The sequence below is a fragment of the Mytilus trossulus genome, chromosome 1, assembly GCF_036588685.1.
Source record: "Mytilus trossulus isolate FHL-02 chromosome 1, PNRI_Mtr1.1.1.hap1, whole genome shotgun sequence".
In the NCBI taxonomy this organism is placed as follows: domain Eukaryota; kingdom Metazoa; phylum Mollusca; class Bivalvia; order Mytilida; family Mytilidae; genus Mytilus; species Mytilus trossulus.
The window spans coordinates 108,108,065-108,180,153 of NC_086373.1; the positions used below are offsets into that span (position 1 = coordinate 108,108,065).

At 32.9% G+C, this 72,089-nt stretch overlaps 1 protein-coding gene across 1 annotated transcript; it reads right to left on the minus strand.

Moving 5' to 3' along the window:
- Positions 1–32,472: 32,472 nt before the first annotated feature.
- On the minus strand, positions 32,473–58,064 carry LOC134711633 (pyrethroid hydrolase Ces2e-like). Its single transcript, XM_063572368.1, has 11 exons — positions 57,657–58,064; positions 47,282–47,446; positions 42,490–42,637; positions 41,600–41,785; positions 39,504–39,706; positions 36,974–37,118; positions 36,388–36,495; positions 35,754–35,827; positions 35,038–35,161; positions 33,490–33,625; positions 32,473–32,919 (listed from the first exon to the last, which is right to left on the minus strand). Exons 1-11 carry the CDS (start codon positions 57,903–57,905, stop codon positions 32,541–32,543), a joined length of 1,917 nt encoding a protein of 638 aa, XP_063428438.1. The 5' UTR covers positions 57,906–58,064; the 3' UTR covers positions 32,473–32,540.
- Positions 58,065–72,089: the final 14,025 nt, after the last annotated feature.

The window sequence follows — 72,089 nt, forward strand, 5'->3', positions numbered from 1 at the left end:
CAGTGTGTAACGTTCTGAACATGCATAAAATATTTGCCACTGGACGTTAAGCAAGCAACCAAAAATCAACCAACCTATTCAGTTTGACTCAATAAGATTTTCAAAATCTTACACACGAATATGTTAAATCTGGATTTATTTTATGAAAGTCTACATTAAAATTCATCTGACATATATGATAATGTTTGTTTTTTATTGTAGCGATAAAATTAACAAATATTCACGTTATTTGTCTCTTAAATTAAAATGCGGGACTACAATGACGGTTTCTTTTACACCAATCATCGATTGAACTTTAAAATAAATTTCCAAATCGGCAACAAAAAGCTATTAGACGAATAAAGTTTTGAAGTAAATCATAGATTGCATGTAACTCAAAGAAAATAATGACCTCACACAGGTCATTATTTTATGCCTTGGAGCATATATCATTGAAACATGGTATCGTCCGGGTTGATTCTGAAAAAGAATGACCTGTCGTTCTGAAAGAAAATAACTCCATATAGGTATATAACATCGGATTATAATAATTTACAGTCTCTATCAGTCGTTTATACTGTCTTTTCAATTGTGATTTAAAAAATCACTAATTGCACTTCGGCAATGTACGGAAAAGCTGTCGGTCAATTCATATGTTTTTATACGGGAAGACAATACAATTCATTATAAAGGTTTATATATGTTACAGTAAATAGGTGAAATTAGGAATTACATGTTATTACTAAAATTAAGGGATTACAGGTAATTCCAATTGCACTTAGTTAATACAAGTTGTTCCTTAAACAGCCCAGTCATAACCAGTAATAATTTTTACTAATTTTAAAATGAATTTTTACACCTATTTACTGACTGCTAAAACAATGTTGTATTATGGTCAGGTAATCAGTTAGTACTCTTAAAATTTTGAATGGTTGATTTAAATAAAAAATATCTTGAATAAATATGAACTTTCAAATATTTGGTTAAATCAGAGTAACTTTAGTTTTAATCCAAAATGGTTAAAGTTGAGAATTATACAGATAATTTTCGACCAATTTCAGAAGAAATGGAAATCAGAAAAGGAAAATTCTCCCAAAGTATTATGTTTTAACTTTTAAAGAAAACTTTGAATTTGAAGAATATTTAGACTTATTACCTTATAAAGATAAGATTATGTAGGTTAAGAACTGGAATGAACTCTTATGGGCATAAGCTTCGAGATATAAAAAAATATCTTTTTTGTTGTTGTTAAATTATTAATAAAAATGATATAGTGAAATTATTCACTGTTAGCAGCCAATCTGGTTCTGTTTTGTTAAATAAGCTGAGAAACAAGATTGATGAGTTGTGCACTTGCAAGTGAACATTTGGACCTCATTGATTACTGGTTCATGTCACCTTCAATTCAATCCCTAGCTGGAGATGGGTTATCGATGTATAAAGCTATTAAAATTGTAAGGGTTTTGCAGAACAAATAGTCTCGCCTACTTTTGCTGTTAATCGCAGGCTCAACAAAAATGAGGAAAAAATATCAAAATTTGCCTCTAGATACTATCTTCTGACTAGTACGGTAAGAAGCTTCTATCAAAATTGGGTAAAAATCCCGGATTGTTTATAAAATGTAATGTTTTAAAAACTGCAGAGTGTATGTAATTTTAACTGGAAAAAACTAGTCCATTTATAAGTAATATACCATAAAAAGAGTTTTTTCTACAAACTTTACCTTTGGATATTATCTAATGATCATAAACATTTAGCTTCTGTCCAAGTTTGGTAGAAATCCAGGATATTTGGAGAAAGTTATTTTGAAGTTTTAGAACACAGTGCATGATGGAGATGTTAGTTTATTTAGCAAAATTATGAAAATCAATTTTGGATTGATATCATTGTCTTGCATGCATATATTTACGGAGTTTCAAAACCATTTTCCAGTTTCAATTTACAAATACTAAAGAGTATGCACTTTTGATGTGCCTTATATTCCCACATTCTTAAGTTAGCTCCCTTAAAATCCCTACCCCTTTACTTTCTTATTTGTTATCTTGAATTATGTTTTTAATTTTAAAACAAAAACATCAAGTTAGTAAATTGCTGTAAAAATGACAAAAAATCAGTGATTACCAGTAATCACTGAAACAACTAGTAAATACATGTAAGTACTAAATTGGCTAATAATTACAGGTATTAACTGAAATGTTTAGTAATTACGTGTAATTCCTAATTTCACCTATTTACTGTAACATATATATCTTAGGAATATGGTCAAAATAAAGGATATCTTTAAAAAAAAACAAGTCTATGTATGATCAGGTATGCGTCTTTTATTAGAAAAAAAACCACCTAGACTACTCAAACTAAACAAAACGATGTTCACAAGTTTTATTCAATTACGAATTTTATTTATTTTAAGAAGAAATAATGTATTTATTATGCATATAAAATACAATACAAATTATACTTATTTATATATTAAAAAATCAGTTTTTACCTAACACCTTCTTGCAGTAAGCCTACACTATGACGTTAGGGTACATAATGCACAACAAGTCTGGATGGAAAAACAAGCCTTGGCACTGAACGTATATTTCTAAGATACCGCAATGGCACAGCTGTGTTGGCATCCTCTTATAAAATGAAAATTGACAATACACACATATGTAGTTATTACAAAGAAACGAAAGTGAAAATAGAAGAGATATTTTGGGAATGTACCATTGTTACAAATTTTGGCTTTAACTAATTAATGTATTAAAATCAGATTGCAATTATGAACTTTTTTTCTTTTATTTTGTATTGATCTTTTTGGTGTTCAAACTACAGTGCATACATTCATTTTTACAAGACATAAGTGAATGACATAACATTTATGGCATTGTTAAACTATTGATATTTTTCGAATAAGACATAGTAAAATTTACAATACTTTGGAATACATTAAATATATAATCATATTCAAAATAAATTTAATTAAATAACTTCCATTACCCCCCCCCCCCCCCCCTTTCCCCATAGACGCCTTTTAAAAAATTTAAGAAAAGCTTGCACAGATATTACACTCTGTTCAATTGTGTGTTCTTTACACATGTTACATAATTAATGTAATACTTTGCCTGTAGAATACAATAATTTCTACTTAGTACTCAGAATTCATTACACCAAACATGACACTGTCTTTATTCAAAATTATTTTTACTCCAACAACTACATACCACCAATTAAAAAATTCTCTCCAAAATTGTTTATTTCTGTACATTCCAAAAACATATGCTCTAAAGTTTCTTTATCTTTACAACTGGCACATTCATTAGTTAAGGAAAGTGTATATTTTCAAGAGGATGATTATGTGAGATTATTCTGCGTAATATTTTATAATGGAAAACTTGTATTTTGCTTTCTATAGTCCATTTAAGCTAGTGAGTAAATATTTTTCCATTTTCATATTAAAACTTTTATCCACGTTTGTTGTGAAATAAGAGAAACACTTCCCCGATCAAAAAAAAGTGAATTTACATCTTTAGCAGATAATTTACTGATAGGCATTTTTTATTATCATGCTCTCAAACGAATCCAAATGAGTTGCTGTTAGGTGACATGGGTTGTTGTATTAACAAATTTTTCCAGTCACGTGATATAGCAAGTTTAATAGATAGAATGTCTACAAAAGTAAAATTAAGGTTATATGTTTGGTGAATAGCGTCATGAGACAAAAGTTCGTCTTTATCATCTACAATATCATTGATGGGCCTTATGCATTTCATGAACCAAGATCTGTAAAACAAAATACTTGTTCTGTCAGCCTTGATAAACGGATTGAACCAAATAAATTCTTTTCTAGCAGAAATGCATTTAATGGGATGAAAATACCCTTGAAACGTTTCCAAGCAGACAACACTTCTGTTTGAAAAAAGAGGTGCTTTTAAATTCAAAAACTCAAATTCACATCTGCTCATAAATAAATCCTCTAAATCATAAAGGGAGAAGAATGCTTTGGAAACATGTTTCCATTTTGAGTCATGTCCTGACAGAATTTTTTTACCCATCCCACATAATACGAAAGGATAATAGCTGTACTTCACAATTTGAGGCTTTCAATCCCCCTCGAATAACTTCTGATTTAACTTTCGGAGTAATACCATATCATAAAAAACTATTTATGTCACACTGTATTTTGATTGCATAAAATTTTGGTTCATGTGTAGATGAAATGATATGAATAAGCTTCGGCATTGCAAAAGATTTAATAATTACAATTTTACCGATCAAGGAGAGGTTTTTGATCCTCCGCAGTTTAATTATTGATTCCATTTTTTCTATGCATGCATTTAAATTAGAACAAATCATTTCTTTAAAAGCATTAAATTTTAACCCATGTTGCTTTATTTTTAGTAAATTGACTCTTTACCCTGAACACTTCTCAAAATCGTTAAATGGATCTAATAAAATTTGCGAGGAAAATACATCTTTCAAAAACTATGTGGTTTCATCACCCAACTGTGAAATCTTTATTTCAGTATACCCAATTTTTATACCAGATATCTGAGTGTTAAGTAATGAATACTTATTGCCAGTTGAACGGTCAAAATAAATAAAAAAGGGAAACAAAGGACACTTTTGTCGAAAACCTCTCTCAATTTTCAATTGACTAGAACTAAATCCATTATTAAGGTTTATGTACCCTTCTGTAACCATTTTGTACGAACTTTTCAAACTTCAATTGAATCAAAACTACAGATATAATGAATAAAAGAGATAGGCCATTTTGTACATATTCCAAGGGGAAACTTGATGCAAAGCATTATTTTTTACTATTCTATTGCATTTAATAGAAAAAGAGGACTTTGTGGCAAATAAATCAAGATTTTTATGGAAAATCCACAGCCTTTATCCTTGTACTCTCATATTTGGCAATTTGATGACTGATAGATATAGGATTTTTGCATGCAGTGCTAGCATTGATTTCCTTAAAACAAGTTTGTAAATGTAGTTATTGGTTAAAACAAATATATAATAAATATTGCCAAAACCAAGTACACCTTTTAGGGTGCGCTCGACTTTAGTGACTCAGCACGAGGTGTTTTGAAATTTACAGGTTTCTTACAACTTTTTGTAAAAAATAAACACTAGCACATCATAGAAAATCAAGTGAGTAATTTATGTTTCAAATTTTATAACAAAAATCTCTATATTAAAGGCTGTGGATTTTCTATAAAAATCTTGATTTATTTGCAACAAAATGCTCTTTTTCTATCAAATGCAATGAAACAGTAAAAACTAATGCTCTGCATCATGTTTCCCCTTGCAATATGTACTAAATGGCCTCTCTCTATTATTCATTATATCTGTAGTTTTGAAACAATTGAGGTTTGAAAAATTCGTACAAAAATGGCTACAGAAGGGTACATAAACCTTAACGCCAGGATTATATAAATTTGAGTATAAAGTTATGACCCATTTCCGGAACTTGCTACCAAAATTAAAACACACCAATGCTTTTTGAATCAATTTCCATTCTAGCGTATTAAACGCCTTTTCGAAATCGACTAGTTATATAAGCCCTGTATAATTCTTTAAATAAGTAAACAATATAGTATCAGCAATGAGTCGTAGATTGTCACCAAAGTATCTACCAGCCAGATATCCCGTCTGATCCGAATTTATAAGCTTTGGAAGAAATAATTTCATTGGTTCCAAAATAGCTTTGGCTAATAATTTATAATGAAAATTTTAGAGAGAAAAAGGACGCCAGTTCGACAAGAGTGTTCTATCTTTATCTTTCTTTGGAATAAGAGTCAAAATATTCCGTCTTTGGTCTATTTAGAGGGTTCCGGTCTCGAAGGAATAGTCATAGCTTTCATACACATATTTTGTTTATATCAATCTAGAAAAAAATGTAAAACTCATCAGTTAGCCCGTCTGTACCAGTGCTTTTATTATTTTTAAATGTTTTCAAAACTTTAACGTACTTAGATTCAGAAATATCTGCATCGCATATATCTTTTTATAGATCTGAAAGCTTAGGAATAGATAAAGGCAACAGTAGTATACGGCTGTTCAAAACTCGTAATTCTATGGACAAAAACAAAATTGGGGTAACAAACTAAACTTAAAGTGAGGGAAACGCATTAAACATAAGAGGAGAACAACGACACAACATTAAAATGTAACACACACAGAAACGGACTTAGCATTAGACAAAATTCGATGAGAATATAACATCAAAACAAAATACATGCATTTGGGATAGAAAAGTACCGTGACACGTCTTATATAGTAATGTGAATTCACACTCAAATATGAAAGAAAACAAACGAAACAATGGAAACACAACGTTAACATGTTACACACACAGAAACGAAGTATGAAATAAAAATTGCCATTTTCCTGACTTGGTACAGGGCATTTTTAAAGATAAAAATGGTGGGTTAAACCTGGTTTTGTGGCATGACAAACCTCGCACTTTAATGGCAATGTTAGATATAACATTGAAATGACAACATAATATTACAGGACTACATATACGTAATAGGAGAACGTATTAGACAAAGAAACACATGATTAATAGATAACAAAAGGCATCAGGTTTAAAATTCAATACGCCAAAAAAACGCGCCTCGTCTACACAAGAATCACAAGTGACGCCCAGATATACAAGATCGAAAGTGAAAAAAAGTACAAAGTTGTACAGCGCTGAAGATCAAAAGTTGAAAAAGGTTGTGTCAAATACGGCTATGTTTTTCTGCTTGGGATAAGAACAGCCTCATTATTTAGAACAATTTATGCTATTGCAAACAGTAAATTTTATCAAATGAATACTAGAGGCTCTAAAGAGCCTGTGTCGCTCACCTTGGTCTATGTGAATATTAAACAAAGGAAGCAGATGGATTCATGACAATATTGTGTTTTGGTGATGGTGATGTGTTTGTACATCTTACTTTACTTAACAGTCTTGCTGCTTACAATTATCTCTGTCTATAATGATCTTGGCCCAGTAGTTTCAGTGGAATATGTTAATAAAAATTTACAAATTTTATGAAAATTGTTAAATATCAACTAAAAAAGGACAATAACTCCTTAGGGGGTCAATTGACCATTTCGGTCACGTTGACTTATTTGTAAATCTTACTTTGTTGAACATTATTGCTGTTTACAGTTTATATTTATCTATAATAATATTCAAAATAACCAAAAACAGCAAAATTTCCTTAAAATTACCAATTTAGGGGCAGCAACCCAACAACAGGTTGTCCAATTTGTCTGAAAATTACAGGGCAGATAGATCTTGATCTTATAAACAATTTAATCCCGTGTCAGATTTTCTCTTAATGCTTTGGTTTTTGAGTTATAAGCCAAAAACTGCATTTTACCCCTATGTTCTATTTTTAGCCATGGCGGCCATCTTGGTTGGTTGACGGGGTCACGCCACACATTTTTTAAACTAGATACCCCAATGATGATTGTGGCCAAGTAAAGATTAATTTGGCCCAGTAGTTTCAGAGGGGAAGATTTTTGTAAAAGATAACTAAGATTTACGAAAAAGGGTTAAAAATTGACTATTAAGGGCAATAACTCCTAAAAGAGGCAACTGACCGTTTCGGTCATGTTGACTTATTTGTAAATCTTACTTTGATGAACATTATTGCTGTTTACAGTTTATCTCTATCTATAATAATATTCAAGATAATAACCAAAAACAGCAAAATTTCCTTAAAATTACAAATTCAGGGGCAGCAACCAAACAACGGGCTGTTCGATTCGTCTGAAAATTTCAGGGCAGATAGATCTTGACCTTCTCACCAATTTTACCCCCCCCGGTCAGATTTGCTCTAAATGGTTTGGTTTTTGAGTTATAAGCCAAAAACTGCATTTTACCCCTATGTTCTATGTTTAGCCATGGCGGCCATCTTGGTTGGTTGACGGGGTCACGCCACACATTTTTTTAAACTAGATACCCCAATGATGATTGTGACTAAGTTTGGTTTAATTTGGCTCAGTAGTTTCAGAGGAGAAGATTTTTCTAAAAGCTAACGACGACAGACGACGACGGACGACGACGCCGGACGCCGGACGCCAAGTAATGGGAAAAGCTCACTTGGCCCTTTGGGCCAGGTGAGCTAATAAAAGGTTTACATAATGAAACTGAAGTATGAACTAATTACAGAAAACAAAACCCGAATACAAAATACAAAGACCAACAAAGAAAATTAGACATACCCGACTTAGTCCAGGCCTCAACGCAAAAAAATATAAAAATGACGTCACATACGAAGTGGTGAAAAGGCACAAAAATTACGTCACATTTGAATTTCTAAACAATGCCGTCACATTTTAATAACTATATCTCAAAAGTAAGATAGAATTAGGATTTAATAAAATTTGAATAAAACATTTTTAGAGTCACCTGAATATTTACCATGATCTTCTTTAGATGAGTACAGGTTTTCATTGAAATTTCTCTTCGTTTAGAATATTTTCTTGTGACTCAATTTCAATGTCATTTACAACTAATTTGTTTTTATAATTACGTTTTTCGCAAAGTTGCTCGGCGTGTGATCGTATGATAACTCCCCTTGTTTGATTGTTTACTCTTTGCTCTAAATCTTTTTTAACAATGTCTAATTCAATCAAAAGTGTATTTTTATCTATACCTAAACATGTAGGAGAGAGAAAATATTTTTTTTTCAAATTGGAATTAATTTTATGTTTTTATATTTGGAATATTTACGGTTGCTGCTCTTACTTCACTTTTTATGGTATCCAATTTAAAAATTATATTTTCTAATTGTGAATGATATTTATTATCATATTCTGATAACGTATTTTTTACTACATAAACTATATCTGTCAGTAAACTTGAGTTAAATTTCTAAAAAACGGGACCTCTCTCACTAAAGTTTTTCCGGACAGTGTCAGTTTGATAAGACTATGATAAGATTTTATAGACGGGACAATTGATGTTTTTGAAACACTGCTTGACAAAAAATCGATATCAACCGAACAAGCGACACTGTATAAAAGGGGTTCTTTGATGCCAAGTTTATAATCTAGAATCAACATTTTTTGTCCTCCAAATATTTCATAACTCAAATTTTCTTCTATAAAATCTCGTAATTTACTCGTATATTTGACAGGTGTGTTATATTTGGAACCACCCATTTGGTCTATAGATTGATTTAGTATCGTATCAAAATCTCCATCCGAACAAGATTTTGATCGAATTAATCGTTTGATAAAATCTTGATTTTTTTCAAAATATTATACATTGTTCTTTTTTTTTTTTTTTTTTTTTGGTGGGCGCATAATAATAACGACGGGTGCCGCATGTGGAGCAGGATCTGCTTACCCTTCCGGAGCATCTGAGATCACCCCTAGTTTTTGGTGGGGTTCGTGTTGTTTATTCTTTAGTTTTCTATGTTGTGTCATGTGTACTATTGTTTTTCTGTTTTTCTTTTTCATTTTTAGCCATGGCGTTGTCAGTTTGTTTTAGATTTACGAGTTTGACTGTCCCTTTGGTGTCTTTCGTCCCTCTCTCTTATGAAAACAAAATCTGTGTTATCAATTTCAACAGTTTTGAATGAAATACCTTCCGTTTTCATCTTCTGTTTTTCCTTTAAGTTTAATACATAATCTTTTGAGCTGTTAAACAAAATAGCAACACCTCTCAAGTTCGTTTCCCCGTGCAAAAAAAAAATATCTCCACAACCTTCCCTTTTCTATATAGTTTCGTAGGATTCAATACTGTGTGTTTCTAGAAATGATTTCGCTTTGATTTTTTTTCAACCAAAGAAACATGGTTTTACGTTTAAAATTGATTACATTTAGAGAAGTTAAAATTGATACAATAATGAGCCATCATCTAGTTTTGGCTTTACAGTCTTATTAATTTCATTTTTAATACACTTGACGAAGTTGAACATCATATATCTAAAGAAAAAAAATACAGAAAAAACATATCAAAAATAAAATACAATATAAAAAGAGAGAATTCTCTCTGTTCAGTCCGCCTGACCTAAACCATATGTGTGATATAAATGTTTCTAATATTCATTGTTCATTCTAAAACTGCCCAATTATATGACATATTTTAAGTGAAGGGCATGATTTTGAAAATGTCAAATTTCAAATCATTGAGAAAAACAAATCTTGGAGGCAAGAGAGTGAGATGGTTTGGATGTACCAGTTACGGACTCGTGAACTAATTGCCCTCAATGAAAGAGTCGAGAAAAGTTTTAAAAACAAATTGAAGTAATAATCTTGAAATTATTCAAGAAGTGAACATGGGCGTCTCGCACGTAACCAGAGGATGGAATGGCCACCAGTGGTTCACGCTGTGCTTCCTATCTTAGGTAACAATTTGGATTAAACTTATTTCGGGATTTAAAAGTAAGTGCATCAAAATAACGAGATGTGGTTACAACAAGTGTAACACAAACGCGTTTATGACATATATTCAGGAACAAGTTCTTCATTAACATCTTTTTATTGCAGTTTTATATCAAGAAAATGCTAAAGAAGAAGACAATACTATGGTTGTCGTTGAATATTTTCAGCGAACGACGCAGTTAGAAGAAATCCACAAGGCTTTCAACAAATTAGGCACACGTCTTGTTATTCTACGGGGTAAGACTAAAAGATTCTTCTTCCTGAAGCTGCAAATGAAAGATGGGAGTAATCTGAAATGTTAAAGCGTATTGAATTTTCTGTTCTTCAGAATCGTTAAAGATTTACGGTTGTTACATCTTTATAATTTACTTTGTGTCCGAAAGTTATATCATATTCCTGGTTGAACATTTCTGACACAACCTTTATTATCAGTAAGCCATTTTAAGTTTTTTTTAGCCAATGCATGTTGATAAGACATCAAACACATCAACGCCAATTAATTCAGCGGATTTCCACATAGTGTGAAAACTTTCCTTTCCAACTCTGATGTACATGCTCCGGCAGCTATGCTGCTAGCATCAGAATACCGGGTATATCATAACATGCGACTGACTATAATGATTTAATGTTTAAAATTGACATTTCCTATGTTATCAAGCCAGATATTCTAAAACTAAATAACTATCCCATGACATTCTACTTTCAATAGACATAACACTGTAATAAGATCATTGAATATTGTTTTTATTGGTATATATATTGACTTTGTTATCAGTAGATTAAAAGCTAACTAAATATTACTAGTATGTTATATACATATAAATTTTCATGGATCTACAATCTGTCGATACCTGTAACTTGGCATTGCAAAAGGTCATGTTTTTTCTCTGGCTGTTTATGACGTGGTAAGTTGGATGTGTACGGATTGATTGCTTAGTCTTAGAGGCATGATTTTTTTATTAGTTGTTAATGGCTTTGAACTAGCTGTCAGATAACTGCGAGTACTCTCAGATCTGTTCATTGTGTCTTTTTGTGTCGGGATGTATAAGAACCCGGCCACGTCTACTTTTATTTTTAGCTCACCTGGCCCGAAGGGCCAAGTGAGCTTTTCTAATCACTTGGCGTCCGTCGTCCGTCGTTTGTCGTCGTTAACTTTTAAAATAATCTTCTCCTCTGAAACTACTGGGCCAAATAAAATCAAACTTGGCCACAATCATCATTAGGGTATCTTGTTTAAAAATTATGTCCGGTGACCCGGCCAACCAACCAAGAGGGCTGTCATGGCTTAAAATAGAACATAGGGGTAAAATGCAGTTTTTGGCTTATAACTCAAAAACAAAAGCATTTAGAGCAAATCCGGCATGGATTACAATTGTTAATCAGGTCAAGATCTATCTGCCCTGAAATTTTTAGATGAATTGGACAACTGGTTGTATGGTTGCTGCCCCTGAACTGGTAATTTTAAGGAAATTTTGCTGTTTTTGATTATTATCTTGAATATTATTATAGATAGAGATAAATTGTAAACAGCAAAACTGTTCAGCAAAGTAAAATCTACAAATAAGTCTACAGGACCAAAATGGTCAGTTGACCCCTTTAGGAGTAATTGCCCTTTATAGTCCATTTTTAACCATTTTTTGTAAATCTTAGTTATCTTTTACAAAATCTTCTCCTCTGAAACTACTGGGCCAAATATAATCAAACTTGGCCACAATTATCATTAGGGTATTTAGTTTAAAAATTGTGTCCGGTGACCCGGCCAACCAACCAAGATGGCTGCCATGGCCTAAAATAGAACATAGGGGTAAAATGCAGTTTTTGGCTAATAACTCAAAAACCAAAGCATTTTGAGCAAATCTGACAGGGTTTTAAATTGTTAATCAGGTCAAGATCTATCTGCCCTGAAATTTTCAGATGAATTAGGCATATGGTTGTTGGGTTGCTGCCCCTGAATTGGTAATTTTAAGGGGATATTTTGCTGTTTTTGGTTATTATCTTGAATATTATTATAGATAGAGATAAATTGTGAACAGCAAAAATGTTCATCAAAGTAAAATCTACAAATAAGTCAACAGAACCAAAATTGTCAGTTGACCTCTTTAGAGGTTATTGCCCTTTATAGTCCATTTTTAACTATTTTTCGTAAATATTAGTTATCTTTTACAAAACTCTTTTTCTGCTTTGAAACTACTGGGCCAAATAAAATCAAACTTGGCCACAATCATTATTAGGGTATCTTGTTAAAGAAATTTTTAGTCTCTAAGAAAACTTGTAAGATTTCCGCTGCTATGTTTGCTAAATGAGTGCAGCTTAGGTACTAAAGCGTTACACACGTTTACGAATATTAGATGTCATTTTATATGTTTTTCACAGTTAATTTAAGAAAGTATTTAATGAATGTAAATAGCAACTAAGCGACATAAATAGCCAAACGACTACTAAAGGGCATTTTTAGGTCTCAAAAACCCAACAGCAATGTGACAGTCTATTTAATAATCAAATTATTGAAAAAAACTGATTACGGCTAATTTTAATACAATTAATCAAAAAGCATATGAAGCCAATTTGAAAGTCAATGCAACCTTCATAGTTTATGTGTCCGTCTATGTCTGTGTTATTGTCTGTGCAGTATGAAAGGTAATGTTTAAGAAAATCACAAGCATACAAGATCTGGAAATTCATCAAGCAAAACGTATCTTATAACCTACTGTTACTCTATTAAGTTTTAAAGACCTCAACTGAATTCACTGTACAATATTTACCTCGTTATAAATTTGATGGACAAATGAGTGCGCGCACAGGTACAGCACATACCAATAGAGTAGACGATTGTGTGTTGGTGTTTAACACCACTTTACGCACTATTGGCTATATCAAGGATCAGTTAATATATCGAATGCACCTGCTTGTGCGGGGTTCAAACTCAGTGTTGATTAAACATGCACACCGCAGTGTAGTGTTATAGAAGATGTAATGCTTAGGCTTCTCTACCTACTTGGTCCCATAACAATAAACAAAACGTTTTTGCTTTGATAAGACGAAATACAAAATCAAATGCTGAAGCTAGTGAATAATAAATCTGCACCAGCGTATTGCAGATTATGCTCTATACATTATATGTTTTTACAGTATATGAAAAAATATCAAACACGAGATAACGACAGAATGATTATTATTTTGAACAAATTCCACGTGTTCCGAAGTGAAAGTAAACTCATAGTAGCCCAAAAAATGTTGTGCTATATTGAGTCGATTAATCAATTTTTCAGAGGCATGTTTAAATTTTGTATTTGAGAAATTATTATTCAAATGTATTAAGGCGTCAGATATATAGTGGGTCTGACCTATTAAAAGTAATATTATATAACTATTTTTGTAACTAGTTTTGGCTCTTACATAACTTTGTTTGATTATGTCCAATTTAGAGCCTAACATATTGTCATATGTAGATGATTCCATGTTGACCTCTGAATATAACCTTGTTGTTTGGTTTGATGCATAATGTACAATATTCACATCCATATAACACCAGAATTAACACTGTAAACAGATGTGTTTTTGTGCCCGTTTGTCAAAAACAAAGCTGTACAAAATTTTGTTGAAGAAAAACAAACGAGAAATGTTAATCCACGAGTTGATGTTCATCACCAAAAATTTCAACAATCAAAAAGACATGTTCAAGAAAAATTCCAAAGAACAGAATAGGCTCTTGTCAATAACATAGCGGTAAAGAGATTGGCATGAAATATATTTTTTTTTGAAAATCCTGTAAATGAAATTCAATTTCTACGTTTGTTATTTATCGAGTAAATGTTTTACCGAAAACCTACAATAGAAAAAAAAGTGAATGAATATAATACATCTATACATGCTTTAGTTCAGTATAAAGATTACTAGATGAAATTACAATTGCAAGGTCTAACAAAAACGTCACTTCACTATTAACGTTGGATTTTATATAAGAGAAGAAATATCATACACCGCGAAACGTTTTAACTGTAATGAATCTATAAGATACACATTCTCCAATATTTGAGCTGATGCCGTTAGATAAATCATTCAGTTTTTTTCGTATATTATCTCCTTTAAGAAATATTAATAGTGAGTTGAATCTTGACGTCCGTTTACATATTTCAGAGTGTTGTTTGAATACAGAGAAAAGTACGTTGAAGTCTTTATTTTCTGTTTCTCGAGTTTGAAAATATAAAAGTAAAGATATATGCCAGTTCATTTACTGTTAATAAGGGTTCAAATGACACAGAATAAGCAAATATAGGCCATTACCAGTTTGAACAATCCATTCCGTTATTGTTTGACAAATTTTTAAATATTTATGGTACTTCATTCAAATATATTTTAGGTCCTCGAGGATCCGGAAAGACACAGGCAGCATGTGTATTTTGTAAGGAAGTAAAAGGAAGATATTCTGTTATTGCTACACTTATGGCGAAAGATGATTCTAGACTCACTGATGATTTGAAGATATTTGCACGTAATTTAGGATTGGATTTACCAGTCAATTTCAACAGGACAAAACTGTTAAATGAAATTATCGGTTATTTTAACCGTCCAAAACAAAAAGAGTGCTTATATTTACTGTTTATTGACAATTTAACAGAGGAAAGAAGTTCAATAAATGTGGTAATAGAACTACTGGAAAATGTTAAAAATATGCACATCCTATTAGCTACTTATGATGCAACATTAATAACTAGTTTCACAAAAAAAACTGTCATACCATTTTCTAAAGGATTGAACGAAGAGGAATGTAAAAATGTATTAAAATATGGGGGTGATTTAATTATCTCTGAAGACGAAATAAAAGCGTTAATTGAGTTCATAACTCCTTTCCCTCTCATAATACATAGTGCTAGATTGTACATGATATGCCAGAGAAAATCTGTTGAGGAGTATATAAATTCGTTTGATAAAAGGTCTGCTGCAAAGTATAAGGTGATCAACAAAAAAGAGATTAATATTTTAGAATCCCAACGTATGCCATTACGATGTATAAAAACCAGTTTAGATGGAGAAGATAAAATGCTGTGGGAAGTTATGATGCTACTGCCCTTTTTTCAGTATCGTTCAGTTTCAACTGTTTTATTAAAAGCTTGCTTCTTTCATATAACTGGAAAAGTTTCTATGGAAAATTCAAATGTAGATAAAATTGTGTATGAGCTCATGAAGTATTCATTGTGTGAAATTGTGAAAAAAGCCAGCCAAAAAATTTATTTCCGTGCTAATGAAGAAACAGGAGCAAGTATGAGCGAAAATGAGAAAAAAGAAGACAGATATTTTACATTTCTCGAATTGACAATGAGGGCATTGGAAGATGTTGATAATGATGGAAAGAATGAAGCAGAGATTAACGAATGTCGAGCAAGTCGTATAAAGTTCATTCTGAAAATGTTTTGCTATGAAATTGATCCAGATTTGACATCGGACGATGTTTTAGAAAGGAATGTATTGTTTCTAGATCAAGCAAAAGATTTTCTTACTAACCATCAAAACGAACTGCTCAATAGAATTTATGAGGAAAATCGATTTTATCTTTCATTTTTAAATTGTGCAATAGGATCAACCTTATATTATCAAAGGATGGATGTTGAATTGGGGCATCAGTATTTGATGCGGGCTAGAAGGATTTGTCTGAAAATTGTAGACGATTCATCTTTTTATACAACAGATGAATGTCCTTATCAAACTGATCGTGTGGAACTTAAAGTTGGAAAACCAGAAGAAATTAAACAAGTGTCAGATGCTATATTTAAAATAGGGTATAGCACAGACAAAATTGAAGAATTTATATTGCACAAAAGAAGAAGCAGAACTGAAATTGATGCGATTAAAAATCAATTGAAAAAACAAGGTGTGGACCAACTTATTGACCTTTATGAATCGCATTATCTAAGTAAGGAGGATCATAGTTTGCTCATGAGTAATGGCTTAGCAATTCCTTTGTATAAAGTAAAAACAACTTTCTTACACGAACTTCTTATACGAATTCTACATAACAATAGGAGAGCACTGAAAGAGCTGTATTACAGAACAAAAGAAGATCAACATGTCCGTCAAGCACGATACAACGAATTTTTTACATCTGATGAATTTTGTAAGTTAATGGAGAAAAAGGTATCCGAATTTCGACTTTCTGTGTGTTTAGAAAATAACAGGAGTAGCCGAATGCTAAAAACATTATATCAGCAAACCATTGAACCTGAAGAAGTAAGAAGAGACATTGCCTTTTATGAAACAATGTTTATAGAAAAAAATGGTTTTTATTTTGAATTTGGAGTTTTGAAGATATCAGACATTTCAAATGATCATCATAAATGTGAGTGCTTAGGATTATTATTAAGGCTTTTTTATAACCTATACAAACTTGAAGAAAACGAACAAACAAAACTAGAAATCTATGAAAAAGGAACTAAGGTTGTTTGCACTTTGGAAAAAAAATTACTTGATATTGAAAAGAAAAGGCAAAAATATATGTGGTTGTCGTTTCCTCTAATGTATATCCAATGCGGGAAATTTTTGCAGTTGTCAGCTGAAAAGTCTGCTCTGGAAAGAGCTATACAGATGTTTAAAAAAGGAACTGTTCTGGAGGAAAGCAGGAGTGTATCATGGACGAGGTACATTAGGGAAGGTTATTACGGAGAAATGGTGTGTTTAAAAAAGTTAGAAAGAAACAATGATGTTGAAGAAAAATTTGCTTTAGTAGAATACAAACTGAAAAATACAAGTAGAATAAATCAACTTGACGACTTTCGGACTCTCAACATCGATAATTGGATTTAAGGAAACTGGTATTCTTAAGAACTTAAATTAAGTAGAAAGTATGAAAAAGCTTTTTACAGGTACTCGATAGTCGCAATTGCCAAAATGAAAGTTGTTTTTGGTTTGGTTTCTATGTCAAATTAAATCCTTCAATTGATCACCTTATTTCAATCTTAGTTCAAGTCTTTAAGTGTTTTGGGGTGAGGTTCAGGTGCGTAAAATCTTGATTTTCTTTTGAAGTATTTTTTTTTACTGTTTTGTCTATTTTGCCATGTCGGTTCTATTCGACTTGAGAGTAATGGATAATTGTTATCAGCGCTTCTGTTTTAACAGTTCAGCATTTTGTTTTGTACATATCTATTATCTTCTAATTATGTAGCATTGCATAGATGATTCCTAAAAACTTGTCATAGAATTTTATGATTGATTGAACGAAGTTTGTATTTGATTCTTAAATATGGGAATGATTTTATTATCTCTGTAAGCGGAATAAACTCGTTAAATTTGTTCATAACTCCTTTCTCTGTCATTACGAATAGTGCTTCATTATACAAGATAATAGAACAAAACATGGTTTAAAAAATCATTAGATAAACGGTTTCCTGTAAAATAAAATATAAAGCGATCATTAATCAAACATCTATGGTCAAATGCAGTTTTTAGATTTTAGAACAGCCTTTCCAAGACAAAATAAACAGTACCCATTATCACACAGTTGCAGAGCAACTACTCCCGCGAAAACATATAATTTGAAAACATGATGTTTCAATTTGTAGTAAGTCTTATGTGTAGAAGAAAGAGGCGAAAGATTCTAAAGGGATATTCAAATTGATAAGTCGAAAAGCGATGGCTTAACATGAAAAAAGGACAAACAATAATACATAAAACCCAACATTAAGAATCTAAAGACTAAGACGCACGAGTTTGTAGTTATGTGTAGCTGGGGCAAATTTCTACTAGAAATGACCATACACAGGTTTCCTTGGCAGATTGGTTAAGCAAAGTACGTTTAAAATGTGTCACTTTTATTTTACACTGAAAACTTGTACATCTGTCTTATTGTTAAAAAAAATCACCAAATATATTGTCTGCGATATTTATAATTTCACCAATTGTTTTTTTCAACCTATTTCTTTACCATGGTTTCTTTTTCTGGAATCAACACTGTAGCAAAAATTGAATTGCCATGATAAACATCTGTCTCCATTACATGTATGAGCATTGGCTAATTGCTAATCTCTGATTATGGAATTAATGTTAAAATTTATCTTGAATCTTTGGAATTATTTTTTCGGCACTGGAAGTTTAACAAATTTGTAGTTTTTGTAAGAACTATTTTTTCCCTCTGCCATCAGAATTAATTTATATTTACCAAACCATTAGTTAATCTTATAGCATACAATGCCTGTCAATGTTAATCATTTTATTAATTGATTTTACAAAATGACTACATTTAGAAAATGCCTATAACATATATATGTATTACCTAATAAAGAGTTTTTAAACTCTTTTAATATTTGCTAATTTGCTGTCATTTTTTGTTCCATGTTTCTGTTCAGTATGTTTTAGGTAATAAAACAGTTATTGAATGTGTAACAGTGCAATAGATCAAAATATATTTCCCTCGGTATGAGGATCAGCTCATTGTTCTATTGCCCGAAGCCCTTATTTGTCTGTTATAATATTTATATATCTTTTAATTCTCGTCATCGTCATGTCATAATATGTTTATAATATATATTTGTTCTAGTTTAAACATATTTTTTTTGCTGAATTAAAGCAAAAAGGGTTAGACACAAGTAAATCATACTTATGAAGTCTTCTCCATAATACAATATAAAGTTACAATAATAGTATAATATACTGGACATGCATATACAACAAACAGTTTATACAATATAATACTAGCTTTTATAGGTGAACAAAGAGGAAACAAAGTAAAACAGGAAAAAGAAAGTTTGAAAAATCGTATACTCGTATATTTGTTCTATGCGCACACATTTTTATTGTTAATCAATGAAGCACTTGAATCTTGAATCTTGAAATCGTTTTCTAAAAGTTAAATATTGACGGAAACAAGTATATTTAATATGGCAAAAATATTAAAATTACAAAAAATGACAACCACAATCATTTTTATTAACAGAGCATATGCCATACCGTTAAAAACTTTATTCAAACAATTAGAACGTTGAACTTTTCCAAAACGAATCATATATCACAAAGGAGTATCAATATGAAAGTGTGTATATAGTATTGCACCTGATTATCTTTGTCATTTATTTAACAATAACCAAATCTTTAATGCAAGATGTTCTTTGTGTTCATCGGACAATAATTTTCTTTTCATAATACGTCCGAGAACAAATTTTATAAAAAAATATATTGCAATTTTCCGGTACAGTTCTTTGCAACAGTATTGATGTAGAAATAAAAAAAGATAGAAACGATAGATCAGGTTAAATAAAGATATTATAATTTCTTGTTTCTAAACTAAAAATGTAATTATTAGATGAGATTTATCCATATTCTAAAAATAAATACTTATATTTGTATATGATTAACAAATCTGTTCATAAAATGATTCTGTATGTTTTTCGTCATTTGTTTTGCATAAAAAGCTGTATGTATGTATATGTATATATATATTAATGTTATATTTTGAGTTATTCAAAGGTCATCAGAGGAGATAAGTATTGTACTAACAGATCTTACCCTATTTAAATAAAATATGTATTAGTATAATTAATATATAAACAGGACTGACATCTGTAACTTGATAGGCAAGGAATCTTCAGTTATAAGATATTTTAAAAATATCAATTGGAATCTACTTTGAGAATGTAAAAAACAATTGATTTTTCCATCGCCGACAAAAGAAATGTTTCTTGCTGTACTGATTTTATTGAGTTGATTTTTATCATAAAACCTTTTTTAAAATAAAGAATATTTATTGTGTTAACAAATTTCATAAAAAAAATGATATGGTCGCGTTGCTTTTCTAGGTGCAATTTATAGTTGTCAAGGGTAACCGTCAATCTCGCACAAAAATAACAGTCAAATTTATGCATTCAACAACAGGAAGAAAAAAAATTCTCAACTATTTCTGAAGGAGAAATCAAATTTTATTTTGTCATTGCTACAACCAAGAATCAATAAGGTTTCAGGGAAAAAAATATTGTGGCATACTCCACCCAATCAAATCTGCCATGTTTTTTGTTTCTGAATACTATGTTATGCTCATTTTCGACTGGTCCCAAAAGACCTAATGGTAGATTATAACCTATACAATATATCAGGAATTGCATGATATAAGAATGAAAAATAACTCAATTGTATTTCGTATTGCTATATATCTATATATTCAAAATGTGTACAATAATCTGTGATTTGCCTGGAATAGTCAAAGACTTATTAAAGTTAAATTATTACATTGCTTCCAATAATTACATCCCATTGAAATAAAAACCGATAATTTCACCTGTGAATTGAACGTGGTTATTTCACTCCTTGATTTTTATACAACAATATTCGTTGTCATGACGTCGGAGAAAAACAAATTGTAAATGCTTGCATTGGTAAAAACATAGTTCCTTACATTTTCTTTAAATTTCAGAAAAATAGCCATTTGCCAAAGTAATAAAAAGAAAAGGTAATCAAAGAATTCAAATATCAAAAAATATTCAACACTGATATTGAACTAATGCGCTATAAACGCATTCGGCAATTAATGTGTTATTCGGTCACTCGTTTAATGTTTTTCTCTTTTTAATTCTTCGATAAGTTATTCTATGAGTATACATAAAGGGTAGTGTAAATCGTCCTTCTTTTGCCTTTATTGAAATGATTAATTTAAAGGAAATGTTCTTCAGAAAATAGCTTTTTTTTTTACATTTTAGACAGAACAGATTTTAAGCACATAATCACCAGTTAATAATGCTAATTTGAATATTGTAGATAATTTGAATATTGTAGATAATTTGAATATTGTAGATAATTTGAATATTGTAGATAATTTGAATATTGTAGATAATTTGAATATTGTAGATAATTTGAATATTGTAGATAATGTTACTATTGTAAATAATGCATTTACATGTCATAACTCTTTTTAAAGATTATCTTGTGTTTTTAATGTTAATGTTATATTTACTATTTGTATTTTTTTTTTTAAATTATATGGTAAGCTCTACATAAAATTTGGCTTTTCTTTACAATTGACAGTATATAACCTATCATTAAAGAATATTATCCAAGCACAACGATAAGTAGTTGAAGTTTTTGTCATAAAATTGTCGAGGATGCATTCAAACCTTTTTTTCTTTATGTCAGAGATAATATTATAATGAGTTACATTTAGTTTTAACAATAATGAGTAAATAATGCATGCGTTTCAGCAAAACAACGTTAAAAATATAATGCAAAAAAAAAAACAACAGAAAACAAAGAGATGACTGGAGCATTGTTCAATGTCATTGCAAAATTGTTTGAATACAACTCACTCTTTTTGCTTTTCCGAATTTCAAAAATTAAAACTATCAGTCCCCGATGGTATCACCAGCCCAGTAGTCAATACTTCGGTACTGACATGTTTTAACAAACCTTTCTAAAATTGTCCGTTAATAAATTTCGTCGCTATAAGAAACTTAGGTTTCAACTCCATCAAGCAATATAGCTCTTTTCATAAAGCATTTTTATAGTTTCGGTACCTTTCCATCCAAGGATTTCAAATGTTTGGCTTTGAGCGTTCCTGATGAAAAATGATGTTAATCCAGAAAAACACTTTTGACGCATGAAATTATTAAACGTGTTGTTTTCATTTTTTTCCAATCCTTGATGAGACGTTTAAATAAACTACACATTAGACAAATGATTACGAGGTTCAAAGTAATTTAAGAGAGCAATTTAGTTACATTGAGGAACTCCCTTGTGTATTGTCATCAGAAAATGTACATTTTGTAAAGTTCTGAATTTTTATAACACTACGGGTTCTACATTAAGAACAATATCTGTTTACCATTCCAGAGCACCCCTAATATTCCGTGTTTTATGGGGAGATGTTTGTCATTTTTTTTGGTTTGTTTTGGATTTTTCGTATTTTTGTCATAGCGATGATGTCAGTTTCTTCTCGACGTAGAAGTTTTGAATGTCTCGTGTAAATACTTTTGAATTGGAAATCAAATTCGGTCATGTATTCAGGCCAGTGAGTTATAATACCTTCTGCAGAATGATGCACTATCAAAGTTTAAAGTTACCACTATTTATATATTCTGTAACATTGTTGTGTTTTAAAAAAAAAAGGCCAAAAATACCGGAGAGGGACATTAAAGCTCATAAGTCGACGATAAATTGACAACGCAATGGCAAAACAAAATATTACAGATCGTTTCTGTGTGTTACATTTAAACGTTGTGCCGTTTGGTTTCTCTTATTTTTGAGTTTGAATTCACATTGCTATAAGACGTGTCACGGTACGTATCTATCCCAAATTCATGTATTTGGTTTTTATGTTATATTTGTTATTCTCATAGGATTTTTTCTAGTGCTTAGTCCGTTTCTGTGTGTGTTACATTTTAATGTTGTGTCGATGTTCTCCTCTTATATTTAATGCGTTTCCCTCAGTTTTAGTTTATGACCCCGATTTTGTTTTTTGTCATTGGATTTATCAGTTTTGAACAGCGGTATACTACTGTTGCTTTGATGTATGAGGTATAGTCATGTAGTTGAACTCCTTTCTGATTGTCTGTTGGTTTGCTTGCTGTCCAGTAGCAATTATTTCTTGCATTTTCAGGAGGAAAACACGTTAACAATAACAAAAAAGATAGGTCTTGTAATAGAGACCATTCCGGATGATGGTTGGAGGTATTTGGACTGCCACTTGAAAGTGAGGGTTAATTGGATAGGGACAAATTTTGCTTTGAAACCTACTGACCCCTCAACGAGTTATTACAATGATGTTCAACGCACAATAAGCGTGACACACTCTTTCAAAGAGGCATTGCTCATGCATACCTATTTGCATTTTGGTATAGTGAGGTCGATAGATTCCCTCAGTCACCAGAAGACGGATAAAAAGGAATGGAAAAATCAACTTTCAAATAACAAAAAAGTTCGGTATTTTTTTTCTGTAAATGTGCTTTTTTCTAATTTTTGTTCACATAAAAATTTCGTTCAGCTAGATAAATGGCCATGTTTTTGATAAGGGAGTAACTCATTTCTTAAGGGGAGGGGTGCATGGATAAAATTGTTTTATTTTTCACTCGTTTTGCGAAATTTCGATGTTCTAGCTTGTCAACATGCTTTTTCCTATATTCCGAATTATCCTCTTTTGCTGCCATTTTTTTTTATCCTCCTTTAATTTTGTAGATACTCTTGAAAAATGTGTTTCACCATAAATTTGAGGGTTTTGTCTGTTTATTTCACATTTGTTAAAGGCCTATCCAAAATAGATATGATTGTATAAAGAAGAACATTATGTTTAATGCATTAACTTGTAAGGGATTTTGATGCGGAATTTTTATTTAGAAAGTTATCTAAAAGAAAGAAAGATGAAGGCCTTCCTTTTTAACTCAACTCAAGGTGCTGGACAACTGTGAAATTGATTTCATTCAGTCAAAATCAGTCATTTCTTTTAAAATTCATAGCACCCCCTCAAACAAATATAAACTAGAAAATCGAATGGTCCATGCCTGAAACATGAATGTTCTCTCAGATTTAAAATTATATTAGAACTATTCGACTGATATCTGAAAAGCTGAAACCGGCGAAAGGAGACAACCACAATTTATATTATGTCTTATAAGTCCGTAAAATTGTAAGCCTAAGTTACTTGTCTTTACGTACGTAATTTTCATTTGAAACTTAAAATTCTCTCATTGGGATAAATATCATCTGTATACAGGCGCTGCTCGAATGTTGCTTCATAAGAGTAGACAGGTTTTTTTTCAACCTACCATCAATGTCAATTTATATTTGAAGTCAAGATATAAGGCAGCCTTATCTGTTGTATATGTTGTCCCTTGCCTTTTAATTAGGCGGAAACGAAATGAAATGCCAGGACATAACACGGAAAATATAACAAAGACAATATAGAAAATTAGGACTACGCAGCACAAAGACAACTTGGTAATTTCTTGTGCAAAAACAGAAAAAAGGTAGATCATCCGCACGTGTCCTGAGATAGGTCAAATTTAATAGGTCACATTCGAGGAAAGATAACGAGATTGTGGTAATCACAATTGCAACATATTCGTCACCATCTGTGTAACAGAAACCGGAGTATTTCATAACGATCAACCAACTCCGTAAAAGATTAGAAGAGATGAGTTGAACTTAACTAACTTCTTGGAGCTCGTGGTTTGATAGCTTCCTTGAAGGCAAGTATCAAACTTTTTGAAGGTAAATCAAGATCTGGAATGTTTTAATAACTAGGAAATTAATGCTCCACATGTAAGCTATGCTGAAGTTTGCCTACGAAATAATAAAACGTTCACAATTGTTCAAGTATGATGATCGCCTTATAGATACAAAACATGAATAAAAAGAAAAATTACAAAAAAAATTGAACCCTGAAGAAAATTCAAAACGGAATTTCCTCTTCAATTGACAAAATAAAATGATAAAACACATCGAACGAATGGACAACGAATGTCATATTCCTGACTTGGTACAGGCATTTCCGATTGTAGAAAATGGTGGATTGAACCTATAGTGTTATAGTGATTAGCCTCTCACTTATATGACAGTCGCATCAATTCCATAATATTTATAACTATGCGTGCACAAAACAGATAAAATATGTAAAATTGTCAAAATATTAGTACAACAGTCATTACCGTGTCACAATCTAAATCAGAACCAAATATGAAATCCTGTTATAATAACCCATATGTATTCAGAGCGTCGATACTGATGTGATTACTACACTGTAATAGGGGTTTGATATTGGCACTGATATAACATCACTTTATATAAGTCTTACATTCTGGAAGGACTGCTGCAATGTAGATATGGTTTTGATACTTATATGATATCACTGCCCTGTTGCCAAATCTTCGATTTAGTATGATTGGCGAACTATAGCAGGTCTTCGATGCTGACATGTAGCTAAAGCGTCCATACTAGTTGCTATCGAAAAATGAACATCAGCAAAATAGACATCCCTTAAGCTGATGTTTATTTATTTTTTAGATAGTATAACACTTGTCGTTTTCAACCTTGTTAAAACGAGGATAAAACATGGCAAAATCCGTGTCATATGTCGTATCATCCCGAGACACCAATATCAGCCCAAGGGCCTTTAGGCCCGAGGGGTGATGTTGGTCGAGGGTGAAACGACATGTGATACGGATTTGGCCATGTTTTATACGCTTTATCATTTATTTCAACAGGAGAGTATTATATTATATAAACTGTTTTCTGATCCATAGCACTTGGTTACCTGCAGTTCTACTTTTGTCTTGTTTCAAAAGCATTAATAGACCTGCGCCATTTGCGTGCTGTTATTTTAAAAATATTTTGTCTATTGGTTTTTTTTTGTGTTTTTTTTAATTCTTAGCTCACCTGGCCCATAGGGCCAAGTGAGCTTTTCTCATCACTTGTCGTCCGTCGTCCGTCGTCTGTCGGCGTCCGTCGTCTTCCGTCGTCGTTAACTTTTACAAAAATCTTCTCCTCCGAAACTTCTGGGTCAGATTTAACCAAACTTGGCCACATTCATCATTGAGGTATCTTGTTTTAAAATTGTGTCCGGTGACCCGCTAACCCAACCAAGATGGCCGTCATGGCTTACAATAGAACATAGGGGTAAAATGTATATTTTGGCTTATAACTCTTTAACCAAAGCATTTAGAGCAAATCTGACATGGGGGTAATTTGTTTTTAAGTCAAGATCTATCTGCCCTGACATTTTCAGATAAATCGGACAATAGGTTGTTGGGTTGCTGCCCCTAAATTGGTAATTTTTAGAAATTTTGTCAGTTTTCAATTTTTATCTTGAAAATTATTATAGATAGAGATAAACTGTAGACAGCAATAATGTTCAGCAAGTAAGATCTACAAATAAGTCAACATGATCAAAATGGTCATTTGACCCTTCAGGAGTTATTGCCCTTAATAGTCATTTTCTACCAATTTTTCGTATTTTTTTGGTAATCTTTCACAAAAATCATCTCCTCTGAAACTAATAGACCAAATTTAACCAAACTTAGCACTTATCATTATTAGGGTATCTAGTTTGAAAATTGTGTGCGGTGACCCGGCCAACCAATCAAGATGGCCACCATGGCTACAAATAGAACATAGAGGTAAAATGTAGATTATAGCTTATAACTCTGGAAAAAAAACATTAAAGGAAATCTTATAAGGGTTTCACTTGTTTATCTAGTAAATATCTGTCCTGAAATTTTCAGAAGAATTGGAAAACTGGTTGTTGGGTTGCTGCCCCCTTTCCATTGGCATTTTTTAAAGAAATGATAGCCGTTTTTGGTTATTATCTTGAATACTATTATAGATAGAGATAATATGTTAAATATATACAGCAATAATGATCAGCAAATTAAGATCTACTAATAAGTCACCATGACCAAAATGTTCAGTTGACCCTCGAAGGAATTATTGCCCTTTATAGTCAATTTTAAACAATTTTCATTAACTTGGTAAGTTTTTACAAAATGTTTTCCTCTGTTACTAAAGGGCCATGTTTATTGCAGATAGAGAAAATTGTAAGTAGCAATAATGATCAGTAAATTATGATCCACAAAACATCACCATCACCAACACACAAGTTTGTCATGAATCCATCTTTTCTTTGTGTAACGTGCACGTAGACCAAGGTGAGCGACAAGGCTCTAAAGAGACTCTAGTTTATAGTTGCATTAAGTGTGCCAAGAAATATGAAAACTTGACGTTCGTCACCTCACATACCAAACAATGAAGTCATTCAAAATAAATTGCGTCACGCCCGAATGACCGTTTTGTTTTACCTATTTTGAGGAAATTTTTTCTTATACTTACATAAATAACAAGAGTGCACACACTGAAATGTCTCGCCTTCCTTACTAATCATTGATATTATTTTGATAGTCCTAAGAATAATAACAATGATAATGGAAATGGGGAATGTGTCAAAGAGACAACAACCCGACCAAATAAAAAAAACAACATCAGAAGATCACCAACAAGTCTTCAATGTAGCGAGAAATTCCGGCACCCTGAGGCGTCCTTCAGCTGGCCCCTAAACAAATATATGCTAGTTCAGTGATAATGAACGCCATACTAATTTCCAAATTGTACACAAGAAACTAAAATTAAAATAATACAAGACTAACAAAGGCCAGAGGTTCCTGACTTGGGACAGGCGCAAAAATGCGGTAGGGTTAAACATGTTTGTGAGAGCTTTATTACAGACCAATTAACCATGAAAATGAGGTCAAGGTCAAATGAACCATGCAAGGCACACATGCACAGCTAACAATGCTTCCATAAAACAAATACAGTTGACCTATTACTTATAGTTTAAGGAAAATAGACCAAAACACAAAAACTTAACCCTGTGCAATGAACCGTGATATTGAGGTCATGGTCAAATAAAACCTGCAGGATTGACATATAGATCATAATATATTTCCATACACCAAATATAGTTGACCTTTGACATATAATATTAGATAAAAAGACCAACACTTAAAAATTTAACTTTGACTACTGAACCATGAAAATGAGGTCAAGGTCAGATGACATCTGTCCGCTAGACACGTACACCTTACAATCATTCCATACAACAAATATAGTAGACCTATTGCATAAAGTATGAGAAAAACAGACCAAAACACAAAAACTTAACTATAACCACTGAACCATAAAAATGAGGTCAAGGTCAGATGACATCTGCCGTTGGATATGTACACCTTACAGTCCTTCCATGAACCAAACATACTAGCCCTATTGCTTATAGTATCTGAGATATGGACTTGACCACCAAAACTTAACCCTGACCTTCACTGATCCATGAAATGAGGTCGAGGTCAGGTGAAAACTGTCTGACAGGCATGAGGACATTGCAAGTTACACACATACCAAATATATTTATCCTATGACCTTGAATTTTTCGAAAAACTAAGGATTTTCTTACCCCAGGAGTAGATAACCTTAGCCGTATTTGGCACAACTTTTTGTAATTTTGGGTCCTCAATGCTCTTCAACTTTGTATTTATTTGGCTTTTTAACTATTTTGATCTGAGCGTCACTGATGAGTCTTATGTAGACGAAACGCGCGTCTGGCGTATAAAATTAAAATCCCGGTACTTTAGATAACTAATTATAATAAGAGAGAATTCAACATTACCAAGTGGCCACTGAACCATGAAAATGAGGTCAAGGACATTGGACATGTGACTGACAGAAACTTCGTAACATGAGGCATATATATACAAAGTATGAAGCATCCAGGTCTTTCACTTTCTAAAATATAAACCTGTTGAGAATTTAGCTAACGCCGCCGCCGCCGGATCACTATCCATATGTCGAGCTTTCTGCAACAAAACTTGCAATCTAATTGAAATGTTGATCCGCATCAAAGTTGTGTGATAAGGATTAAATAGCAGGCTATTTATCAAATATGAAAAAACTACTGTATTTACTACTAAACATATGATAATAGAAAATAAAACCTACCGTATCCCGTCCTCGTTGAACTTACGAAGGATATACACATTTGAGTTGGTTAATACTAGCTTGTTATTTCAACTCTGAAATATGTATATTTTTTAATCATAAAATATCTATAAAGCTTCCATATTTCAACAAAGAAAAGGCAATATGTTTGAGAAACAAAAAGAAAAAAAATTCAGATAAAGAAAAACAAAACGAAAGTTGGATTTTTGACAACCTTTTTTGATCTCTTCGTTGTGTTTTGTGCACTCTTGTTTTTTGTTATGGTATTGTCAGTTAATTCTTAACTAATTGGTTTGAATTGTTTCCTTTTCTGGCTTTATGTCGAAAATAAAACGACATATGATTGTAAATGACCCTCTGGCATCTTTCGTCCCTCTTTATTCGCAAAATTATGTTTTTTATGACAGCATACATATCAGCTCACAAAAAGGTCATTTTTGTACACATTCAAATAAATATTATAACATCATTTTGTTACAAACACACAAAAGTAAAAACATAAAACACAATAGTGTAAAACTGTGTATGGTGATTGGGATAATTTTAAGTTCATTATCAATTTCTAAATGCAAGGCAAGATCTGCATTTATGACATCCTCTGTTTCAGAATCTAATCATTTCATCAAAGTTTGAATATTTAAGTCAGTGTTGTTGTATATCTGTTATGTGTTTATATATTAACAGTTTAGGCTGCTTGGTTACAACATTGGCCGCACTTACCTTTAATGTATTTATGGGTTTTTCGTCCATATTTGTCAATATAAAGAGACTGTCATACAAGTTAGAGATTTAGTTAGCTATAAAACCGAGTTAAATGCAGTTTTCTTCGGAAAATGTATGTGCTGAGTTAGGGATATAAAAGTTGTTTTAACTAGCTCTGGTGATAAATAACCTATCAGTGTTTATGGACCCTGATTGAATTTGCCTTAGAGTTAGTTATGTTTAATAAAGTCATATGAAACGAGTGAGTGGTGAAAAAAATGTTTATTCAAGCGAATGACTTCTCTTGTGAATAGCTCTGATTCGTAGGAGTTTTGGACCTTTTTATATTGTTTAATTTAACTGGGTCGATACTCTGTTGGTGAACTGTTTTGCATCGAGGGGATCACTAGCTAAGTAGCTAAAACTTTGGTATTAGATATTAGTTTGGGTTTTTAAATTATTTGACCAAGCCAACCTATGATTCCATGTCTCGCTTTGGTTGTACCTATTGTCCTTTTTTTATAAACTCTTCATTGTTTGAAATAGTTTTAGATTTTCAAATAGTTTTGCCTCGAGCATCACTGAAGAAATGTATTGTCATAATTCGCATCTGTAGCAGTATAATGTACCATTTTTGTTTTTTCAAGTCAAACAAAATTTTTTTAAAGTGTTTTTGTTTATTTTTACAGTATAAAATCCAAACAGTTTACAAATAAAGAAAAATTACAATAACAATTACTTTAAATATGAACTTATAGATAAATGTACATAATGATATGCATTTATAATTTGATAACATATTATGTACATGTTCGTGATAATTGAATTAATGACTTAAACCATTTTGTTGGTGTGGTAATAATCAACATGTTACAAGCAAGAATATCAGTAGATACTTATAAACATAACTGCACACTCATTTTAAGTCTTTCTCCGTTTAATATAAATCATGATGGAGATCAATTTAAATTCTAGTTGGTCTGCCTCAAAAACAGGTTCGACCCAACATTTTTATTAAAATGTCATGAACCAAGTCAAGATAATTGCAGTTGTTATCTTATAGTTCATTTCTATGTATATTGCATTGTCGTTTGCTTTTGATGCACTTCAGTGTTTCTGCTGTTCCGTTGTATTCATTCCTCTTATAGTTGGTGTGTTTCCCTCGGTTTTAGTTAGTAACCTGGATTTGTTTTCTATCAATCGACTTATGACTTTTGAACTGAGATATACTACTGTTGCCTTTATTTGTAATATCAACATTGTATTCATCGATAAATTAAAAAATTGCCGGACGTGAAAATAGTTACTAGTGAATGCAAAACTTTTCAATTTAACTATATCTACTAATCTCTTAAATTAAAAATATTTTCTTCAAACCATAAAAAACATTTTTTTAGAAAAGTGTGTATTCGAAATTAAACAACGAAAAGATACAATAACATACTAATATGTCATCAATGTTCAAAAGAAACGCGTTTTAAGATAGATCTCATGTCTTTATTGTATAACCCTTCTGGCAATATTGCAAAGATTTTAGGTTTTAAAATATTTTCCAAGAATCATTCAATATATAATAAAAACATATAAGACTTTAAATATAAAGCTCAATCTGTAAAAGCAAATTATCGTTAAGTGTATTTCAAATATTTAAGAAAATATTTTTTAAAATTCAAAGGCAGAAAAAAACAATTCAAGAAAATAAGTTACTTGGCCCCCTATTCTTCTTTGATATTTCGGGTGTATTTCTGAAAATCAGTTCTCTCCTTTATTTTCAATGTAAAATTGTTTTATCAATAAGGAAACTTAAGTTTACCCATATAAACTAACTGACATTACGTTAAATTCAATTCATTTTAGCGGGGAAAAAAAGTCCAAGACCCCAAGTCGAAAAAGTGAGATTTAAGCGAGCTATTTCTGACGGCCGGGAAGTTAATTGGGAACCACTAGTGCAGTGTCAATTTTATTGGAATGCTGTTGTAGAATAAAGAAATATCACTTCCATGGAGATTAGTTGACCCAACCTCCTATATGATAGTCTATCAAATTTGAAAAATTTGCTTACAACATGAATTAATTTGTGATTGTATAAAAAAGAAGATGTAGTATGATTGCCAATGAGACAACTATCTACAAAAGACCAAAATGACACAAACATTAACAATTATGGGTCAACGTACGGCCTTCAACAATGAGCAAAGCCCATACCACATATAGTCAGCTATAAAAGACCCCGATAAGATAAAGTAAAACAATTCAAAGGAGAAAAACTAACGGCCTTATTTATGTAAAAAAATGAACGAAAAACAAATATGTAACACATAAAGAAACGACAACCACTGAAATACAGGCTCCTGACTTGGGACAGCCACATACATAAATAATGTGGCGGGGTTAAACTAGCGGGATCCCAACCCTCCCCATTCTGGGACAGTGGTATAACAGTACAACATAAGAACGAACTATAAAAATCAGTTGAAAAAGGCTTCACTCATCAGATAGGCAAAAACTACAAGTGGAGTGTCTGTTTAAGAGGAATCATTACTTTACTTCTTGTTTCGACTATAGTTTTAAAAACCAAAAATCGACAACTTAAGTAGTACCCTCAACATTTTCTTGGTTATGACTACATGATATTTGGTTGCTTATGATGTGTGACTACAAGTATATGACAACATAAATCTATACAAAATAACACATTGAGAAATGTGTGCATTTTTTAAAAAATGTGTTTTTTTTTTATCTTGTGATACGTTCGAATTTCAATACAGTTTAACGGATGGTGATGTATAAAATTATCTAATCTATAAAATGACATTCTCCTTAACCACTTGTTCAAAAATAGAATGGTATTTCAGCAATACAACTTATGTACACGATAGAACGATAGGCTAAGGATTTCCATATATCAAAAATTTAAACAAAACAAAGATAAAAAAAAATATTTACATGGTTGAAGTTGTAAAAATTTGAGACAAATTATTAATCAATGATTATAATCATTATTATAATACACAGCCTGTTTCTTATAAAGTCTATATCATTCTGTTAGCTAATGGGACGCCATTTTGTTTTAATACTTTAATCAATTGTCTTCTTGTTCTGCAATATCCGACAAGGAATGAAATAGATAAAGCTGCAAGAACTATACATATAGATATTAACACCCACGAGTCTGTTTCCTGCACAAAGTAACTTTTAGTAACAGTTCGACTCTGATCGATGCTTTGTCTATGTGTATTTGATAACAACTGAGGGAGTTTTTTATTCCAAAAATGTATCTTTTTGTCTTTATAATTAGCGTTGACTTCGACTTTCGGCACCATTTCTCCGTCGAAAATATTGCTGTACTGTTTTCTATGGAGTGAATAAGGTGCCATGTGGAACTCCTTGTGTGGAACAAGACTTGGAAGTCTGAAAAAGATAACCGCTAGTAATACAAGAAGGATAAATCAAACAATTAACCGCTATTTAAATGACTGGGGGTTTATTAAATTAGGGTTTGACAATATTCAATTACCAATACGCAATACCTTGATGCTTGATGCAAAATCACTAGATATAATTTATCAAGTTAATTCTATAGGAGTAATACGAGAGAAGCAGGACCAGCTTATCGTTTCGTAACACCTGAGACCCCCCTTATTGATAGGTTTCGAGTTGTTCAATATTTCGGTTTCTATATTGTGGTTTGTGTATTGTTGTTTTGCCGATTTTTTCTTCAACCGTTGATATATCAAACCTCTCATTTGCTTCAACAAATAAAATAATGGTTCTATGGTTAAGTGAAGAACTCAAAATAATAACTTTTTGTTGAAAACTTATTTCTTATGTAATGAAAAGATTTACAGTACTCGAAACTGATTAATTCAGGCAGTGCCATTGTTAATGTAGATATGAGTTTCAGACTTTTTGTGTTGTTGGATACTTAAATGCTTAAATGAACTTAAAAAGAATTGTTAAATTATGATAATCAGTACATACCCATTTTTGACAAAGTTTGCCCAAAGATGCATGAGCATTTTCGCAGTTTTTCTGTCTTTCTCGCCATATAGAAATGTCGGATGTCCAGTCATTGGAAATCCACACAAATAAAATATTTCTGATCCATGAACAACACCTTAAAGAAAGAGCAAGCGATATGGCAAACAACGCATTAGACACGAATAGAACCTTTCATATCATAACGAGTGTATATTCCTACACGTGTGGAAGAGTTTTTTAGGTTTGGATGAATTGTATATGTGTCCGCAATCTTATTAGTTATAAGTCATAAAAGTGATCATAACATTAACACTTCGGTGTTGACATGAATATCAATAATGTAGTCATTTTTATAAATTTCATGTTTACAAAACAGGCATAGATTACCTTAGCCGTATTTGGCACAACTTTTTGGAGTTTTGGATCCTCAATGCTCTTCAACTTTGTACTTGTTTAGTTTTATAAATATTTTGATTTGAGCGTCACTGATGAGTCTTATGTAGATGAAACGCGCGTCTGGCGTATTAAATAAATTATAATTCTGGTACCTTTGATAACTATAATCAACTAAATGAAAAAATGTACTCATCTTGCATGTTGATGATAGTTAGCAATGAATGTATTTCTCTGTCCTCAACGTCTTCAACTTTGTACTTGTTTGGCTTTTTAACTATTTTTATCTGAGCGTCACTGATGAGTTTTATGTAGGCGAAACGCGCGGCTGGCGTATTAAAATATAATTCTGGTACCTTTGATAACTATACTTGGTGTTCTTTCATTACTTTGTACTGTATTACCGTCATGTAATGCTGTCATTTTTGCAGTATATTTAACATTGCCATATAGCGCGGAGGTTGGGCCCACCATTTTTTTCTTTAAATGTCCTGTACCAAGTCAGGAATGTGGCAGTTGTTAACTAATAGTTCGTTTTTTATGTATGTTGTATTGTTTTTGTTGGACTTCAGTGGTTTGTTGTTTCCTCGATTCGTCTTATATTTGATATGTTTTGCTCAGTTTTAAACTCAGCTTTAGTTTGTAACCCGGATTTGTTTTCTCTCAATCCATTTATGAACAGTGGTACACTACTGTTGCCTTTATTTACCTTCATTATCTCAGTCAGTAGAATATCAAAATTTACAGAGAAAATAATAATATGATTAAGTTGATTAAACACTTTGACTCATTACAATTGTTCAGAGATACCACGAACATAGCTACAGTTCAAGTATAAATGCATAAAACAATAGCAATGAATATTGTTACATCGTTGATAAGCTTATAGTACCTAATGTTTTGATAAATAAATCATGACAAGCCCTTCAATATTGTGTATCATAGTGCAGTTATATATGTTAGCATAACCCGCAACATTTGTAAACGTGTTTAATAATTGAAATAGTATTAAAAAGAAATTTTAAGAAACTATCAAACTTCATTTAGCAAACACATTACATTCTCTCCCTTTTGTTGCAGCATTTTGACTTTACTATCTATATGCACAAGAGAATGTTTGACTTGGATTAGTTTTCTAATTAATGATAAGTATACCTTCTTCTTTTCTTTGGAACTCTGATCTGTATTCAAAGTTGTACAAATATACAGTGGAATTCCGTTTAACGAGAGCCTCTGCTAAATCATGGGTAGGCGCTGTGATGAAATGGTCTCCAATAATCTTAATAAATTTCGTAAATAATTTAATACCGCCATTTACAAAATATGATTTATGATTTTCTTCTTTTCTAGTGATTACATTGACGATTCTGGTGCAGATCGGTCAACATGTAGGATTTAGACGCCAGAAATTTTTAAAGCGTACTTTTTTTAATTTGTATTCATTTTAATATATATGTGTTAAAAAAGAGAGAGAAGACGAGGTATGGTTGGCAATGAGACAATTCTCCACAAGAGATCAAATTACACAGTTTTGGCTGCTGAATCCCAATTATTGCCAGATGAACCTATAATGTATATTTGGGTTGCTCATCCAATTGTGTCAATATAACAGAACCATAAACAACCGTCATACAAGTGGGAGGTATAGCTAGCTATAAAACCAGTTTGGTTTTTTTTTAAATTAAAATTTAAATAAACAAATCAGGAAAATGACAGTTGCTTTCCTTTCGTTCCGATTCTTGATAAAGTCTTACTTCGTCCGTTTTTAGTTTACCTTGCAATTAGGTTCTTTTGTCATTATGTTTTACTACACCGACTCAACTAATACACATATATCAGATTTAATACCTATGAAAACGTTTTAGTGTTACCTCAGAAAAGATCTGCCTAACATTTTCATCTGAAGTATCAAATGGCCAGCTAGCATAAACTTCCAAAACTGTATCTGTAAGAAAAATCAAGAATAATATTAGGCTAGCTATCTATTAATTTATTTGTATCAATCTGAAGTAGTTAGAAACTAATTAAACTAACTATCCTTTGGATTATCAACCTGAATATGTCTCTTGTTCCAGAACTAAGATGTCTATACTATTAGTAAAATTCTTGTCAGTGTAAACGATTCCAATATATAAAAAAAGAATCATATCAAATAAATATGTATTGTTTGGAAAGGACATAATCAGCATATTCTATTTTAATTTATTTCTGAAAGCAATCAATAAGGACAATGTCCTAAAGCTGATATCAATTTTTATACTTTATATATTATTTTGTTCGCCAAAGCAAATTTTGCACGATGACCGCGTAAAAGTAACACAAAGGCAATTAAAGCTAGAGAAGGAAAAAGAGTACAAAATACGAAAATGCACGCGATGCACTTTGAAATTCAAAGTATCGGCACACTTTTTATTACTCATCAAAGAGACAAATCAAAATATGCTGCATCGACAATCTAATTCATATATAGTTTGATGATCTGTACAACATCCATATTGTGTTTACCCACTATTCCTGGTAATCTTGGTAAATCTCCTCTGATACAGTGTATTAGCGTTAACAACTGGTCAAGACCATGTAGGTCAGCAGCAAGTGTATAATTCAAATGGTTGGCTAAAATATAAATACAATAAAAATCATTTCAAATCTTATTTCAACTGTTATTATTTCATGAAATTATTTCATGTTTTACAGATGTCAAGCATAAATGTAATTTTGTTTTCTATTTTGACATTTTATATCAAACCATGGCGTACACAATATTAGTGTTAGTTTTTGTGGTGTCAATATAATGGAATTTAATGCGACCGTCAAACTAGTGAAAGGTTTAGCTAGCTATAAAACCAGTTTCAACCCACCATTTCCTATAAAAGAAAATGCCTTTACCAAGTCAGGAATATGACAGCTGTTATCCATTCGTTTGATGTGTTTGAGCTTTTGATTTTGCCATTTGATTGAGGACTGTCCGTTTTGAATTTTTACAGAGTTCAGTATTTTTGTGATTTTTCATTTTACAGATATTTTTATCTGTTTGTCACGTTTAACTTTAACATTATTAAAATTAATTTAATAAAAAAAACATTATCTGTACCTGCTACCAATCCTTCGTCCTTTGTAGCTCCAGTCATAACGTTGTCTACATAGAAATCTCCCTGTATAAGCAGCTCTCGAGGATGTTTGGGTAGAAAATAGCCATCGACTACTGGTGTAAACTGAGGGGATATCCGAGGACTGGACTGAAATCAAATTAGCTTATACATTATTGTTTACAGTTAAAGTAATTTGAACTAGATAATCTTCCCTCAACAAACATCAGAATGATCATCATTCTAGTTTTCCTTATGCTAAGATTCACCAGAAATCATAAGTCATAGAAAAACTTTCAATACCAAAGAAAAAATGGCGTAAAGACAACAAACAAATAAATCTTTTTTTTACAATATATAATTTACTCCATCCTTAAACAAGATATGTGTATCTGCGTTTGATTTTACGAAGCAAAAATGACTAAAGGTTCTGTCAATATGACTTTAATTGTTGAATAACGAGAAATATTTATGTAGGGTTTAATAGTCAAAGGTATTTTTACATCTTGTAATCTATAATAAGTATAGGATTATTGCCTACATTCCCATACTAGTAATTCGCCGTTCATTTTTTTTTTTTGTCCACTGTTCTATTTCCTTTCTTGAACTCTTGCTAACCTATATTGGTATATATTTTTGTTTTTAATACCAAGAGTTTTAATCGTATATCTCGTATTGAATAAATAGCGCTTTAACAATAAATAAACATTTTAGTATACAATTGGTATTTTATGACACATATAACTGATTGAAATGTCTTCCCAGTTATATCATGATCATGAGATTACTTTCCTCAATTGAATCAATGTGGGATGGTTTTTTTATCAGTACTATATAGGAAAGAAGCTGAAGTTATACCATAACTCTAATTCGGTGAATTAAATTTTAGTTTTATATTTCTGTTTAAAAGGCAAACTCCTCCGTAAAAATTTCAGAAACGGAATCTTATTTGTGTTATCGTGAGAGAACAGTTAAGGAGATACATATTGGGTTAAATGTCAGATCGTGATTTTATACTTCTATGGCAATAATACACACATAGCCAAAGTATATCGTTTGTTCTATGTCTTCTTTGTCATAATAGTTATAAATATATATGGTAGATTCAATTTATCCCTATTGCTTTGGTGGAAATTGCTCTATATTTCTGTTCATACATTTTTTTTATCATTGATGAAGAAGTACTTTAAATACCACCAAAATAAATCAACTCGCAGGCCAATCATAATTTCCAAAAATTTATAATTCAGTCTTTGAAAATAAGTGAGAGATGGATGTGCCCATATGAAGTTTCACATTACACATTACTTATACTGAAAAAAAGACAAAAACAGAAGTAATTAGATTTTAAAATCACATGTGACATGTATGTTGAATATATTACTGCATAGTGAAAAATATTCAAGCAGATGACAAATAGGAATCAAATAAATAATGTGGTAAATGACAAAGAAATCTAAAAGACAATATCTGAATAATCATTGATATGGTTATATTCATAAATTAACTGTCCACAAAACTTTTGAATTTTTGAAATACAAAGGCTTTCTACCTCAGGAATAGATTACCTAAGCTGTATTGGGCAAAATTTTGAGGAATTTTGGTACTCAATCTCTGCAACTTTGTACTTTATTTGGCCTTTTTGACTTTATTGAATTTGAGCGTCACTGATGAGTGACGAAACTTTTATAGACGAATCGCGCGTCTGGCGTAAATACAAATGTAATCCTGGTATCTGTGATGAGTTTATTAACAAACACTGGGTCGATGCAACTGCTGATGGAGATTTAATTCCCCGAGGGTATCACCAGCCCAATTATCATTGATATGGTTATATTCATAAATTCATTGTGTACAAAACTTTTGAATTTTTGAAAAACAAAGGCTTTTCTACCTCAGGAATAGATTACCTTAGCTGTATTGGGCAAAACTTTTAGGAATACCAAATTTTATCCTGGTATTTGTGATGAGTTTATGTATGATAAACAAAGGACTACAACTATCATTTACAATTGTCTATGCAATCAGTCAAACTTTTTAATTTATACCACTCCTCCGCCCCTAATCTAATAACAGTTGTAAATAAAATTTGCTTTACTGTCAAAATTTAAATTTCTAAATGACAAAAATATATATATATATATTAAGTATGCCTCACAGCAAAGGAAGCAAAAGAATAAAGTAAAGTATTAAAATCGTACACTTAGTTCGTCTGAAAATGAAATGCAGTTAGACATCAACGCTAAAGTGGAAATAGTCTTTTAAAATCTATAATGGGAAATTGAATTTGGAAAGTCATAATAAATCAGCTAACTACAAAGTTTTGGAGAAATCTGTTATTTATGTTTACCTACAAAATATATTTATGTTTTTATTTCTAAAAAAAATGATAATATCCATTTCCAAGACGAAGCGTAATATAGTATATTATAAGAATTCGGGTGTTGTCTGCCAGAGAAAATATTGCTTTATTTGGTAGTGCCAGAATACTTGTACTTGTCTGCATGAAAACGCATATATACACGAATGACTTACGGCATGTCCTCCTGATGTCTTTCGGAAGATCTCGTCTGCTGTCACAGATTGTAGACATTGTTTGACGGTGTATGTATTGTTAGAGAGACAGTCGAAAGCGCTGGTGAAGATATTATAATACACATCTGGTAATGAAGGTCTTTGTCTTACTGCCCAATGAGCCAGAGGTGATCCACTCTGAATTATTGCATTTCTAAATAAACCTAAGAAGAAGAAAATAATATGCAAATACCAATAATTTATAAATCGGTATCGTGTTAATTATGTGCTGACATGAATTATCATTGATATGGTCACAATTATAAATTAACTGTTTACCAAACTTCTGATTTTTTTTAATACTAAGGCTTTTCTACCTCAGGAATAGATTACCTTAGCCGTATTTGGCAAACTTTAAGGAATGTTGGTCATTAATGCTCTTCAACTTCGCTCTTTATTTGGCCCTTTTAACTTTTTGGACGTCACTGACGCGGGTCTGGCATAAATACAAAATTCAATTCTGGTAAATGAATTTACTACAAATTTCTCTGTAACATTACGTTATAATTTTTTATTTATATTATGCAAATATTTTACGCCTGTATGTCAGCTTTCGCCATATAAACTCAGCTTGAAAACACAAGATAATTATGCAAGTGCAGTCTTATCTGAATAACATATACAGCAGCCCAGGATGCATTTTCGTTTGAAGTATATCGACTATTGTACAGAAGAAATTACAACTTTTTAAATATATATTAATATATAGAATTGATTACAAATCTCTGATACAATATGGCTTGTCAATAATAAAACTGATTTACTATGATTGAAATTGATAAAGACTTTTAAAAATGCGATAAACAAGTAGACTCCACGCAGGATTTTATTTCACCAAAGTGTCGCGAACTCATCCGAATAGCGAAATTTTGTCGATAAAAAAGACGGTTAGTAATTGTCTTTAGGTTATAAATCTTTTTTGTGTATGATAGTTTATGGTATTTCGTAGTACTCAATTTAATGTGCAATAAATCTCCTAAAGTTAGATGTAATATCCTGAGACAGAGGTTTAATATAGTCTAATAAAGAGATGGTTTCTAGTAGATCATAACGTAATAAGATCGAACTCTCTTTGTCATAGTGGTAGTAATACAGTCTGATAGATTTTCAAGGAAGAATATGTAACTACTTCCTGTTTTGTTATTCGTTTCGAACGACAGATTGTTCAACTTTTGATCTGACACCTATTAAGCTATAGACGTTCTTGTGATACGGACAAACGCTTCGGTTCTAATTAACGATAAGCATTTTCTTACAGAAATATGCAAATAAGGAAATTGTCAATAAATCCACGTTTAGGTCTTATCTTCATTGCTTCGATAAAAATAAAAGGAGATGTATATCATTAATCAAGGACAAGAGTCCTTCAATGATGGGCACAACTTATTTCATAGATTAAGATGGTATTTAAAAACAAATTGTGAATTAATTTAACTATTGTGTCGATTTATGAAATAATAAAGATTGTAAACAGACAAAATAAAATCCAGGAAATCAACTCATTTAAAACAAAATTGACAGGTTTAAAAAATTAAATGGTAACTCATTATTGAATCCTGTGTTATTCTATAAGAAGCGCATAGGAAGTACCAAATGTATAAATTGTCATTCTCAATTTAAAATCTACGAAGATAGAACAAACGATATGCACAATAAGATGGATTCAGATCCGAGGTATCGAGATGGTAAATAAAGTCTACATAAGATGTCACAAAATCTAGAAAATGTTTACTGTAGAGGATTTACACCATATTAAACTCAGAATTATAGGAACAAACCAGTTCGAGACACTAAATCGGTCACAAACACAGACATAAATTTAATCTTAACGATGATTGGTATTGGAAAACTTGTCTATTGGGTACCATTGGATCTTCTCCCCAACACATAATAGAGTATGACATACAAACAAGAATGACTTTTCTGAGATCTTTTGAAATTATAAGATATTTAGGTACATGAATTGCAAAACACCGAGATACGGGTAAATCACTACTTTAAAAGTAAGTAATTGTTTAAAGATGAATTCGCTTTTTAAGAGAAATATCTTACGATACCTTTTGTTAAAGGGGATATCATTAACAGTCCAACACTACATCCTCCAGCACTATGGCCGTCAATAGTTATTCTATCAGGGTCACCATCGAAATGACGAATGTTCTGTTTAACCCACTGTAATGCTGCCACTTGATCTAACATGCCATAATTACCAGGAATGTTCGAGTCTCCCGTAGATAGAAATCCTGAAAGCAATTTTATATCATATGATATGTATGCTTCCAATACAGTTATTTTATAAAGTATGTTTGAGTATTTCTAATACGCCCAATTATAAACTTTTGTTTCTTGTTGATGTATTGTTGCTATTTTACTGGTTTTGGTTGCAGTTTCAGTTTAATAATTAAAGAAAAATTAACACCGATCTAATGAATGCAATTGTATTTCAATGAGTGTATGCCATGATGTGAATGACCACGACCAAACAAGCTTTACATTGTTGACATAAATATAGTCAGAATATTGTTAATTTGGAAAGAATTGAAAACTTTCGGGGAATACTAAATTCTCGATTTTCTGTTTTATTTTTAACTTTTTGTAAGCAGGTGCGGCTTTATTCGTATTCCATTATGATATCTATAAGTGTATTAATTTTCCCCGTTCATGTTTTAAATAAAATGGCAAAGGTTTCAACAGTAGAAATTATCCACATACTTCAGGTGTGGCTGAATCCTAAATAATTCAGTATTTGTCGTGTGTGTGCGTTATGTATAATAAGCATGAGTGTTTTGTCAGTTCAATTAGATTTCTGACTTTTTTAAGACTGAATGTTCGTCGTTAGTATTTTTAGTTTTATTTGCGTTCATGGGGTTGCTGTCACATTGAGGTACTCGTTAATATATCCTTGGATTTGTTAATGATAAGTACAATTTGACCTCTATGAACTTACCTAAAGCTCCTAGTCTGTAATTAACAGTAACAACAATGATACCCTCAATAGCTAAAAACGACCCCTCAAACATACCACCCATACCATTAAAGTAAGATCCGCCATGTATAAATACCAATACAGGCATTCGGGAATTATGATTAACAATCTGCAAAATAAAAATGTATTTTTATAAACTGTAACAGTGTGGGTTACTTGTCAAGAAGTCAGGCCATCGATGTTGACACCGGAATTCATAAAATATTTTTAATGATTTGACTTGTAACGAAGGAAACAATAAATGTCCAAGTTATCATAATTATTAATCTACTAAATTAAATATGAAGTAGAGTGTATTCATAACTTTTAACCATATGAGTCTTTACTTTTCCTTTCGTATATATGTTTGATGTAATTTCACCAACTGATCTTTCCGTACACTTTAACGAATTTAGACTTAAAAGATTTTTTAAAAATAAAACTAATTGCAATACATTCGTCAAATCAATACTGAAATCACCGCAGTGGATCAGCCTGAAAATTGACCGTAAGACGTATCTATTTATTGTCAGTCTTTTAAGGGCTGTTCAAATCAAAATAACTGTTTCAGTTCAAAACTAGTCTAGTTTACAAGTGATATGATTCTTGCATATCGCATTATTATATTGGGTTTTTTTATAACTAAAAGCTCCAGGACGATCATCGACAAACGCGGTATTTTTAGTTGTTCAACTGTTTTTAAAAATGTTATTACAAAACAAGACTTAGACTTGTATAGCCCCAAAATAACAAGAAACCCGATACGATACACTCGAAAATTAAAATATAAGTAAAGATCGAGTATTAAATAAGGAAAGTAAAAGGTTTTTACACCTTGTTTTTGGTAATTTGTCATATCTTCTACGATCGTTAATTCCAATAGAAAGTTCATCTTAGATGTGTATTTCTTGTACTATGATAAGACATGAATATGAACAGATCATTGAATCTATACTTATATAAAGTTGTTTTTTTGTTTTTTTTTAATGTTCAAGACGGTGCCTTATCAGTAAAACAGTAAAACAATCGTTAGAAGATCATATTATTCGTTCTCCTGTGAACTATAACGTTAGCACGTGTCGAATTAATCATCAAAACAATACTGGATAGGCCTTTGATTGCATTTCATTGTTTTGACAATGTTCAATGTTTCTCTGCATGTGCAAACAAACAGTTATGCTGATTGACTCCCAAGACGTTAATTCTTTCGTCATCAAATCATCATAAAAACAGTTGATCGTGCACCGATCTCGTCTCCAACGTTAATTCGTACAATTAGATCCTTGATGCAATAAAAACAAAATGCAGGAACAATTGCTTCTGGTTAACGTTGATTTTCTTATTGAATTAATTTGTGGTTTACGATTTCTTCTAATTGTCTGTGTTTTACTATGAAATGAGTATGTCTAGTCTACTGATTTCAGTTTTATAAGAACTAGTTCTAATCAACCGCAGATCCCGTATTAAATTGTCAGTATTATCTTTTATTGCATTGTCGGCATGGGGTAAATAGAAAACGACTTCTCTGACCTAGTAATCAAAAGAGAGTAAGGAATTGCTTAGCACTAATTTTGATGTTGACAGGAAGAAAGGTGACAAGCATGAATGTTGGGCACACATCGTATGATCGCCTCAAATCGAAGAGAAAAAAGTTTTAAAAAAAACCAGTATTCTGATTTAAACAGCAACATAGGGAACGCTATAATAGATCTGTACTTTGATTTTTGTCAGTTGATTTTGTGCTTTGTATCGATACTATGAGTTAATATAAAAAAAATATATAACACTACTGTTACTGGTTGTTGTGGCACAACATGTTTAATCCCGCCAAACTTTGTATGTGCCTGTCCCAAGGCAGGGATCTCTTGTTACTGTTAATTCTACTGACTCTTATCGTTGTTTTCCTTAATCAGGTAGTGTGTATGCCCCACCTACGATAGTAGAGGAGCATTATGTTTTCTGGTCTGTGTGTCCGTCGTTCGTCCGTCCGTCTGTCTGTTTGTCTGTTCGTCCCGCTTCAGGTTAATTTTTTTTGTCAATGTAGTTTTTGATGAAGTTGAAGTCAAATCAACTTGAAACCCAGTACACATGTACCCTAGGATGCTAATTGTTATACCAAATTGGTGTTTTCATTCAAATTTCACGGTTCACTGAACATAGAAAATGAAAGCGCAAATTTCAGGTTAAAGTTTTTGGTCAAGGTAGTTTTTGATGAAGTTGAAGTCCAATCAACTTGAAATTTAATATAAATGCTCCTTGTGATATGATCTTTCTAATCTAAATGACAAATAAGAGTTTTTACCTCAATTTCATGGTCCACTTAACACAGAAAATAATAGTGCGAGTGGGGCATCCGTGTACTATGGACAGATTTTTGTTTTGTCTCGTTTAAATTGTTGATATTATTTGCAATTTTGAGGTCTCTTTATAAATAAGCAAGCAGTATGGTTTTTTTTTCATTTTTGAAGGCCGTACGATGTCCTACATTTGCTTACCATCAAATTCATTTGGTCACTGGCGGAGAGATGTCTCATTGACAATCATATCCGTCTTCTTGTTTTTATTCACATTGACACAAAATAACTGACCGTCACATTGAACGCATTCAACTAAAGGGGCATCTGAAAAACAACTGCCATATTATTGACTCGGTACTGGCAGTATTTTAAATAGAGCCCCCTTCATATAAGAATCGCCCTTTTCCACTTCGGAACATCAAGACTTTCAATAGTTTAAACTTTAGAGTTTTTGAAATTTCTTATAAAAGTAAGAACGCACAAAACAAGAAAACATAAGTTTAAATTTAGCAGAAAAACCAACGGGGAAATTTCACACACACACACAAATCGACGTCTATGCCAAAGGTATCTGTTTACCAAGCGAGAGTTGTTGCGTTGTTTGGGAAATGAAAGAATAGTATGAAGCGCTTAATTACAAAATTAATGTTTTAAACTCAAATGAAAAGAAAAAGAGCAAATGACAATAAAACAATTAATAGCTGCAATACTGGAATCAAGTTTATAATAGCAGAAGTTTGATAAGAAAATAAGATAAATATTTATTTTATATTCTGTAAAAGTTTGATAAAACAATTATAAACATAAATGAACACGTTTTATCCATGTTTTTGTAATGCTGTGATTTGTTACTATTGATAAAATGGTAGGAAGGAAGCATAGCATCCAGCCAAGATTATCATAGAAATAAACAACATACATAACAGCTAAAAGTAAACAAACAAACCCTCTCTGTTCATAACTATAGATGTTGTAATTGGAATTCTGATATCTGTGATAGTAAAAACTACAATGAGACTTACAGATGTAAATATTGGAGAAAAAAATGATTGTTTCCATCCATCAATGTCAAAAAGTCTGATAATAATAAATAAAAAGGGGGGAGTTTTTATAGGGAAAACCTGTGTGCTACATTGTTTCTAAACTTTTCGTCAAATTTTACAGACTCAGCACATTTATTTAAGGTGTCTAAAAGAATGAAAGCTGTTGAATTCAACTTGATTAAAGTAGTGCTAGATTGTCACCAAATCTGTTAATCTAGTCAGTTTTCGTATGAAAAGCAAACAATTTGATAACTGTTGAATCAATCGCAAAAAGTAAAGTAAGTTGCAGAAAAAATGAGATATATGCTCTAAGATACAAAAGCTGTGCGACTTTATCGAACTTTTATCCGGGTCTTAACATTGTTTTTTCCAATGGCTATAAAATTAAGAAATTAAATGTAAATATTCATTACAGCCATTTTAAAATATATAAAATGGAAATAAAAGAAAAAGTAAGTCGATTGATAATTGAACGATATGGTAAACTATAGATCGTAATAAAGGCATTGAATTTCTCTGACATTAAACTAAAGATTTTTGTGTTAAGTACCAGATACTGAGGTAATTAAAAACTAGAAACCAAATTCTAATCAATAATGTAATTATTTTTTCATGGTCATATTAGAGGGGATTCGTTTTATTGCTCTTGTCGTTAGTCCGAGTGACACTGAAAGTGTTAATATTAAAAATTTCTCTTTCATCAATTCGAACTTTATCATTTAAAGGATTAACAAAAACTTTTTTGACATTATAGTTTGTCTTATAAAAAAGAAGATGTGGTATGATTGCCAATGAGACAACTATCCACAAAAGACCAAAATGACACAAACATTAACAATTATAGGTCACAGTACGACCTTCAACAATAAGCAAAGCCCATACCGCATATAGTCAGCTATAAAAGGCCCCGATAAGTAAATGTAAAACAATTCAAACGAGAAAACTAACGGCCTTATTTATGTAAAACAAATGAACGAAAAACAAATATGTAACAAATAAACAAACGACAACTACTGAATTACAGGCTTGGGCTAGTTAGTCCACCGCTTCCATAGTGCTATGATGGATTAGCATGTACTCTCTCTCAGCAGCGTAGAATACATATTTGATAGCACTGGCAAAATATGTGCATTTGTGTGGGCCTTTTTCCTTTAAAAATAATTTGAAAGGTACGAAAACAACTAACAAAAACCATAAAGACATAAAAGTACAGAGTACTCGCAGTTACTTAAAAGCTAGTTCAATGCCAATAAAAAACAAAAATGTTCATTGTCACAGAAGTGAAATATACAGAAGTAAAATACATATGAAAAAACGCCAAATTAAAAATCAATGTAATATAAAGTTGACGTCTTCATCAAGTGATTAAAATAAGACGTTATCCTGATTTCATTGTTCGGCCATCCCGAGAAAAACTCTGATGGATTAACATACCTTAGGCACATATACATTGAGGTAGAGACAGTCTTCACTTGATAAATCAAAGCCAGGATGATGCAGTTTGATATATTCCATACCTCCTGCGCCCTGGGGACAGGCTGGACCAAAGTTTTCTGTACGGAGTATTTCACTGCCCCAGCCATGTGGAGGAATTGGGGCCTGCAATTAAACAGTAAAGACACACTTTTAAAGTTATTTTACCAGTGATTGACTCTTTTTATATCTGACAAGAGAGTGTATTTAACCCGTGACTGTCTTGTTATTTCTTACTGGACGGTGTGTTTTACTGTGATTTTCTTTGCATTTTTCCTATATATTGTATGTAGTTTTTTTGAACCGTGTCAGTCTTGCTGTTTCTGACTATTGACTAAATAGCTTTTTAAACCGATGGCTGTATTATTATATCTTGCTAGACAGTAAATGTTACCCATGACCGTCTTGTTAATTCTGACAGGACCGTGTATGTTACCGTGGCTGTTGGTTTGTAACATCTGACTAAACAGTGTATATATATGTAACTTTGACTGTCTTTGATATTTTGATTGGACCATGGTTGACTTGTTATTTCTGACTACAGAAAGGATTTAAGCTAATATGTCCTGGCCTATAGGGATAATGATACCTTTTTATTTTTTTTCCACTTTTTAAATCTACATACACAGTTAACTGAAGTACTTTCATTATATAATTCAGAAATGAATTAGAATGTGTATTATGACCGTTTACTCTTTATTATTTTGCTATTTAAACTTAGGCCATTAGTGCTTTTAGGTCTTTTCTCATGCATTGAATACAAAATTAAGAAAATTATAAAAAAAAAATTTTTTTTTTAACTGTATGTAAAATTATTTTATATTTTTTCTACGCCTGAATCATATAGTCTTGTTATGTTTTACCCGTTGTTGTCTTACTCTATGATACGATATAAACTAGTAGACTACTCGGACAGTCATCAATTACAGTATACTACGATAAAATGTTTTGAATTGTTTATGTTGGTTTTTATTAAGATATCATCTGATGAATACAAACACTCAGTCTACTTTCCTTTGCCGTGAACCTTTAAATCGAACGAATTAAAAAAAAATACCTGACACAGTTTCATACAGATCTACTGAATTTTTATTTTGATAATTGAAATGTTTACTCCAGTGCACTCAATGAATTTTAGTTTGGCTGTTTTAATTTAAATTTAAGAACTTTAAATTCATTTTAATTTTCTTTAAATTTCAAAAAGCCGTATTATAAAGTGCAAATCTGCATGAAATATATTATTATCCTTCGACTTTCCACTGATTATTATATCTGGTAAGACGAGGATAAGTCTGACTGTCCTTGTTTACTTGTTTTAATGATTTGTTTTGACGTCTTTTAATAAAAAAAAAAAGAGGAAAGTGTTTCAGTATGATATTGTTTTGCACTATTTCTATAATTTGTAGGTTACTATTTGGGTTAAGATATATGAACCCGAGGGGTTAACAGTCTGTGTCTCCTTGGTTTTAATAGTTAATGATTCGCTCATTTCAAGAGGCTATACTTTATACAATGCTGCAAAACCACAAGAATGGTGAATTTCATTTAAATTCTTATATTGCTTTCAGCAGTGTAATATGAGGACCATACTTAATGGGGGAAGGACCCTTCACACCATAGATATTGTTTATGCAGCTGATATATTTACGTTATCCTCAACTCTAGAATCCAATAATATGTCATTAAAATTTACGATATATGTGATAATAGTTAAGGAACTTGTCTCCTAAGTATCCGTCACTAATTATTTGACGTACAGATTTAATAGCTTGTTTCCCTGACCTAGAAGCTCGGGGTAACAGTTCGTCTGTAGCATCAGTTCTGTTCTGCCTAATTTACATTGCGTTAAAAGATGTTATAGTATTCAGGTCATCAGTTCAGCTAATATTGCACTGAGAATGATAAAATAATTAATAATATAATGTCGATAATTATCATTCTGTAATTATAATAACAGTTTTAACAAAAGAATTCAAAATCTACACTCCAGAATGAGATCAACAGTCGAGTACTGCATATACATAGGAACAAAATCAATTATCAAGAATAAGATCAAAATTCAAGTACTAGTATATTTATAAAAAAAGTAAGTAAGTAAATAGTTTATTAAAGTGTCACATATTGATTGACATAAATATAAGCAACATTATATACAAGAACAAAATCTTATTTCTAACACCAGATCGACATTCAAATACTGTACAGGAACACTTAATATTCAAGTACTGTACAAGAACAAAATCTTATCTCCGGAATAAGTTCACCTTTCAAGTACTGTACAAGAACAAAATCTTATCTCCGGAATAAGTTCACCTTTCAAGTACTGTACAAGAACAAAATCTTATCTCCGGAATAAGTTCACCTTTCAAGTACTGTACAAAAACAGAATCTAACCTCCGGAATAAGTTCACCATTCAAGTACTGTACAAGAACAGAATCTTATCTCCAGAATAAGATCACCTTTCAAGTACTGTACAAGCTCCAGAATAAGTTCACAATTCAAATCTGTACAGGAACACAACCTACTCGTCGGAATAAGATCAATATTCAAGTACTGTACAAGAACAAAATCTTATATCCAGAATAGGATCACCTTTCAAGACCTGTAGTGTACAGGAACAATCTACTCTTCAGAATAAGATCGACATTCAAGTACTGCACACAGGAACAAAATCTACTCTTCAGAATAAAATCGAGTCAAGTACTGTACAGGAACAAAATCTACTCTCCAGAATAACATCGATACCCAAGTACTGCACAAAAACAAAATATAATCTCCAGAATAAGATCGACGTTCAAGTACTGTACAGGAACAAAATCTACTCTCCAGAATAACATCGATACCCAAGTACTGTACAAGAACAAAATTTAACCCCTAGAATAAGATCGACATTCAAGTACTGCACAGGAACAAAATCTATTCTTCAGAATAAAATCGAGTCAAGTACTGTATACAGGAACAAAATCTACTCTCCAGAATAACATCGATACCCAAGTACTGCACAAGAACAAAATATAATCTCCAGAATAAGATCGACATGCAAGTACTGTACAGGAACAAAATCTACTCTCCAGAATATGAATGCCATTCAAGTACAGTATAAGAACAAAATCTTCTCTCCAGAATAAAATCGACACTCAAGTACTGTACAGGGACAAAATCTACTCTCCAGAATAAGATCGACACTCAAGTACCGTAAAGGAAGAAAATCTACTCTCTACAGAATAAGATCAACCGTAATAACGGCAGATTTCAATATGAACGCCAAAGAGACAGCTGAAAAACGACAAAAACTTACATAAAGATTTCTAGAGTAAAACAGAAGTCAAATGTTTAGAAGAGGTCTTAAACTGTAATGTGGTAATGATATAATTGTTTACTGTATGACTCCCTGTGGCGCGAACGAGCTTTCAGGTAGGATTCAAAATCTCAATCGTAAGAACTTCCATGTAGTATTTACATAGCACACCACAGTCGGGTGCTTTGTATGCCGGTGTTATATAGCCATTCTTCCCCCATGCCAACTATTTCCCCGGGGGAAAGACTGGCATGAGCCAATATTTCCCCCGTGGAAATTTTGGATCATTGCCATTCTTCCCCCGCGGAAATTTTACAATACGTATACATATAGTCACTTTTCCCCCATGCCAATCTTTCCCCCTATATTATAGATATCACTGTATATATGTACACGTCTGAAAATTAAACCGAACTGTGTTAGAAATTGGTTTATAGATACACATTTTTAGTTCTTTTACATTAAAACAAGTCCTGTCTACAGGTTCATCAGTCTGTCTATGTTTCAACTAATCTGTCTTTCTTTGTGTCCCCTAGTCTTTCTTCATTCTCAACTGCATGTCTATCTATATGTCGACAAGTCTGTCTACATATTCACACGTCTGTTCACATATTTACCAGTCCGTCAACATATTCACCCGTCTGTTCACATGTTTACCAGTCTGTTTACATATTCACCCGTCTGTTCACATGTTTACCAGTCTGTTTACATATTCACCCGTCTGTTCACATGTTTACCAGTCTGTCTATGCCCACTAGTCCGTCTATATTTTCACTAGCTTTGAAATAGCTTTCAGTAACTACGAGTACTTTTATTTCGGTGCTTTGTTTCTATTGTTTTTGTGTAAGTGATTATTGTTCAACGTATCAACATTTTTAGTGAAGTCAATTGCAACTGATACTTTTTTCCTTGCGGTGTGTTGTCCTAGTTTGGGTTCATTGGGGAGGGTTGAGTTTATGGCCCTCACATTGTTAATGTACCAATGACCATTCCAAAGCTAGGAACATGTAGTACCGGGTTCAGTGGTAGTTGTTGGTTCATGTAGTTTGATTTGTTGTTTTTTTGTAAATCATTTTGTAATCAATAAGCCTGTTAGTTTTGTTTGTATTGTTCCCTAAATTTTATGGTCGGAGCATTTTATAGCCGACTATATATGTTGGGTTTTTTTCATTTTTGGATGCTGTACGGTGGCCTTTTATTACTTACTACCAGGTCCGTGTAACTCCGGTGGATATTTGTATCATTAAACCCTATATATACACCTTTAGGGCAGGTGGAATATTTTTGTAGATCTTGTACAGCGAGACACAATACTGGAGGTAATTCCTGTACTTCCACGTTTCCACTGCATGTCTCCCATGCTGGTTGGAGAGGGGGTACATATCTCCCCTAGGTTTGATGAAGTTTCCCCCTTATCGGACTTCTTCTACTGAATGAAAGCTTTAAGGCGATGAGTATTTTTCTCCATCCATGCCTTTGATGGGTACTTTTACCTTGTGGTACAAAAATGATTTATCATGTAAAGTCAAAATATTCAAACTGACCAGAAGAGGTTTAAGTAGTTGTATTCAGTAGGTCAATGATACCAAGGGTTCACGAATGAGAATGGATTGTATCACTGCATCAGAATGAGCTTCGTGTGTATAATGTAACTTGTATGAATACATGGTATAAATAAATACATATCAATTTATATTAATACGATGAAGCTTTGGTACCGCTAAACTAATAAAAAAGTAAGTAATCCTTTTTTTAGGATAAAAAATTCTAACTGACGTCGCCGACGTTATAAATTTATAAAGGGGAAAAACTAGCTTATCATGCCGCAAAGGGGAAAAATTGGCCTGATCCTCGTTTTCCCACTATAACGTTGAGGGGGAAAAGTTGGATCATGCCAATTTTCCGGGGAGAAATATTGGATCGATCCAGTTTTTCCCCAGGAAAAATTGGCATGGGGGAAGAATGGTTATAGGACACCGGTACAAACTGCTGTGCGAGTACTTATTTTCGAAAAATGCAATCAAAACCCGATTCTTTGATAAACAAAAACGTAATAGTATGACATACACAAAAATACTTGGAAGAGGCTCGTGCAAACTTATAATACCGATTCAGAACATACAAGTCTAAATTCAAAACAAGGTCGTTGGATAAAAACCGCAATTTTTAAACCGAAATAATAATTTATAGAACATAACCAAACATGTAATTTAATAGGTAACAGATCATCTAGAATTGACAAATCTGCACAGGAAATATTATAGGTCTAAAGAAACGGATAAAATATAATACGACACGAACAACGAAGAGGAAATATTAACGTCTTGACAAATATTTTGGGACAAAATGGCTAACATCCGTGTCTGTGTTTTTCTTCAAAATGCATTAAGAGTTTTTTCATTAATTTAGTGCAAATGAAAAAAAAAATCGCGTTTTATTTGAATGTTTGTGTTGTGTGTCAAATGTACTTTTTCTTTAGGTGAGTTCTTTATTTCTGATATCACTTTTTAAATAAACCCATGATTCTATCATTACCATAAACGACATGGCTTAATTGTTTTCTTTTTTTAATGAAAGTGTACAGGACATTGATCTAGAAGTTTTTCGTATGATCTTGAGGAATTAGATTTTGTAAAACATTTAATATTATTATTTGCGTTTTAATCGTGTGAAACTATTCTAAATCTCAACGATTAGCTCCCGTTTTCAAAATTGACAGAAAAAAAAGCAAAAGTCTTTGATTTATGTCTATTATATTATAATAACAATGATAGCTATTTCTTTTTTTTCAAAAACACAAGTCATTCTCTATTGATACTTGTGTAGTGTGGGACATTTTTGACAAGATCTGATCTATAGGAGGGCTTTCTATTTCATATAATGTTAACTCGAGAAATAAATCAATGTAACATTTTAATTCTAGGTGACACATTTTAGAACATTTATCCAAATAAACCTCACCAAAATGACAGGTTCAAAACCTACACGTTTTCTGTACTCGGAAACGAAAAAATACAGTTACGATAAGTAATGGCGCGTTTTAAGATTGAATACCAATGATATTTGATAATTTATCATCATTTTCCCGCTGTGTTTACATTTGGAAATTCACGCTTCCACTTTACTTTTTGTTGATAAAGAAATTCTGATATTGGTGTTTAAAATTGATTCTATTAAGAACATTATAAAGATATAGCATGTCACCGGGGAGGTTTATTGCATAACACTCGAAATAAAAGACGTGTATAAATAAAATTATAATTTATTTTGTATGACAAGGCAGGTCACTGTAGGTCAAACAGGATCAAAGAGGCATTCCATAGCATCGTCTTTGGTTGTTTTTGTTTATATCTAACAAGACACAAACTTTATAAGTGGTAATAGTGCGAGATCCACACCACGAAAGCCGCCTCCACCAAATCTAAAGAAGACTACGTTGTTGTCTTATGAGGTAACGCCAATGTTTGACTGGGGTATTTACGTATGGTTATCTTCGGAATTCTCATATGAGACAGTAACAACCTTGCTAAAGTGGGTTGTGATCAATGTATAAATCTGCCGCATTGTTTAATCGGATTGTTGACGTTTCATCTTATGCCACGTGTAGGTCGAGTGAAACGCTCTCCCAACATTTAAACACATAACTATTTTAGGGTCTATAGGTTGTCTATTGCGATGCCAAAGGAGTAGGTTCAGTAAGACTCCTTTTTGGCCCCAAAATTAAGCAGTTTTACAAAATTGTGAAAATGTAAATTTTTAACTATTGTTTGGAAAGTTGAATGTTTCTGCTACATAAACATGGGCTGTTTTTGACAATACAATGTACATTTATCGTGTACTAACATCATAAAGTCATGCTAAATTACTGAAATCTTCACAATCTTAGCATTTTAGTTAAATTTTAGACGGTTTCCGTCTTAAATAAGAAGTGGCCGCATTCGTGTTCATTCATAATATTGAAATGCAAGTTGTATAATATTTGATGATAATACATATTATATATAAAGGTTGAGGATGAACACGGATGCGGCCACTTTCATTTTAGACAAAAAAAACATCTGAAAAGTGACGATTTTTGGCATATTCGAAAGATTTTTCATATTTAAGCTTGAATCGGAGCGTTTTTTATGACTGAATCAGTTAAAATCTTTCATATAAACAAATCAAATCAATTTAAATAGACACTTAAGTGTTTAAAAAGTGTTCAAAATCTTTTGTTAGATGAACCTGAAATTTGAGGCCAAAATCGGCCCTTACCGGACTTACTCCTTTTGCCCTTTGCACCATACTTTCATTTTCATTCTATCCTGGACGACCCTTACACAAGTTAACAGAACATATACCTATTGTATGAATTATTCATTTGTTGAATATGCATTACATACATGTCATTGTTCCTTCGAAATTCTATGTATCTGATTTTCAAGAGGTTTACAAAAAATAACAACAAAAACTGTCTAAGGTCAACGACACCTATTGATGAAGTTTGAAACTTGCATCTACAAAAAGTTGGCCATGTTATTTTAATCTCCACAGAGAAGACTTTTCACTTGAAAATTAGTTCAGATAATTTTTCTATAGTCTCCACTTGAGTATGACGTGTAACAATATAAAGCTATTCACATCACGACCATACATTACTCCGTCTTCCAGTACCCCCTATTGCTTACATTCTATAGTCTCCACTTGAGTATGAAGTGCAACAATAGGAAGCTATTCACATCATGATCATACATGACTCCGTCTTCCAGTACCCCCCATGACTTACATTATATTGTTTCCACTTGAGTATGCAGTGTAATAATATAAAGCTATTCACATCACGACAATACATTACTCTGTCTTGCAGTACCCGCTTCGGTTTACTTTCTATCGTCTTCACTTGAGTATGAAGTGCAACAATTTGAAGCTATTCGCATCCCGAACATACATAACTCCGTATTGTATTAGCCCTTACGATTTTCATTCTATAGTTTCAATTTAATATTAAGTTGTTTTATGTCATTTTCATAACATTGTCTTTAAAAATATTTCCCCAGCTATAGTCTCTAAATAAAATCATCACATTCGCATAGTGTTACATACTACTACGGATATCCTTCTATACCACTCCAGGATTGAAAGGGATATATATATATAATTCCTGGACTTCTCTAATCCTGCACTAAATAGGGACTGTGTTTTCATTATGCAGAATGTGCAAATACCCAACCACACACATGCAAATGGGGCCGGTTTCTGTGTTTTTAATAAGTTCTCTTCAATGTGAGGAACACTTACTTTTACACTCTTTTTAAGAATCATTAGACATTCTATTGCAAAACACGTGTTTGCTCAATTCTGGGCTGCAACAATCTTTTCTTTTCAGAGGCTGTTTTCATGTCTCAAGGAAATAATTTGTAGCCCAGTGGTAGCTGTTTTCCCAAAGAAAGGATATTTCAGTCTAACGGAAGTCGTTGCATCCAAGGTAGGGTTTTTATGAAAAGGTTGTATGTGTATCAAATCGCATGTTCAAACATCATTTGCTTGTCTAAATTATTGTCTGTCTCCCCTCATGAGTTCATTATTTGCCATTGAACCCTTTATTTTATCACCAGCCCAGTAGTGTGCATTTTTGTGTAAACAAGAATTAACATTGCTGTGCTCACTATTTAATATTAACTAGATCTTCAAAATTTTGATTTTTTTTTTAAATACTTAAGATTTTTTCCCAGGAATAGATTAGCATGCCTCGTGTGGCAAAACCGTCCGTAATTTTGGATCCTCAATGCTCTCCAACTTCGTACTTTGTTTTTTGGGGTGTTTATTTTTTTGGTGAAACTTACTTTATTCAAGCGTCACTGGCGAGTCTTTTGTAAACGAAACGCGCGTCTGGTGCACATATTTTCATTTATCTTGGTGCCTGCTTAGTTTATTTATAATTCCTTAAATAGTTTATTATGTTTTTGTTATCCTTATTTGTGTTTTTCTTTAAGGATAGATTATCAATCTATAGCAATTTTATAGCACGACAGTGCGTTTAAATGTAAATAATATAAAAACAACTATTTTCCTTTCCTGTTATCCTTAACAGCTATTAGGTATGAAACAAGCCATTTTATTATTTTTGATAATATAGCATATAGCTTTCAGTACAATTTTTACCCACAAATTATTAGTAGGCAGTGTGACGTTGCGGATCCTAACCATTTGATATTGACAGTATAGTACTGGTCAACATTCAAATTTTATAGTAGAATCTGTGGGTTTGGACAGTACTTTTCAACTAAAGATCCAACTATCAATGTACTGTGATATTGTTCAGTTAATTATCCATCTTTTTCTGGTGAAATTTAATATACGACTATCCAATGAATAAGATTCATTTCCTCTTTAAAAATGCGAGAGGCTCGTTCTTTAGCAAGTATAGAAACTTTCACTATAAGTAGTCATTATCTTATAATATTTCATTACTTTTTTTTTTATTTCAGTTTAAGCAAATATATGATTGGATGTTAATTTATTAGAGTCAGAGTGCGAAAATACGCACTTGATAAAAAAAATTCAATATGTATAAATATTTATAATACGTACATAGAAAACCAAAATAACACAAACATGACAATTCAATTATTTAGTTAAACATGTACTTTACTGAATTTAATGTTTGTATCTGAATAATTAAAATAGTTCCTCATGTCCGGACGCGGAATTGTAATGGTAATATATTAAATAATAAAAGGCATTTTTATTTAAATTGAACATAAATAAGAGCAATTTAAGTTAAGTCGACATGCATCTGAACATTCATTTTATTTTATATTCATAGATATCAAACATATAATTGAAATCCTGAAGTTGAATACAAATCTTAATGTAGTTAATACGCAAATGCATTTATATCAGAAATCTGTCAATAGACAAATATGAAATATATCAGTTACTTTGATTTTTAATCATGTTTCTTTATGTGTTACATGATTATGTAACCCATGGAGTTATGAATGTTGAATAAATAGTTTGAAAGTCATTTACAGAAATAAACTAATTAAGCTTACCTCGAATCTTAGTTTCCCAATAGGTGGTTGCGCGTATGGAATGCCTAAAAATTTCTCAATTACTTTCCCATGCTGAACATGTTCCAAAACACCTTTAACTTTACCGTACTCCGTGTGTCTTATAACATGATTAACAGCTAAAGTATATTTATAACATAACACAATAATTACACAATATAACTGTATATTTGTCATTTTGTAAAATGTAGAAAGAAAAGCTCGGTCAGTAGGTATTATGAGAGATCGCATGGTTTCCACCTGACTTGCTCACTGGTACACCATTGTAATTGTGATGCGCAGTCAGAAGGCTTATCTTTTATAGCAGTTCTCCGTGTACCCGTTCAATCAATCAATGAACACTGGGATAAGACGTTATATATTACTGTAAAATTATTCAGGAAAAATTGACCCGTGAATACCTCAGCGTCTATCAATCGAAAGCCTTAATTATGGGTGGTAAATTGTAAACGATACCTGGTTAAAGATGAAAGGAACAGGTAGCTTAAAGAATTACCTGTATTTAACAGGTAATAACTGGGTTCAAAAACACTTTGACAGGACACAAATCACATTCTTATAAAGGTCAGCATGTTATGGCCAAACAGTTTGTCGAATTTACATTACAGTTAGACATTTATCGACAGATGATAAGATCGAGGATATATTAAATTTTCAATTACACCTTCCTTGCTTTATTGTAGTGTAATAAGAAATCGGATATTAAAATGAAAACAACAGTGAGATAACATGATGTTGGAAAAGATGTTTTACCCTGACTTGACACGAGAAAAATGTTCTTAGATAGTGCATTTTATCTGGTTTTCGTAAATAAATGTTTATGTTATGGATTATCAGATATTCCATTTAAATAGGCTTAACTAAGTTTTAATTATAATGAAAGAATGTTTTTTAATTATTCTATAACTTTATAAGTTATCGTTATACATTTATTAATTATATATATCGACCCGTCATAATTAATAATACGTATATATAACTCCAAAACTAGCGAAGACACTAGATTAATGTTCTAAAGAGTCGAATACATATAACGACCATCGATGTTTAGGGGCCAGCTGAAGGACGCCTCTGGGTGCGGGAATTTCTCGCTACATTGAAGACCTGTTGGTGACCTTCTGCTGTTGTGTTTTTTTTATTTTGGTCGGGTTGTTCCCCATTTCCATTCTCAATTTTATGTAAACAAAAATGGGAAGATGCAAAAAAAAAAACACATATTGATTATAGAAAAACAAACATTATAGCACTAACTTTAAAACTAATAAAAGTAAACCTTGCAAAACAGAAACGCACTAATATGTTTAGGATATATCAACAGTTCCTGATCCTATCGTAGAACCGTCGGGCTGTCCCTACATGTTAGAAAATCAATTATAGTTCGCACTATTTCACTTGTCAAACAAGGATCCTCCATTATCTAGGAGCTCTATAATAGATGTTTTAATAAACATTTAACTTAAAATAGTTATCAAATGAACATAAACAAGTTTAGATTTGCCTTCTGATATCTGGTCATATCATTTAGGAAATATAAACATGTCATGTCTTGACCTTCTAGGTGTTCTTAAGATAGCGTGCTCGCCTCGAGGGTTGGGAATCGTGTTTGTGGTCCCTAGCCTGGCCAAACCAAGACTTGAAAGTTGAAAATACTTCCTCACTAAGCACACGATATTTAGGAGCAAGAGTGGACGATCTGGGGTCAGAATATTGTGTCATAGGGTGACACATCTTCTTTGGAACGAATAAAACCGGACTCAGCGTATCGTCTAGTACAGTGCATATGTGATATAAATAAAACATTAGCATGTTCTCGTCCCTAAATATGCATTTAATTTGCCACTCAGTGGAACTGGACGTTACTCCATGGTCATTATAATATATTCCATTAAACATTGCCATGTAAGTCATAATTTTAAGAAATTAAAACATAGACAATAATTTATTGTATTAGATATCTTTTGACTATTAGGTCCCATGTGTAAAATACCATAGTAAAATTAGAGAATTACTGTTATATAAAGCAAAGGTAACATTAAAGCAACGGTAAATGTATATTTATTATATATTGTTAATCGAGCTGAGCCGGATCTTTACTTGTGTAGTTTAGCCATAAATTGTGATTCGTATCAATACAGAAATAAGTCTGCTATTGTAGAGACACCCTTAGTGCCCATTAGAATGTAAACATCGTCCATAAACGATGTTGTCCCAAATCCCCAACCCTTTGCGATTACATAGTACTTACAGTATACGCCGAATATTAGAAACGGTTGTAGATTCAATGTAGAAAACCAATTTGGTTAATGTTGACAAGCTAATTACATGGTACTGATGGACAATTTAACACAATAACTGATGTTTGAGGCACTTGTAAAAATCTGAAGTTTTAATGCTAATGACGAACGATGAGCCATTCTATCGTGTCGCGAGGCGCCTGATGTAAAGCGGCGATTCATAGAAATTGTGGTATTTGATTCTATTAATTTAACCTTTCATAAAATCGCTTAGGCTTCAAGTTTTCCGTATCCTTATTTTATTTTCGGGAGTTTTCTGTAGTAGATATCTTAAAATACAAAAACAAAGCTATCAACACCCCTAATAATCATTTATCGATAATTGACCGATTAGAAAGCGGTGCCATATGTCGGAAATAAATCAGTTATTGTTTTGTTACAGAAAGTAAAGAAAATGTGGGTTTTCCCGATTTTTTAGTTTTGCACCGCTTGTATGATCGTATGCGCAGGTAATTTCATTATGTCACAGAAAGTAAACATTGTCAATTTTTTGGTTGATTTTCAAGGTATCATACAAATTTATAATGTTTTACAGGTTGTTACATTTACAGTTTTGTACACACAGCTTTTCTTCCGTTTTTTTATTAATTCGATTATAAGATTATTTATTAAAACACAATTTTAATGATAAAACATTTAACAGTGGACTGGCGGATAGCAAAAAAGAATCATGTGTTTTCACAAATATTTGTAGCCGATATTTATTCCTTTTTCTATAGTCCGAATCATTTTTTTTTCACAAATTTTTGTAGCCGATATTTATTCCTTTTTCAAATATTCAAATATTTTATTGGACAAAGCACATATGATACAATGCGTATTCCAAGATATAAACACATTAAACATGACAATTTATGCAAATACAACATAAAGAAAACATTTGAAGTACCAATTATATATATAATATCACAGTATTAAATAGTATTATACTTAGAGATCTATGGTAGACCAACTGACATTAGATTAATATTACGAGCTTCAAAAGCTTGACTTAGGCAGCAACCAATTGATTTTCGGGGGGGGGGGGGGGGGGGGGGGGGGCTATGGTTTTTTTTGGAAAAAAAGTTTATTTCCAGGTTTTGGTGAAAAAAAATAATTTGTTTTGGACCCTGAGAAAAAAAAATTGTTTGTTTCACCCTCAGCTGCCACTATATGTAATGCTAAAATTGAAAGAAAAAAATTGTTTTCGGTTTGTCGCTAAAAAAATAGATTGTTCTTCGCCGAAGGCGAAAAAAAAGTTTGCACAGAAAAAAACACCCCCCCCCCCCCCCCCCCCCCCAGAAAATCAAATGGTTGCTGCCTTAAATAACTACATATTTGTCTGGTGTTAACTAGATTTACTGGGTTAAGTAAATAGATCGTTGATTTAATATCATCATCATTATTAAGGTTTTTGAAAATATCAAACTTCTCTCGAAGGTCTTTATATAGAGGACAATGTAAAAGAAAATGAACTTCATCTTCCACTTTATCTTTACAAAGTTTGCAGTATCTTTCACTTGCTAAAAATTTTCTATAATTATCCACCCCTTTTCAGTCGAAATTCAATTAAATTTTCGCAAAGGAAATGGTACTAAATTGTAGTATTGTATTTTATTTTTCTCACAACTGAAAGAAGAAACTTTTTTTTTCCAAAATTAAGGGAACTCGTAACAATCCTATATAGTTTCAAAAAGGTTTGTGAAGTCGTGGTACACATGATTTATTGCTATTTTATATCAATGAAAACAAATGAACATCTTTACCTTTTACATTTTTCAGTTTCCTAAATATTTCTGAGGCGGATACCTTTTTAAAAAAGGTTGGGCTTCAGCCATGGAATAAAATGAAAATGAATATATTGTACCATAGCTAAGCCCCGCCATCTTTCCCTTGTATTCTAGCTGAGCTGCATATTTAATTGACAAAGTATGATCCTAATTGAAGGTAATATGCGTGCATGTGGTTGTTGATAGACTATTGGAAATGTTGTATTTTTAAATATTGATTGATATACATTTGGATTTACTTTAAAAGTGTGCGTTATACACCCATGCTTCACTTGACTTTTTGAAAATTAAAACATTTACAAAACGACATGACTCTGGAGGTGTGCCCCTAGTTTAGCTGAAGTTATAAAATATAGATAATGCATTTTTGTAAACATTGTATAGGAACATTAATTGATTAGCAAAACAAATCATGCATATTGCAGATTAACAAAGGCTAGCAAAAACATGTATTAATAATTAATATTTCAATATTGAATTTCAGTGTGCAATATATACATAATAAAAAGAATATGAATCAATGATAGTTGATCGGAACTGAAATACACATAGTTAATTTTCTGGTATTCGATAAGTTAACTGGAACGGGGACCGAAATTATATGCCCCATTTAAACCCATTGAAAAGGATAGTAAAAAGATGGGATGCTGTTCAATTACTAATTTTGATAGCCACCTTGGGACTTCTGCTTCATGTTTGACATTTGTTTTGAAGTTTCTATGTACAATCTCAGTGCCTCATGACCGGCTATACTCAAGAAGTCACAATAGTTCATCTAACATGATAAAACTGCAAAGATATAGAATTGTGTGTCTTTCCCTCACTGATGAAATGTTTACCTCTATGAAATTATGAAAGAATAGTTGTCAAATATTAGGACGTTAACAATTTGAAGAAATATAAGAAATGGTTATAAGCATAATGTTGAATATTAACTTGAAGATTGATCCCCAAACTAAATTTATAATATTAAAAATACTTGTTTTTTGTTATTATTATTGTTATTGTCAGGTGTCCAAAGTCAAAAGTGATTGTCCTTTTATCCTATTGTAGTTTCCTGCTGACATCTTGTAATTTATATAAACAGAGAAAACACCGTAATCTTAACAGTACTACGGTGGAGGGATATTTTAATTAAAGCAATTACAACTGTGTTTTCTTTTTGTATCCGGTTACATTTGCTTCTTAAATCATATTACTTGGTGAAAGAAAACCTGGTCTTCGCTCAGAATCAATTTTAGCCAACTTAAAATAGGGTTAAACGTCTATACGCTACATGCACATATAAACAACCTTCATTTGAAACATTGCAAATTTGCGTATTACTAAATAAAATGATTTTAAACTAGGATAATCACAAAATTTTCTTTTTTGTCACACAAGCAAGGTCTAGCAAGTGTTGCTCCTATTTGTTAATCTCTTTTTTCGTAGACTTCATGACGTATCAATTTATCATCATGGCTCTAACATATTGTAGATTATTCACTTGTGATTATTTTTTTTTTAATTGAGTAAAAATGTTATTTTAGTACTATGATTTTGTAATTGTAAAAAATGTTTACCATTGCATACCGTATCGAAATGTTCTTATATAAAACTCACCAAACAAAGGCTAAACTTAAAGATAAAAAATTATCAACATTTGCCTTTTGTAGGTCCCTAAAATAACTCGAACCGGTTGTAAAAATAACCCAATCGGTGACCGTAGAAAAACTACCGGGAAAATAGAGAACGAATAACTTAGAAGATGTTCTATGCTTGCCAATGAGACAACTCTCCACAAGAAACCAAATGGCAAAGAAATTATCAACTATTGGACAATGTTCGATCTTCAACATAGAGCAAAGCCCATACCATATAGTCAGTCTTTCGATGGATTCTGCTGTTTATTATCGTTCTATTTTTACATGGAGGTGACCTTGAATATCCATTTGGTATCTTCCGTTTCTCTTTTTGAAATATTTTAAACTTAATTTCAGGATGCGGCCTCTTGGATTACATTATTAAGGTTAATTTCAATATTATATTCAGTCTTATCTAAGAAGTTATCTATAAACGATTCGTCAATGGAAACGAAATTAAAATGATCAAATCGCTTAAGATATGATGTCTTATTATTTGACGTAAAAGATTCAAATATAGTTTTCCTTTAAAATTAATAGGTGGTTGTCAGAAAATATCATATTTTTACACAATATAAAACTCATGTTTTTTATCTACTGATACATATGATGAACACCACAATGTGTTTTGATCCTTAAATATCATATAAATTAGTTGCCCACATCAGCCAAATATAGATTTATTTGCAGTTTGAATGAGAAAACTGTGCATTTCTCAACATATATGAATAACATTGATATTACATGTTTGAACTTTTAATAAAGTTGTTTTTAGGCTTTTCTTCTGGACGTACAATACGTCAGGGGACATTATAACACTTGTGGAACAACTGTTAAAATTAATAAACTCATCATAGATACCAGAATTGAAACTTTATATTTGCACCAGACCTCAAATCAAATAAGCATTCGAATCCGAAAAGTTAAAAAAAAAAAGCCAAATAATGAACGAAGTTAAAGCATTAAGGACCAACAATTCCTAAAAGTTTTGATTCATGAAACTACGATAATATATTCATGGAGAAGAATGTCTTTTGTATTTTAAGAAAAGTTTTGAAAACGTTTGATTTATAAGAGAGCATATCAATGTTTCTTCCTGTCAACACAAAAGTACTGACTACTGGTCTGGTGATAACATAGTGGTTTCAATGGTAAATAATTAACTCATACACATTGTGGCCTACAACTACTATCAGAAGACTACAAACTCCTACCATACACACTGTGGCCTACAACGACTATCAGAAGACTACAAACTCCTACCATACACATTGTGGCCTACAGCGACTATCAGAAGACTACAAACTCCTACCATACACATTGTGACCTACAGCGACTATCAGAAGACTACAAACTCCTACCATACACATTGTGGCCTACAACGACTATCAGAAGACTACAAACTTCTACCATACACATTGTGGCCTACAGCGACTATCAGAAGACTACAAACTCCTACCATACACATTGTGACTTACAGCGACTATCAGAAGACTACAAACTCCTACCATACACATTGTGGCCTACAACGACTATCAGAAGACTACAAACTCCAACCATACACATTGTGGCCTACAAACTCCTACCATACACATTGTGGCCTACAACGACTATCAGAAGACTACAAACTCTTACCATACACATTGTGGCCTACAACGACTATCAGAAGACTACAAACTCCTACCATACACATTGTGGCCTACAACGACTATCAGAAGACTACAAACTCCTACCATACACATTGTGGCCTACAACGACTATCAGAAGACTACAAACTCCTACCATACACATTGTAGCCTACAACGACTATCAGAAGACTACAAACACCTACCATACACATTGTGGCCTACAACGACTATCAGAAGACTACAAACTCCAACCATACACATTGTGACCAACAACGTCTATTAGAAGACTACAAACTCCTACCATACACATTGTAGCCTACAACGACTATCAGAAGACTACAAACTCCTACCATACACATTGTGGCCTACAACGACTATCAGAAGACTACAAACTCCTACCATACACATTGTGGCCTACAACGACTATCAGAAGACTACAAACTCCTACCTTACACATTGTGACCAACAACGTCTATCAGAAGACTACAAACCATACACATTGTGGCCTACAACGACTATCAGAAGACTACATACTCCTACCATACACATTGTGGCCTACAACGACTATCAGAAGACTACAAACTCCTACCATACACATTGTGACCTACAACGACTATCAGAAGACTACAAACTCCAACCAAACACATTGTGGCCTACAACGTCTATCAGAAGACTACAAACCATTCACATTGTGGCCTACAACGACTATCAGAAGACTACAAACTCTTACCATATCATTGTGTCCTACAACGACTATCAGAAGACTAAAAACTCCTACCATACACATTGTGACCTACAGCGACTATCAGAAGACTACAAACACCTACCATACACATTGTGACCAACAACGTCTATTAGAAGACTACAAACTCCAACCATACACATTGTGGCCTACAACGACTATCAGAAGACTACAAACTCCTACCATACACATTGTGGCCTACAAGGGCTATCAGAAGACTACAAACTCCTACCATACACATTGTGGCCTACAACGACTATCAGAAGACTACAAACTCTTACCATACACATTGTGGCCTACAACGACTATCAGAAGACTACAAACTCCTACCATACACATTGTGGCCTACAACGACTATCAGAAGACTACAAACTCCTACCATACACATTGTGGCCTACAACGACTATCAGAAGACTACAAACTCTTACAATATCATTGTGGCCTACAACGACTATCAGAAGACTACAAACTCCTACCATACACATTGTGACCTACAGCGACTATCAGAAGACTACAAACACCTACCATACACATTGTGACCAACAACGTCTATTAGAAGACTACAAACCATACACATTGTGGCCTACAACGACTATCAGAAGACTACAAACTCCTACCATACACATTGTGACCTACAGCGACTATCAGAAGACTACAAACACCTACCATACACATTGTGGCCTACAACGACTATCAGAAGAATATAAACTCCTACCATTCACATTGTGGCCTACAACGACTATCAGAAGACTACAAACTCCTACCATACATATTGTGGCCTACAACGACTATCAGAAGACTACAAACTCCTACCATACACATTGTGGCCTACAACGACTATCAGAAGAATATAAACTCCTACCATTCACATTGTGGCCTACAACGACTATCAGAAGACTACAAACTCCTACCATACACATTGTGGCCTACAACGACTATCAGAAGACTACAAACTCCTACCATACACATTGTGGCCTACAAACACCTACCATACACATTGTGACCAACAAAGTCTATCAGAAGACTACAAACCATACACATTGTGGCCTACAACGACTATCAGAAGACTGCAAACTCCTACCTTGCAAATTGTGGCCTACAACGACTATCAGAAGACTACAAACTCCTACCATACACATTGTGGCCTACAACGACTATCAGAAGACTACAAACTCCTACCATACACATTGTGACCTACAGCGGCTATCAGAAGACTACAAACACCTACCATACACATTGTGGCCTACAACGACTATCAGAAGAATATAAACTCCTACCATTCACATTGTGGCCTACAACGACTATCAGAAGACTACAAACTCCAGCCATACACATTGTGACCTACAACGACTATCAGAAGACTACAAACTCCTACCATACACATTGTGGCCTACAACGACTATCAGAAGACTACAATCTCCAGCCATACACATTGTGACCTACAACGACTATCAGAAGACTACAAACTCCAACCATACACATTGTGGCCTACAACGACTATCAGAAGACTACAAACTCCAGCCATACACATTGTGACCTACAACGACTATCAGAAGACTACAAACTCCTACCATACACATTGTGGCCTACAACGACTATCAGAAGGCTACACACTCCAACCATACACATTGTAGCCTTCAACGACTATCAGAAGACTATAAACTCCTACCATACACATTGTGGCCTACAACGACTATCAGAAGACTACAAACTCCTACCATACACATTGTGACCTACAACGACTATCAGAAGACTACAAACTCCTACCATACACATTGTGGCCTACAACGACTATCAGAAGACTACAAACTCCTACCATACACATTGTGGCCTACAACGACTATCAGAAGACTACAAACTCCTACCATACACATTGTGACCTACAGCGACTATCAGAAGACTACAAACTCCTACCATACACATTGTGGCCTACAACGACTATCAGAAGACTACAAACTCCAACCATACACATTGTAGCCTACAACGACTATCAGAAGACTACAAACTCCTACCATATCATTGTGGCCTACAACGACTATCAGAAGACTACAAACTCCTACCATACACATTGTGGCCTACAACGACTATCAGAAGACTACAAACTCCTACCATATCATTGTGGCCTACAACGACTATCAGAAGATTACAAACTCCTACCATACACATTGCGGCCTACAACGACTATCAGAAGACTACAAACTCCTACCATATCATTGTGGCCTACAACGACTATCAGAAGACTACAAACTCCAACAATACAAATTGTAGCCTACAACGACTATCAGAAGACTACAAACTCCTACCATACACATTGTGGCCTACAACGAATATCAGAAGACTACAAACTCCTATCATACACATTGTGGCCTACAACGACTATCAGAAGACTACAAACTCCTACCATACACATTGTGGACTACAACGACTATCAGAAGACTATAAACTCCTACCATTCACATTGTGGCCTACAACGACTATCAGAAGACTACAAACTCCTACCTTACACATTGTGGCCTACAACGACTATCAGAAGACTACAAACTCCTACCTTACACATTGTGGCTTACAACGACTATCAGAAGACTACAAACCATACACATTGTGGCCTACAACGACTATCAGAAGACTACAAACTCCTACCATACACATTGTGGCCTACAACGACTATCAGAAGACTAAAAACTCCTACCTTACACATTGTGACCCACAACGTCTATCAGAAGACTACAAACCATACACATTGTGGCCTACAACGACTATCAGAAGACTACAAACTCCTACCATACACATTGTGGCCTACAACGACTATCAGAAGACTACAAACTCCTACCTTACACATTATGACCAACAACGTCTATCAGAAGACTACAAACCATACACATTGTGGCCTACAACGACTATCAGAAGACTAAAAACTCCAACCATACACATTGTGGCCTACAACGACTATCATAATACTTCAAACTCCAACCATACACATTGTGGCCTACAACGTCTATCAGAAGACTACAAACTCCTACCTTACACATTGTGACCAACAACGTCTATCAGAAGAATACAAACCATACACATTGTCGCCTACAACGACTATCAGAAGACTACAAACTCCTACCATACACATTGTAGCCTACAACGACTATCAGAAGACTACAAACTCCAACCATACACATTGTGACCTACAACGACTATCAGAAGACTACAAACTCCTACCATACACATTGTGACTTACAACGACTATCAGAAGACTACAAACTCCAACCTTACACATTGTGACCAACAACGTCTATCAGAAGACTACAAACCATTCACATTGTGGCCTACAACGACTATCAGAAGACTACAAACTCTTACCATATCATTGTGGCCTACAACGACTATCAGAAGACTACAAACTCCTACCATACACATTGTGACCTACAGCGACTATCAGAAGACTACAAACACCTACCATAAACATTGTGACCAACAACGCCTATTAGAAGATTACAAACTCCAACCATACACATTGTGGCCTACAACGACTATCAGAAGACTACAAACTCCTACCATACACATTGTGGCCTACAACGACTATCAGAAGACTACAAACTCCTACCATACACATTGTGGCCTACAACGACTATCAGAAGACTACAAACTCCTACCATACACATTGTGGCCTACAGCGACTATCAGAAGACTACAAACTCCTACCATACACATTGTGGCCTACAACGACTATCAGAAGACTATAAAATCCTACCATTCACATTGTGGCCTACAACGACTATCAGAAGACTACAAACTCCTACCATACACATTGTGGCCTACAACGACTATCAGAAGACTACAAACTCCTACCTTACACATTGTGACAAACAACGTCTATCAGAAGACTACAAACCATACACATTGTGGCCTACAACGACTATCAGAAGACTACAAACTCCTACCATACAGATTGTGGCCTACAACGACTATCAGAAGACTACAAACTCCTACAATACAAATTGTGGCCTACAACGACTATCAGAAGACTACAAACTCTTACCATACACATTGTGGCCTACAACGACTATCAGAAGACTACAAACTCCTACTTTGCACATTGTGGCCTACAACGACTATCAGAAGACTCCAAACTCCTACCATACACATATTGGCCTACAACGACTATCAGAAGACTACAAACTCCTACCATACACATTGTGGCCTACAACGACTATCAGAAGACTACAAACTCCTACCATACACATTGTGGCCTACAACGACTATCAGAAGACTATAAACTCCTACCATTCACATTGTGGCCTACAACGACTATCAGAAGACTACAAACTCCTACCATACACATTGTGGCCTACAACGACTATCAGAAGACTACAAACTCCTACCATACACATTGTGGCCTACAGCAACTATCAGAAGACTACAATCTCCTACCATACACATTGTGGCCTACAACGACTATCAGAAGACTACAAACTCCTACCTTACACATTGTGACAAACAACGTCTATCAGAAGACTACAAACCATACACATTGTGGCCTACAACGACTATCAGAAGACTACAAACTCCTACAATACAGATTGTGGCCTACAACGACTATCAGAAGACTACAAACTCCTACAATACAAATTGTGGCCTACAACGACTATCAGAAGACTACAAACTCTTACCATACACATTGTGGCCTACAACGACTATCAGAAGACTCCAAACTCCTACCATACACATATTGGCCTACAACGACTATCAGAAGACTACAAACTCCAACCATACACAGTGTGGCCTACAACGACTATCAGAAGACTACAAACTCTTACCATACACATTGTGGCCTACAACGACTATCAGAAGACTACAAACTCCAACCATACACATTGTGGCCTACAACGACTATCAGAAGACTACAAACTCCTACCATACACATTGTGGCCTACAACGACTATCAAAAGACTACAAACTCCAACCATACACATTGTGGCCTACAACGACTATCAGAAGACTACACACTCCAACCATACACATTGTAGCCTTCAACGACTATCAGAAGACTACAAACTCCTACCATACACATTGTGACCTACAACGACTATCAGAAGACTACAAACTCCTACCATACACATTGTGGCCTACAACGACTATCAGAAGACTACAATCTCCAACCATACACATTGTGGCCTACAACGACTATCAGAAGACTACAAACTCCTACCATATCATTGTGGCCTACAACGACTATCAGAAGACTACAAACTCCTACCATACACATTGTGGCCTACGCTGACTATCAGAAGACTACAAACTCCTACCATATCATTGTGGCCTACGCTGACTATCAGAAGACTACAAACTCCTACCATATCATTGTGGCCTACGCTGACTATCAGAAGACTACAAACTCCTACCATATCATTGTGGCCTACAACGACTATCAGAAGACTACAAACTCCTACCATACACATTGTGGCCTACAACGACTATCAGAAGACTACAAACTCCAACCATACACATTGTAGCCTACAACGACTATCAGAAGACTACAAACTCCTACCATACACATTGTGACCTACAACGACTATCAGAAGACTACAAACTCCTACCATACACATTGTGACCTACAACGACTATCAGAAGACTACAAACTCCTACCATTCACATTGTGGCATACAACGACTATCAGAAGACTATAAACTTCTACCATACACATTGTGGCCTACAACGACTATCAGAAGACTACAAACTCCTACCATACACATTGTGGCCTACAACGACTATCAGAAGACTATAAACTCCTACCATACACATTGTGGCCTACAACGACTATCAGAAGACTACAAACTCCTACCATACACATTGTGGCCTACAACGACTATCAGAAGACTATAAACTCCTACCATTCACATTGTGGCCTACAACGACTATCAGAAGACTACAAACTCCTACCTTACACATTGTGGCCTACAACGACTATCAGAAGACTACAAACTCCTACCTTACACATTGTGGCCTACAACGACTATCAGAAGACTACAAACCATACACATTGTGGCCTACAACGACTATCAGAAGAGTACAAACTCCTACCATACACATTGTGGCCTACAGCGACTATCAGAAGACTACAATCTCCTACCATACACATTGTGGCCTACAACGACTATCAGAAGACTACAAACTCCTACCTTACACATTGTGACCAACAACGTCTATCAGAAGACTACAAACCATACACATTGTGGCCTACAACGACTATCAGAAGACTGCAAACTCCAACCATACACATTGTGGCCTACAACGACTATCATAATACTTCAAACTCCAACCATACACATTGTGGCCTACAACGTCTATCAGAAGACTACAGACTCCAAC

Bases quoted from the DNA above. Each gene is read 5' to 3' on its own strand.
- LOC134711633 (XM_063572368.1), bottom strand. From the start codon at position 57,905: ATGCGATCTCTCATAATACCTACTGACCGAGCTTTTCTTTCTACATTT. The intron at 41,786-42,489 runs GTAAGTTCATAG...AATTGCTTTCAG, and splicing joins TTACAGACTAGGAGCTTTAG to GATTTCTATCTACGGGAGAC. The intron at 35,162-35,753 runs GTAACACTAAAA...AAATTTATTAAG, and splicing joins TTAGGCAGATCTTTTCTGAG to ATTATTGGAGACCATTTCAT.